The 56,607-nt window shown below is 38.5% G+C and overlaps 2 long non-coding RNA genes across 2 annotated transcripts; one reads left to right on the top strand and one right to left on the bottom strand.

Annotated features, from left to right (window-relative positions):
* Positions 1-7,464: 7,464 nt before the first annotated feature.
* LOC137473384 (uncharacterized) lies at positions 7,465-53,986 on the bottom strand. The gene is made up of 3 exons (XR_010998749.1): positions 53,713-53,986; positions 19,857-20,062; positions 7,465-7,579 (listed from the first exon to the last, which is right to left on the bottom strand). It is a non-coding gene; the product is annotated as an uncharacterized lncRNA (long non-coding RNA).
* LOC137472509 (uncharacterized) lies at positions 22,695-31,938 on the top strand. The gene is made up of 3 exons (XR_010998238.1): positions 22,695-22,838; positions 29,758-29,833; positions 31,810-31,938. It is a non-coding gene; the product is annotated as an uncharacterized lncRNA (long non-coding RNA).
* Positions 53,987-56,607: the final 2,621 nt, after the last annotated feature.

Here is a 56,607-nt window from a genome sequence, read left to right as displayed (position 1 = left end):
CAACTGATTGCCAGTATAAATTTTTGTTTTGCTTCCGAACTTTCAACCCTCTCTCCATTGAGCTGCTTTTTTCTGCTTTTCTTGCAGAAGAAAATCTCTTGCCCTGTCCTCCAAACTCTCTCCAAATATAAATATTGCTATTTTCCAGTTTATTATTGAAGTGTCTTAATTATGAGAAAGAAAACTGGAGAACACATAAGTGGCTAAGAAAAGTTTTCCAGTTTTTGATCTAAGATATCCTTACCCCTATTAGTTAGCAATCAAGCTTTTTAAAGTCCCATGTTTTTAGAGAATTGACTGGTTATAAGGTGAGATGAAGGGGAAAATAAATATTTAATTTGGAAATGTCAAATCTAGTCAGGCTCCATAGAAACAAATGTGACATCAGTCCACAGAGGGGGCTTTCCTTGGTATCTGAGTTGGCTAAGAAAGAGGGTTGCTCATACTGACCCTAAATAAATACACCTTGTTCAACAAGCTAGAAAACACTAAATGTCTCTTTGCCCTTAACTGGACATTTGCTTTAACAAAAGTGAGGGGATAGGACAAACTACAAATCTTCTCACTAGAAGTCAAAGTTTTTGACAAAAGAAGTTTTCTCCACTATGATGGTTTTGCATCTTAGGCATACAACATCTTTTGAATTTTTCAATCACACTGTCCCATTCTCCTTTTTTCTCTTCTGATTATCTCACTGCATCATAGCAGTAGAGACAACTTCATGCTTCACAGGAGGAAAAGTGCTCTGGCATTTGGGATGTGAAGGAACGTTTCCTTTCATTCCCTCCAGTAGGAAATACAGAGAAGTACTGAGCTCCTTTTTCAAATATTAACACTTTCATTTTCATTTTGGTGAGAGGTGGCCTCCACATCAAGTGCTCAAGTGGTGAATTTTCAAAGGAACAGTGTCTTTCACTCAGAAACCCAAGCAGTGAGTGTGTTGTCACAGCATTTCAACCAGCCAGGGTTGTGAACTGCTAAGATGAGGACAGAAGCTGTTGCAGTTTTGAAGCAGAGCTCAAAGACTTATATTTAAAATGCTTGCCAGCTGAAATATTTTCATTCAAACTTAAAGCTACTGAGAAACAATGCAAGGCACAATGCACCACCAGCTGAAACTGTTTGACTAAATCTTACTCCTATTACAAAACCCCTTAATTTTGGGAAACTTTTGTTCTATGTGTGCCAAATGGAAGAAAATGAACCTGAAAACTAACAGAGCCCTGAGAGTGTCCCTCCCAAATCTGCAGAATAACACAGAAATTTGGTGTACTTGTGGGCAAGGAGAACACACCTGGGGGTGCAGGACTGGACAAATTCAGCCATTCCCAGATCCACACTTAGTGAAACAAGTAGGTAGAATTATTCTGCAAATGTCTGAGGCATGGATGAGAAAAGCAGCTCTCTCTGGACTTTTATATCAGAAAGGAGATGAAAAAGACTCTGAAAGTGGCCTCCAGATGACAAGTCTTCTAGCACATAAGCCCCTTAGTGATGCATAAAATATCCTTCAGCTGAGCCTTTTAGTGAGTTCAGTCTCCCGATGGCCCTTACAAGTGTCAGAAATTGTGACCATCTTATTTTCCTCTAGGTCTTAGTAATGATAGCTCAGCAAGTTTCCTGGGGAGAGGTTCATTCCTGACTCTTTGTGATTAGCAGCTAGACCACTTTCTTTTTTTTTCCAATCCCATAATTTTCCCCAAAGATGTTAACTCCAAGGCTGAACCTGCTTCTTTTTTATACAAAGGGGTATTGAATATTTTGCCATAATGTATTGTAATTTTCCCTTGAAAGGATATTTCATTGTACAGCTCAGCACATAAAAGTTTGAGAATTCCAGAATTAACATTTATCTTTGATACCTGAGTTTGCCTTCCTATGGCTCAAACTTTAGGTCATTTTCTATTAATAGTTAACAATTTGGCTCCTCCTGGATCTCTGTTTCACTCATTGAATGGCTAGTTACTCATTTTTCTTTCCTTTTCATTTCTGGTGAGGCCTGATTTAATGCATACCAACTCTTATTTACTGCAATGCTTCCCAGTCCTCCCCTCAGGACAGAAGCGGCAATTTTGCAATGTATCACTACCAAGATGGACATGTGCACACAATGAATATTCATTTATCCTTCCTTGCAGAACACTTTGTGAAGGGATGTGCTTTTTCTGCTTGAACTTTCACCCAAACTGCATGGATGGCAATGCTGGGGATTTGTTCATTGGAGGTACTGCCAGCCAGCACATAATAGGAACTTTGATTTTTCACATTAATTGCTTACTAGTAAAAACTATTTTTTTTTTTTTTTTTTTGTGATGGAGATCTGAGCAACCTGGTCTTGTGAAAGATGTCCCTGCCCACAGCAGGGGGCTTGGAACTAGATGATCTTGAAGATCCCTTCCAAGTCAAACCATTCTATGATTCTATGATTCTATGACTCTATGATTCTATGGTTGTGTGATTCTGTTTCTATGATTCTAATATTCTATGATCCTATGATTTACACCCTGGTCTAATCCATGCAGATTACAAACTTGGGTCCATTTGTAGATGGCATTTCAGCAGGGTTGGGTATGACCTACCTCTCCTACCAAAGCAAAAATATGATCAGAATAGATAAAAGTCACATTTAAGTGACAAAAAATGCAACCCTGTAAGCAGATTAAACATACTACTCACATCTGTAGTGTCTTGGGATATAGAAAGGAAACAGGATATTGGATCACAAACACAGCAAAAAGAATGAGAGTGAGGTGTGCTGACTTGGGCACAGAACAGGGATGTTAAAGCCTTCAGAGGATCCTTCTGCTCTACATATTTATTCTGTGTGTGTGTTCTCTTTCTTTCCCCTTTTCCTGGAGGCAAAATGATATGAGCAATGTTTTCTTATGCTCTGTGTTAGCTAGGCTGTATGTTTCATTATTGATAATAGAGTCTATGAAGTATACATTATATCTAGGATGGTTTGGGGTTTATTGTGTTTTTGTTTAGTTGGTTGTTTTTTTTAAATTCTAGGTCTGGGTTCTCAACCATTTTTTAAAGTATCTCATAGCATAATTGTGTCTTTCTCCCAAGCTATCTGCAGTACTTCCTGCAGCTAAAAGAAGGGTTAGAAAAATGAACTCACTGTGCAAGTTGCCAGATGCACATCTGATGATCTAATTGTTTCCAGTTGAGAACAGACCCATAAATCAGGCTACCAGCATTTCAGAAACTTGTCCAAACCAAGGACAAATTACAAAACATTCACTTCTCTCCTCACTTTGGTAGTGACAATGGATACATGACAGGAAAGGCATGACTCTCTTCCTGTTGATGATGGATTCCTTAAACCCTAGAGGTATTTTGCCACTATTGTACTGTTTCAAAGTATGGTTATTCTCCACCTTGATGTTGTGTGTTGCCTTTCCAACTGGAAGAGCTTTGGGGCAAGACTGTGACTTTCTTTATATATTTTAACTCCTGTACTTTGATGCTCTGAATCCATTACATTTGGATACCATCTGAGTGGTGCCACAGCTTGTGACTGTGGACATAAGCACAACCAGGCCCCATAATGACTATGCCTGGATTGTACAGTGAAAAAAAACCCACAAAATGAGGCTTTGTGTAATTCTGGGAGTCCAGGTGCCAAGGGAGGAAGGAGGTTTGAAGCTAAATTGCTTTGAATTTATTCAGTTTTAGAACACTACCATCTTGGCCAATACTGTCAAGAACATCGTTATGGTAAATACTACAAGTTCTCATCAGGTATAGTCAAAATAATGCCTATTCTAGATATTAATGTGCATGTCTCCATAAAACCAGCAAATTTGTGACTGTTTGGTATGAAGACTAAACCCCCCAGGATCTTTGAAGGAAACAAGTCAAGTATGCCAAGATCCCTCGACTATATCTCAGGGCCAGGAGTTGGACTTGATGATCCTTGTGGGTCCTTTTAACTTAAGATATTCTAGTCTAGTCCAGTCTAGTCTATAAAAATGTCTGCAAGAAAAGAGAGACTTGACCATCAAGACAGCACAACGTTATCTATGTGAAATGCAGCTCCTGTCTAAAGAGTTTATTTGGGATGTGAATATATTAAACATCAATGTAAGGTATGACACTGCTAAAAGCCTCCTGTGTTTGCTGTATCTTTGCAATATAATGTATATGTTTAGCAAAGATCTGTAGTGTGGTCTCCACAACCAAATTTGATGCTGTAATTTATTAAATCAGTCATAACATTGCAAAATCTGAAGACCCATGCTCCACCCAATGATTTTAGACACATCCCAAAGAGTCTTGATGGGGAGCTCAGTCAGAGACCTTCATGTAGGTGCCGGAGAGAGAGATGAAAATGTTAGATATTTACAACACATTTTTTAACTCACCTTTTGATTTGGTAAACTGAGGCCAAATCTCATCTCTGTAAACTCTGAAGGGCTCATGCATAATATGAGAAGTGTTCCACAGCGTCATTTCATTTCAGAAATGGTCCATTTCACCCTGAATTTGTGCCACCCAGAATGCATATGCCACAGCTTGTTTATTTGCACAAATAGAAATATACACCTTCCCCAACTTTCCTTCAGTTTTTGCTGACACTTACTTTGATTGCTTAATTAATTTTGCATTGTTTTTCCATTCTCTTTTTCTTTTTGAAAGAACTCCCCTTCTAATATGATCAGTCCAGTGAATTCTAAGTTTATTATAAGAGAAAAAATTCAATTAAAACCGAGCTTAAAAAAGACTCTCACTGAAAAGATGCAAATCTCTCACAAAGAAATACCTGACCAGAGGTTATATTGCAATTTCTTTATTTTACTACCATGTTACAATTAATCAGCTTTTTTTTCCCAGCCCAACTCAGAGTTTTACTACAGGAATTGATTTTGAGATGTGAATTATAAAGAAATAGCTCCCATGACTTTATTAAAATCCACATAGATTGGATGCTCTCCCTGCAGTCATTTATCCTGGTACCTGCTCAGAAAAGCAACTGCATTCAGTTTTTTGTTTGCACAACTTTTGAAGATTACCTTCATTTTTCTTTCCTTTTTCTGATTTCCACTGAATATTTAACAGCTTCTGTTTAATGCCAGAACTCCTAGATTATACCTGATCATCTCAGATCTGATGGCTTTAATTCCAAGTTATTGGAATTAATTTACACTGCGTGTATTTCAGCTATCATTTAGAACAGTCAGCTTGGAAGGCTGCTGCAAGTAGCCATTAACCAATGGATAAAATGCTTTAAACTGCCAACACAGCATATGAACTTGTATCCTGTCCACAAACTAAAGTTTATTTCTGAGCTGTTTTGGTGATTTTGAAATACTAATGATAGTCTCTCAACTGTTGCCTGTAACTTCACACGAGGTGATATAAATCAGAGAATTGTGTTCTTCCTCAGATGTAGCTGTAGCACAGTAATTTTCATACCTTCAAAATGCTGATCAAAAGGAGAAACAAATATATGCTACAACTAGCACCCAGAATTCTGCTATGCGAAGTAAATACTTGCATTTGAACACAGTTACTTTGAACCCAGTGAGCTGGAGTGAGAGGTTGACTGTTTAGGGACAGAGAATAGTATTTTATTTGCAGGAAATAATTCTTTAAGCCTGATGGAATTTATTTTCATCTCTATGTTTCTCATATTGCCCTCTGCCCTTAAAAATCTGCTCTCAGACTAGTGTCTCTGCTGAGATGAACAATAACTTGTAGCAAATGACTTTATTTACTTATGGCACTATGAAGCTGTTCTTGAGTTATTCTCCATTTTTAATGGCAATGAGTAGACACTGTTGACTTCAGGCATTGAACTAAATAATTTAACCATGATAGTGGCACTAAATATAATTATGTCATGTTAAAATGCAAGGTTATAATCTGCTGTCATTGTATTGTAATTAAGGCTGTAAGGACTCCTCTACCCTGCACAGAATAAAAGCAAAATAAAAATTAAAAAATAGAACTACAAAATCTTCACAGCAACAAGGGCACATCACTAAGAGCTCTGATTTTATATCTTTTCAAAATGAGAGTTTAAAATGAGAACCTGCGGCAGGACTAGAGACATTGCTACAGCAACAAGGCAGCAGTGTAGAAGTGCATGGCTTCAGTGGCAACACAGGTTGTCTTGTACCCTGCATGTCAGGGGATAAAAGGCTTTGTGTCTTCCTCTGCTGCCCCAAGGATAAAATCCTTTTACCTGATTCATAAAAAGTGATCCAATCTCACAAAATGTCTTCCCTGCTTGGGAGTCCAGAAAAATACAGAACAGATGACTCAGGGGAGAGAGTAAGTTATCCATTATAAACACCTTCCTCTTCCTCCCCAGTATTTGCAGTACAAATGTTTAAGAAAAAAAGCATCTTACTGCTGCTTGTAGGGTAACATTAGTGACATTACTTGGAGAGGGGCACAAGAGCTGCCTTCCACACTAACCAAATATTTGCCATACCTCGGTACAGCACAACAGTATCTTACCACTTACACTGTGAAGAAGAGTGTAGTGGTTGACTACAAGTAGTATATGTATATGACAATACATTTTGCAAATGTAATGGTTGACTATAAGTAATGTAATATGTAAAGAAAGATATGGAAGCAAAATCCTGGTACATTCTCCTGCATATTTGCTGAAAATGTGACTACAATGTTCCCATTATGTGTTTATAACACAGTTCAGAATCTGAGGCAAAGGGAACAAAAATGTTCTCTCCAGTACAAACACAGGATTGAAAGACATGGACAAGGTGTACAGGGCTGTAAAGTCTCTCGGTGAAGCCAGGCTGTACACTGACTGGTGTCGTGGGCCCAAAACAAGGGGAAACATTTATGGCAGGCTGTGCCAATTCACACAGACCATACTCAAGTCCCAGAGCCCATTGCTGACTCTTTCCTTCCCTCTTCTATGAATAAATAAGCAGACTTGCTCTTCCTCACAGCGTGTGGCCAAAACACTGGCATATGCTGGCATGATTTCCTCGGACAATGTTCAAATCTCAAAGTGCTCTAAAGAGTTTATAATTCTTTTGGACAACTTGGGGACTCTCCATGGTCAGGAGAAGGCATTCACAATGAAGCTGTGTGTGGCTTTTAGAACTTTCTGAAAAGAACCTGGTAGGTTCAGGCTGTTGGTGAGCAAAATTGTACTTCTGACAGGTCACAAAACAATTGAAAGATTTATAGAGACATGGCTGAAGGGTTGTACTTGTGAAGGAAGGAGAATAATTTTTTTATTGCTTCAGGGAAACATTTTCACTGAAATGAATTACTGTCATGAGAATCAGAGTGATTTAGCTAAGAATTTGAGTACTCCACTAATGATCTTTTCTTATAGTATTAAGAATAAATGTTCCATGGCCTCTGGCTCCAGATGAGATTACTGTGACACAGGAGCTGCACAGGGCAGTGCAGAGAAGGAATGTGAGCAGGTGCCACTATGAGGTTCTGTCCCTGGGTGGTCACAAGATTTATACCATACTCTTTACACCCCCCTGTAGCAGAGACATGTTCTTCCTGCAGAACAGTAAATCCCAAAGCAAGCCATCAGTGTGGCCAAGAGAATTGTCTCCTGTATGCTCCTGGACACCTATAATGGGGAAAAAAAATTAAAAGGAAAAAATCCCAACAAACCATCATTCCCAACAATTTACTGCTCCATGGATCTGGTTGGAAGATTTCCCCTTCACACACAACCATTTCCTCATCCAGTGTGGTCTTGCCAGACCTGAATAATCCACTAGAAACTCTTGGATACAAATAATCTGAGAAGTGCTCTAGAGCACATCTGCTTCAGGTATGTCCCAGAAAACATGATGCTTGCCACATAATTGTCTAGTGTCCTGTATGGAAGTCCTGCCTTTTGTCCCTCATGTCTCTCTCAGAACAGGCTGCCTACTCATGCAGAATTCATGGTGGCTGTTTGAAGAGGTCATGTTCCATAGTGTTTTAAAACAGCACAGGTCAAGGCTGGTAACATGATTTGATGGAGCCTAAAAGGTTTGTTCTGCAAATCTTTTGCAGTGTGCCTTGTTAGGGCTTTTTAAGATGAAGTCAAGCAGACAACACATTAGGTTTTGAATGTCACATCTCACCAAAATATATCCAGCTGCAAAATTGTATCTAACTTTTAGAAATATTATTAACATGCAGACAGCATCTTTCCTGGCATGAAATGATATATTTCCTTACCTCTTAAATGAAGCATAATCCAGAAGGTATAATTGCAATAGATGTGAAGTAAACTTGGAGCTGTGGGTCATAAATCAATAAATAACTCAGCCTGCAGCCTCATGGTTTATTGATTCACAAGCTGTTTATCCCCCACCACCCACAATATATCCTGTGTAATATGCAATTATTGCTGAATTATCCCTTTTTTGCATGTATGTAGGCTTAGACATCTCATCAGAACAAATACATATTGCAAAGATACAAGAATCCCAGCAAGATGGCTTTGTTGTCTTTCTTAGTTTTATAAGTGTATTCAATTCATTTGAGCCTTATACAATCCTCACCCAGCGTACTCATTTGGTGATTACAATCACAACATTATGGTCATTACTTTGATAATTTAGGACTTGCAGCTACACAGACAGAGCTGCTGCTTGAGCATGTGACCATCCAGGCTTCTGATTTTGGGATGTATGAAGGGATATTCCGAGAAGTGGAAAGTGATTCCAAGCAAGACGGTGGGAAAGTGTGACCAAATTGATGATCTGCTCTGTTTGGTGGCTGAGCCACAGGAGAAGGTGGCAAACCAAGCAGAATTCCAGAATCTGCCAGAGAGAGGTCAGTCAATGGTGCTGTACTCTGCCATCTCTGATGCATGGAAGCCAACTCAGCACGGCCACTATGAAAAAAGGTTCAGGATCTGCTTTGTGCCAGGAGAAAGGCAGCTCTACAAGGGGTTAAGAGAGGTGGAAGAAGGCTATAGCACAGGGCAGAAAGGGGAAGCTCTCCTCACCCTCTAAGATACTGTTACAGAGTAGGTTTGGGGCTCTGGGTACCTTAGACAAAGCACATGAGGTAGAGGAGGAACCTATGCAAGAATTCTTGCCAAGGTCAGAGACACCACCCCCTTACAACGAAACCTGCAACAAACCAGCTCCCAGAAGAAACAACAGTGAGTTTTGGTCACTGGTGGTTTTCTCTTGTGTGGAACAGAAGTGTTACTACAGGACATGAGAAAACACGATGCATGCCTCTGCTCTTGAGATGGTAAAAAGAGAAGGTTTTATTTCTGACTCCGACATTTATAGCTTTCCAAAGATGACAGTAGGTTGGAGCGTGAAAGTGCCACCTCTCCAACGACACTGGACAAACTACTAGTTCATCAAATTTCTCTTCCTCTATGAAGGAAGGCAAAACAATAAGTTATTTACAGAAAGTTGTGTGAGAAAGTTTGCTACAAGAATGTAAACTCAGAAGGCTTTAGAAAATCTTGAAAAATCAGGGCGACACAGAAGCATCCTTTTGCAGACAGGACCCTCTTTTCAGGGAGGTTTGCTGCCTCCCTGGGGCACAAACTAGGTGTTTTATCACAAGACTGAAGAGCCTATCACAACCTTCAGACTATTATTAATTTCTACTCTTTCATATGAGTACTAATGATGCTGCTAAGGGAGGCACCTACCTGGTGGATGAAGGGAAGATGGTGGATAAAGATTTTCTGCATTTTAGTGACAAGTTGATTTTGCAATTAGTTATAGTAGACTGATTTATGAACCGTGTCAGCCAGAAGAAATCCTATTTTAGCTCCAAAATTTGCAGTGTCATTCCCTTTTCTTTTAATTAAATGGCAACGATTTGTTTTATGACCAATATGGCACTATTTAATTGACAAATAGTACAATATTTTTTCTTTTTGTTCCTCTTGGAAGAGATAAAGACCTCATTACTCATCAGGAGAAAGGGCTTATAGTGCTAGCAATTACAGAAGTCTACATGGCAATGGGTCAGAAATGCCTAAATCATTATGTGTGTCTGATAGTAACATTCCTGAATTGTTACAGATGCTGAAAATTTTCAATTCCCAGAGTTAAATCAGCTCTCAGTATCAGACAATCTATGCTTTCCTCACTCAAGACAACAGGATAATGTTGAGGGAAGACCAAAAATTTGTCACATGTCCTGTTTTGTCTAATTTTCAAATGGGGGCACGGAAAATTGTATGCAGAACAGTGCATTAAAATTTTTTCACATATCACTGATATACTAAAAGAACAGAGATTTCTTGCCTAACTGATATATAAACTTTCAGGTACTCCACCTACGTACCTGTATGCTTGAGTGAGGGTCTGATTCTTTCGTATATGCATCCAAATGTGTAAAGATCATTAGTGATAGTGTCTGTCATAGTAAAATACTTACCTATTCCTCATTATGAGTTTTGAGATAAGCAAGGGAAAATATAAGTTATGTATTTACATGAGATATTTTGATTTATTAATTTAAAATAAGTTTATTTTATCTGAAAATTTAAAAAAGGGCTGCACTGCACCATCCCTTCTCCAGATATCCAATATATGCATTTCTGCATTCTTACAGTCTTTTCTGTGGAAAAATTCTTCTGTGTTACAGCAAAGATTCTGAAACCTAAAATACATGTAAGCCCAACAACTGGCATCAGATCAAGCACTGAGAACTCCCCTATTCTTGACTGTATTTTATTTTGTGTTTGAATTGCATCCAGTAATGATAACAAGGACTAACAGATTGACAGATGAGATTGTGTGATAGATAACTTTCAGTTTGTCATCTTGACAATGCACAGCAGTGAAACCAGCTGCTATTGCACTTTAATGCATTGCTTGTTCTGTCTTATTTATTATAAGCCATGCACAAACCATGCACATTTTTTACAGATATAAACATTTCTACTTATGAAACTTGTAGGACAGCCCAGAGATGGGCCAAGCTCAAGAAGCACCAGGTGCAATAACTGTTGATGGATTTCTGAAATCCATCATGGAATGAAAGAGCATTTGGCAGAAGAGTCATTCTTTGTATTTGGTTGGGTAGCAGGAACAACCTGAGACTGAGGGCAGAGCCACTTGAGATAATGTGTAAACAGTTTGTAACAGTGACAGGGTAATCAATAGCCTTAGGGTGGATTCACACAGCTGGTTACCCTGCATCTGCTCAGAGCATGGAGTGAATAATGGAGGCTTCTCCCACCACTCTTATCCATCCACACATCTCCATTACAGCTGGACAGCATGTGTAAAAGTTATTTTATGGGAAGCTGAAAATAAAAAGAGGGGAAAAAAAGCTACAAACACCCAGCTACAAAAGAAATCAGATTAGGTACGTGTCACTTTGTGAAGTAAAGCTGTCACTCACACAGGTTGAATTCAGGAAAGCTGCCACTCATCCTGCTGGATCACAGGTATAAAAGACAGCATGCTTTAGACAGTCCAGACATCAAGTCATGCATATGCTATGCATGGCAGAGTGAGTGGAAGAAAGGACTGGCAAGTGTGGGACCCCACTACTGCATGACCCAGTAGAGCCATTGTTTCACATTACAAAGGACTGCTATCAAAGCATAGAACCTATAATTAAATCATACTAAATACATATTGAGGTCAATGAACTTTATCAAAAATTTGATTATGTTTGCTACTTTCTCAATCAGTTGCTATGCACTTTAAACCTTGCTTTTGTGGTTTTTTTTTTTTTTTTTAGAGACTAGTATTCCATGCAACCCAATTAAAACCTCTTGGGCAGACCTGTGATATTGACTTATTTTATAAACCCCTTTGGAGCTCAAGTATTGATTGTTGTGCCTCATTCAAAATACTGACTTTGCATAATCAATGTCATCTGTACCATAAAACGATCAAATATTTTAATAGTCACATTATTGCTGGAACTGTGATGTGTTCCTCCAAGCTTAAAAGTGAATTTTTGTCAGTGCTCAGAGCCTATTTCTACACAGAAACAGCCACAGCATTGGAGAAAGGCTTAGTGAGATTGATCTGTAACCAGCAGAAGTTTTACATCTTCACACTGTGGGAGTGGAAGCAAGGGGCATGTATGGAAATAAATAAGAATCAAATGGATTTGCAATTTTAATTCCACAGTTTCATTTGAAACTAAGATGGATTTTCACCCAAGTTGCAGTCATTAGAAATTTTATATCCAGTAATATATAATATTTTTAAAATATATTCATACTATCTAGAAAAATTGCTTCCGAATACTCCCACTGAAAAAGATCACCACTACAAGCCTAAGGTCATTCTGTCCCAGTGAGATTTATGACACTTTTTTCTCCCCAAGAACAATGTCACTGCACTGGAACAGATTATGAAGAGGAAAGATGATGATTTAAACTACTGAAAACTTCAGTTCAGGACTGGGTTCCCTTTTGTGAAGATGTTCCAATAAGTCACGGGACTGTATTCAGCAGCAGTTTGATCAAGTTGTCAGGATCTAGCACAGTCCTCCTATGTCATCTCTCCTGCCAAAGAAAAATACCATTCTCCATTTACACTTCACTCACTGGAAGTACAGAGCTCCCAATGCTTTTAAACAGTAACCCAAGCTCACATGCACCATTTGAAGCTTATTAGAGACACACTGCAGCTGTGCTATGCTGATCCATGCAAAGGGAGAATAACAGCAGACCAAAACAAATCAGTGCCCTGGCTTTTAATTTTTTCTCTATGATAAAATGAGATTATTTCCCATGGAAAAGCACTTACTGATCAAAGGTTTTCTTGTCTTGTGAGGTCAACAAGGCTAGCAGAGGTGACACCATTATTCCTTTCCTGGAGGAAAAACCCTTTTCTAAGGCTCCAGTTGGAACAAGTTCTCTGATAGAGAAGTATTCAAACTCTCTGAAATGTTTGTGCTAACACAAAAGTTGGTAGAGTGCCAGACTGATCAGCTAAGCTATAGAACATGGCCTTCATGTTACAGAAATACCAGACTGTGACTCAAACTCCAGTCTTCAGAAATCTGCCTACTGAGAAACTAGACTTGGACACTAAAGGAATGTGACAAAAGTCCATGAGGTGAAATGTTAGTGCACTAAATTCCAGCTATGTTGAATACCACAGCCGTCCCTGTGTCAGTTGGTACTTTGTGGAGGTTTTTCCCATCTGAATTTATGGTTACTATTTATATGAGAACCAAGAAGAGAGAAGTATGAACAAGTTCCAGAGAGATTATTCTCACAAGACTGCCATGCTAATGCAGGTTATCAAAAATTCAAGGCAAGGGGCAGATATGTTAGCCATGGAGATTGGTTTGGCTTTTTTTACTAACTGTGTCATTTTGAGTCATAGAAAGGATTTAAACAATAATTGCAAGTATGAATCACAATGCAAACTCAATTTCCTATGAAGAGAAGCAGTTTTATGCAGTGTAATATTGTATGGGTAAGATAATCACCTAAGAACCAGTAAAACAATAATCTGCAAACTGTACAGCTAGGGAAGCATAAAGATTGAATACCATTTTATGTGTTTTAGCAAATGATGGCTCAATGTATGGCATATATCATGTGATTAAGACAAACACAGAGAGTGCTACCGAGAATTTGTGGGTGCTGCTTAAAAAGTGCTGTTTTGTGTTACAGAGAAAGTCAGTAGAAGTTATTACACTGACATAGCCCTGGGAAATTTGCAGAATTCATTCAGTTCTGCAGCTCCAAGTCATGGCAAGTAAGCCTTTCAAAACCTGTCTTCTACCTGTCACCATCACTTACTCTTTCCTTAATTGTTTATATACAGGAAATGAAGTAAGAGGCCAAGAGAATACCCAAACCTGTGCTCTAAAACTATTGTTATTAATAACAATCACACTGCATATAAATATTACATGGTGCTTTTATATTAGTAAAGACAATTATGCTGACATCCTTTGAGCAAAGGGAAAAAAAAAAGGAGATCTTTAGCCTAGAGAAAAGAGGGCTGTGGGGGGACTTCATAGCAACCTTCCAGCCTTAAAGGGGACCTTACAGGAAAGATGAGGAGGGAGGTTCTATTAGGGAATATAGTGACGAGGAGTAACAGATTTAAACTGAAAAAATGGATAGATTTAGATTGGGAAGAAATTTTTTACTATGAACATGGTAAGACAGTGGAACAGGCTGCCCACAGAAATTGTGGATTCTCCAGGCTCAAGGCCAGGTTGGATGGGGCTTTGAGCAGCCTGGTCTAGTGGAAGATGCCCCTGCCCGTGGCAGAGGATTTGGAACTAGATGATCTTTAAAGTCCCTTCCAACCCAAACTGTTTTATGGTTCAGTGCCTCTAAGACAAGAGTTAAGCTGTGAAATACAGCCTGCCAAAGAATGTTGCAGAAGCTAAAAATGTATGTGGATTCAAGAAGCAATCAGATATATCCAGGGAAGCAAAGCCCATAGAAGATATTAAATGCAAAGACATAATTTCCTCCAGGATGTACCTCAGACATTGACAAGGATGCAGGAGAGAATTCTGGGGACACATGACATTCCACAAGTTTGTCCTCTCTTTTCCCTGGTATCTTTCACTGGTCACCAGCTAGCAACTTCTGATATTATTTTGCCTCTAAGTCCTGTTACTTCAGTCAAAACACATGAACAGATTATTTATTCCCTGTTTTTCCCTTAAATTGCCATTAGTCTTGTGCTGGTGCTGGTCATGTCTTTGCCTGGTGCTGACTTGAGGCTGGAGTCAGCTGCAGCAGAGGTGGCTGGCGGCTGCAGAACATCACAGAGCACTTCTGCACTGTGCTGTACTAAGGCAGTGCAGTGGGAATCTTTTCTTGCTGGAGAGTCTGCCCTAAAGACTACTCTGCTTCATGGATAGTATCATGACATTTTTTCTTCCAGCCTGTATTGAACCTGTATTTATGGCAGTGACTAAGATGTCTCTGAAATTATTTGAGACTGCAATGTTAGGTGCTGCCAGGGAAAGAAATCATCTTGAAGTCCTTTTGAGGAGGAAGGACACCAAGCCATACAGGTCTGGGACAGCTGAGATTTGGAAGCAAGGTCAAGCCTGCTATTAGAGAGGGGGACTCTCAGCAGATACACCATATCTGCTCCACAGATTAGATTTTGGGAATTGTGTCATGGATCTCTGACACCCAGGGTTTGTAGGGCAAGGGTGAGGTCTGTCCACAAATTATTTGTAGGAGACTAACTTTTAATTATGACAAGTCAAGGACCTAACAAAAAGTGCCCTTCAAAATCACCAATACCATCACATGAGCATGGCTTTCTCCAAATTCTCTCCAGTCAAGTGCAGGCACAGTCGAAACAGAAGGACTATATTGTAATAGGGGCACACAAATATAAGCCTCGAAAGCACACAGCCAAAGCACTGGGATAAGAGAGTCAGAGGCCTTATAGCTACCTGGTTAATCTGTATCTTTCTTTCCCAGACACTATATCAAACTTAAGACTGAAATGATCCAACTACTACTGACAGTTTCTACCGGAGACATTTAAAATAAATAAGCTAAATACTCTGCTATCCCATACATTCACAAGGATTACCCTCAATTATATTTGTCCAAATAAAATATAAATGGTACTGACTGTATAGTCAGGTGTCATGTTAAGGACATATACAGGAATTATTTGGCAGTTCTTGTTTAAAAGAAGGTCTAAAAGCAGAAACGAAAGGAAGGGACTCTTTAGAGAGACAGATCCTGTCCTCCAGGCAGCAGCAGCAAGGTCATATCCAGGCTTAACAAATAAAGAAGTGTCCATTCCTGCAAAGCTGTTGCTCTTTTTGTGAAATTACTGCCTGAAGTTAGTTCATCATTATGCAAAGAATAGGAGCGTGCTGTTGCTGCAGTCAACCCTACCCTGATTCTTGCAGCATTCACTAATACCAAAATCTCTCCTAAAAAAAAGTGCAGACATACCAAATATTAGGAAATGCTTCCTAGAAACTTTCTTCTGAAGCAAACATGGGTCCCTACCCACAGCAAATATGACAGTCCTCAATTCCTCAATAAAATACCACAAGAAATCTGTTATAGACCGGGAATCTGAATCCACAGTCTTCTTTATGAGTAAGATGTGTCTTTTCATATCTTCCTTTATCCCATAGAAACAAGGGAAAAAAAAGGACAGAAAATATGTCATTAAAATTTACACAGATCTTGAGTTATTATTAAAAAAAATCCAAACCAAACAGAAATTCAACTGTCATCTGTCAGTGTTGAACATCTCAGTGTTGAGCAGATGGCTACAGCACAAGAAACTCATCACACTATTTATTAGTAAATGGAAAGGCATTTGGGTAGCAATCACCATAATCATCATTTTCACAAGCCCTAGAAATTGTAATAAGCTTTTAGAGAGCAGTTGACTTTACAACATAATTGAGAATGCGTATCTTTAGCTTATCCACCCAAAAGCTAAAATGTCACTGCATCTTTAACAGGGAGTTTGACTACAGATAAACAGACCATTCAAAACAGACACTCGTTCAGAGAAAATTCCCCTTGCATTCCTTCCAAAAGTCCCTGAAGTTAGTAATACCTCCAGAAGAATTTCATTCAACATTATGGGGAAAAATCGCTTATCTTTTTTTCCTTTCTTTTTATTTATTTGTCTTTATGTAAATTTTGTGTCCAGAATGCCTGCTATTTCACCCCAAAGAGCAGAATTTTTATCTGTTCTCGTTTTTATTTAAATTTAAATTGCATATTTTGGAATTTTCCCTGGAAAACATCAGCTTGGCCTGTAACCAGCCTGAAACCAGCAGGTGGAGCCAAATCTGCTTCCTATACACTAAATTAGCACTTGTTCTGGGTGATGAAGGTGTCTCCATCATGTAGGTATTTTTCAGCTGGACAAAAACCACCTGGCTTTTCCTGCAGAGCCTTCAATCATATCTCACCATTATCACTGTCACTGTATTTAACTGCAGCAGGAGTGTATTTCTGCAGGAAACAGGCTGAGCATTTCACAGCAACAAATATGTCAAATGCCTCTGCAAGGACTCGGCTAAGAACTCAGTGCCAGGACTGTATACCCAGGCTGCTGATATGCGTATGGCCCCAGATCACGCAGGCAGCCTGGCAAGATTTAAAAGCCTTTGAGAGATGAGGTTTTATGCACCCTGCTGCTCTACACCAGCACCCAGCTCTGCACCAATGCACACACAAGAGGCAAGATCCATGGCATAACATGCAGCAGTAGGTTTTGAAGTGGGGGGCAAAATTTTCCTCCAATGTCTCATTTATTTTGGCCTTCCCTGCTCAGAACGTATCTCCCCAAAGGCCTTCTTATTGTTTGACACCTCCAGCTGAAGCAGCTGCATTTGCAAGTGCTCCCCTCACTGCCTCAAGCAGGAACGAACTCACAGAGATCTGCTCTTCGGAAAAGCAGCATGAGTCATGTTCAGATGCAAAGAAGCAGGGCGACTAGCCCACACTGTCTCTTGAGACACTGAGACCAGGGACAGGGAATTCTGACCTTTGCAAAGGAAAGTGAGAGTGGATTCTCAAAGCCAGCAAAGCAGTGGGGATCAAGATTCGGAGCTGAGCCAAATAAAACCCAGGGCCCTTGAAGATTTGCACAAGAAAGCAAGGAAAAGCTGGAGGGACAGAGGACCCTGAGGCTGAGATGGTGACATCTCTGCCAGAGGTGACATCTTTCCTATATCCCCATAATTATGGGACCAAAATGGATAGGTGATTGCTTCAGCTCTTCCAAAGGAAGAGAAGATCTGATAGGGAGCACGTGGGGTTTTTGTCGCCATTTCATAAATTCAGCCCTTGGGCAATATCCAGACAGAGCAGAAAGCACTGTCAGTGCAGAAAGACAGTGCAGAAGAGGCAGTGTAGAAAGATGTGAGTTATGGGTGATGGGTTGCCATTCCTGAGACAACTTGGAGTGGGACCACAAGGTTGTTCCTGGAATTAGTTCTTAATTCCAGTTCTATTCCCGGAATTAGTTCCTTAATTGTGATTGCTTCTGCTTTGGCCTCAAGTCTATCTGTGGGTCCCACTAACCTAGCTTTGGCTTTCCAGTCCAACTCCACTCATGTCCCTGGAACTCACAGAAATTTATCTAAAATCCAATTGTGGAGCAGAAGAATCTCACTGTACAATGAGACAGGCAAGTCTCTGGTACAGGGTCACACTGAGTTCCAGATTCAAAAAGAAGATAGAACTTTCAAAGGAACCTGAGTTAGAGCCTTTGATACTACTCAGAGTTTGGGAAGGGGCAGGAAAATCTCGTTTAAGGCATAAACTATTCCCTCAGTACAGCAATGATGTGAGTTCTCTGAGAATATAGGCAGGGTTTATTTAAATAACCTTTGAAGTGGATGAAATTAGTTGTCAGGCAGTTGGACTAGAAATTCTATTATTCTATTCTATTCTATTCTAGTCTAGTCTAGTCTAGTCTATTCTATTCTATTCCATTCCATTCCATTCCATTCCATTCCATTCCATTCCATTTTATTCTCCTGGTTGGCCTGGATCAAATTCAAGACCCAGGTAAGGCATTGTCCTAGCTAGACAACATGTCCAGATATGTTACTGTTAGGCACTTAGATTTCAAATTCCAATCTGAAATAAAGATAAGATGTGGACAATAAAAAAGTAGAGTAAAAATAACAACCCAAATCTTTGGCTCTGGACCATCTGTGTAATCAGGAAGGATAAGGAAAATTAGTAGGAGCTGCTCTATCCATTTTAATAGGTTATTTGGAAAAATATGGTAAAATATCAGGCCCCCAACAATAGCTGCATTTTCAGCAGAGTTTGGAGTTATAATCTGTGCTGTGTGTAAAGTGTATGAGTAGACTTTGAGATCAGATGGCTTTGTAAGTAGTAGCTGCTACTATTTTTTAAAATCATCATCACTTCACGTATTTAACTCCATTGAACAATCAGTTTTTTTGAACAACCCCAGAAGTTTTGCTTCAGTACCAGAAGCTGCCTGCCATTGTATCTGACTTTAACTGAATGTGCATATGAAAGTCACCTGAGGTTTCACCTAAGTGCCAGATACACACAAACAGACTGCTCACAGACTAACAGGGACTCTGAATTGCTGGCAATATCCCCATGCTTTGATAGCAGCCAATGGTTGTTACCATGCTGGAGAACTATACAACTTCTGCAAGTTCCAACTTCCCTGGGAGGCCTGGGCTGATCAGTTGAGCTGCTTTCCCTTGGTTAAATGAACCAGAAAGGAAGCTGGAATGCTCAAGAGGGTTGTGTGGCATAGCTAAACCCCAGTCTACATTGCCTAAGCATTATTTATACCAGTGTTCCAGCAGTTTCAGTATTAGCTGAATCAGTGGGGATGAATTCAGTAATTTCCTTGGGCTCTGTGTGTACCATAAAACCAAAAATAGGGACTGAAGCAGCAATGGTACTGCAGGCTTTCTGCATCTGACAGATGCAGGCCTGAAAAATTCCTTTAACTGAGAAACTATATTGTTATCTACCACAGAATTTTTCTGTGCTGTAGCAAATAAGGGGCATATTACTGTTGTCTTTAAGAGCACCCAACAATTTCAGGAGAGGAGGATCAGGCCTACTTAATACCTCTGTGGTTATGTTCTGAGTAGAGTTAAGTAGTCTTCATATCTCACTTGAGCTGAAACAATCCCACTTAATTCCTGAGAAGATCCTCCACCATGTAAACAACAAAGAAAATGCTAGTTGGATATGCTAATTCATGCTTCCACATGGACTAGACTACATGTAGGAGTAAATTTTCTGGAGAGACCATAGAGAAGGAGTGTTTAGTCATAGGATAGTTATTTGAGTATTCTGCAATTTTCAGGCATTTCAGGCTCCTGCTCCCATCATACCTGTGAATAATAATAAAGAACATATTTTCAATTGCCTTCCCATGGCTTTGCTATATAAGAAAAATTGCAGATATTTTCACCACTCAACAGCAGATCCAGAGTTGGTGAAAAACTGAGAAGCAAGATTGAGGAAGCAGTTTATTGTCTTGGACTTATGATCCATCTGTGTGTTGTGCATCCTCTCCACTGTCAGCTGAACCTGAGGTACAAACCAAGCACTGTTCTTCTTTGTTTCAGAGGGATCCTGCCTCACTTACAATGCCACTCCTGTGGGTTTCCATCATGCCTAGAAGTAATGTAACCTTCATCAGGAAGGTCTTACAAAATTACTTTAGTACATTACTGCCTAAGCCATGTCAGTTCCTACTCTATTTTGTCTCTAAAAGCTAGTTCCTAGTGAAAGCATAAAGTATGTGGCAGTGCTAATTTTTTTTTCTTTTTCTTGCTCTCCCTGACCAACATTTGCCAACCCACTACATACTTTGCATGATCGATACCATATGTAAAGGTATAATGAATCAATTTTTCCATAAGAAAAAAGGCTATATGTTTAGGCATGCAGAATTCACGTGCACACAGTTATTCGACCTCATGTAAGACATAGAGCTGTAAAACCCAATTTCATATCATGGCTGATGTGATTTGACAATGTTCTGGTTCATTATAAAGATCAGCCTTTCAAATTCACTTCTCCAGCTCTACTCAAACCATGACATTCTCATTAAATAAATGCAGAGCCTTCTCTCCTAGTTCTCATTAAGGATAACAAAAATGAAGAGCATTCCCCTTAGAATTAACTCCTGAGACAGCACTGGGCATGACACTGAAAATAAGTGACCAAACTCATCAGTATCTCCAGCACAGGTAATTAGGTGGGTTGGTGGGATAGAACAGCCATTCATAGGCATACTAATCCAACACAAGCTATTTCTGGATGAAAAATTTGTATCACATTTAATATAAGGAGATCTCAGATAAAAACAATATATTAGGAATGGCAGAAGTTTATCTACCCAATAAACACCAACTCACACTACTACCCAGCCTTTTTCACTTGATGGTAATGCTGATTTTATAATTTAGAAAGATCAAAGCACAGTATTTCCTAAGGGGCTTACTGTTGCCTTTAAATTTTATCCTAGTTATACAAACATTAGGAAATATATCTGGTAATATTTGACATTTGCAACAGATAATAATTTTTAGTAATCTTCAAATATAACATCATAAGAAACAGGAACTAGAAGAGACAAAAAATAGTAGGCTAGAAAAATAGGTTAATCAAAAAATGAAAAATAGATTAACCGAAAAATATAAAATAGCATTTTCCCAGGATTAAAAGAAAATGCTGTAAGCCATAAATTTAATCACAGAGTCTATTATTGATACCTAACTGATGGAGGAAATGAATATTAAAGGCAGACATTTAATAAGGAAGAAGATATTTCAGCATGATAAATAGTCAGGTATTTATAAATCTCTGGTCACAAGTTACACAATAAACAAAAACAACAAAAGAGAAAAGGATATTAGTTAACACCTGGGAGAAAAAGAGTCACTGTAGCTCACCCTTGAAAGTGTATATGAAATTTGTAATAAGAAACTGCTTTTCTAGCTATCTGCATTTTAAACAAATCTAAAAAAATATAGGCATGCATGCATATTTTTGCATGCATAAAATATTTGGATGTAAATGTGGTTGTTGAGAAAACAGTAATACTCTCCATCTTTGTTTCTCTTTATTACTGGATGCTTTGATTTTAGAGGGTTTCGTCTGAAAAATTTCAATGCTCTTCATGATGTGAGCTCAGGAAAGCTGGAATTTTAAAACACAGGTCAAGTGTGTGATGGCAAAATTGCGAGATTATTGATGGGTTTTTGTGCCTGTTTGCTGGCATGTGAAGTTCTAGTGTAAAAGCCAGTAAGTGTAATGATATTCAGCTCCTCATGCATTTCAAATACTATAAGGAAGACTGATATTATTTTCAAATGGGGATACTGAGACACGGGAAGAGGAAAACAATTCTCTAAGGTTTCCTGTCAGCTTGCACATAGGTGTGCACAAAAGGCTGGCAGGCTTCCTGAATCTCCAATTATGCTCAGCCTTGGCTGTTTCCCAAATCAGTTTATTTGTTGAGCTGCAACTTTTCTCCAGTAGAAACAAAGCAGACACTAGCTGGGATTGGCTTTGATGATATTCTCTGCACATGTGTAGAGCCTTTTAACCTGATGGCTTTTGTCCTGACAGGAGCAGCCGTGCTCACTGCCCTGATTTAACAGAGATCTCTATGACTTTTCAAATCAAGGAGATCTGACCCGATATTTAAGTTTAGCTTAGCACAGAATTAGGACCCAAGCAAGGGTAGTGCTGACCAGAGGAAAGCCCATGGTGGGATACTTGGCTTAAATGAAACATGGTAAACTCCGGCTGCATGTCACAGAATCACAGAATGGTTGGGGTTGGAAGGGATCTAAAAGACCAGCTGGTTTCATCCCTCACCACCATGGGCAGGGACACCTCCCACAGGATCAAGTTGCTCAATGTGCCATCCAACCTGGCCTTGAACGTTTCCAGTAAAGAGACATCCACAACTTCTCTAGGCAGCCTGTTCCAGGGTCTCACCACTGCCACAGTAAATAATTCCTTCCTAATATCTAATCTAAACCTACTTTATTTGGGCCAGTGGCTTCTCTGCTCTCCACCATTAAAACTGCACCTGCCTCAGCGAAGCCTGGCTGGCTCCCACCTGATGCAAATCTAGCCTGGGCACCTGCCAGCCTAGAGATGTAAGTCCTGTTGAAAATCTTCTGCTGACAGACTGTGTAGACTTGTCCCTTCCCTTTGAAACAATGGAAACAAACGATATTTTCACAGACGAACCATCCATTAAGATTTCATTGTTCCTTGATCTCCACAGCTCTAGACTTACTGGAGAACTCGCATTTGACAGCAAAGCCTCTGAAGATATAGAAGCTATTGACCACTGTTCATCATGGACAAGCAAGCTGAACAACTTGCCAAGTTATTAGCTATAATGATGGTGATTCCAATTAGGCAAAAGGTAATCACTGTTACAAATTCCCTGCCAATTTCTGTCTTTTCTGTCACTGTGGTAAATAGGCCTTAAATAGGACTTTTAAGTCTTCAGTTGGAAGCACAGAGCTAAGTCCAGCAGGAGGCAGTTGCAATACTCTGCTGCTAAACTCAGACACGAGGGAAAACAGAGGAATTGATCCTTCTCAGCAGAGAGGAGTAATTAGTCTAATGAAGGATGCATAGCTGTGGGTATCAGACACAAGTAATGGCCTCCCTCCAACACAGGAAGTGTGCCTCTGGTACTGCAATTCTCTCCATATCCCAGTATAAAAAGGTCCTACAGGGAATGACACTGGGGTAATTGAGCAGCAGACAACCTTTAAATTATCTTCCAGTCCTATTTTCACCACACCCCCCCCCCGCTATTTAACTCTGTTACAGATTTGGCCCTTTTTGCTAGGAAATGTTGTGAAGGCAGTCTGAGACTTTATCAACCCAAAAAAGCTTCCAAAAAGAGAAAAACATGAGAAAAGACAGGCACAATGGATAAATGAGGGCATAAATGTGGACAGAGAAAGGGAAACTTTGGTAAAATGTGAAATGAGTCTAGTGGGTCTCATTTTGTAGATTGGTTGGAAAAGTTGTTACTCTTCACAATAATTCTGCACAATACTAAGCACAAGTGGTGCTGAAGCCATCCAAGCTGTAAAGTTAATACCACTATTAATGAAATGAAATGAAATTATTTTCACTATTAATAAAATTTGTGAAAAGAGTCTCTAAAAATAGGAGACTATATAGTAATCCCAGCTGGATTACTTGGTAATTTTTATATTTTGGCTAGTGTACAGCCCAAGGATTCATCCAGTTCCACAAGCCACTGGCTTTTCCTGTATCTTTTCAGAAACTATTTATTTTCAGAGGCATACAGAGCATTTTGCTAGCAGTGTTTATGAGTATGTGGAGCTTTCTGCTGCAAAATTTCCATGAAGTGCCCCAGCAGTTGGCCAATATGGCCCTGTATGAATGTTTGAGGAGAACTGAAGAACAGAGAAAATACAATTTTTGTCAGTGCTGAGAGATATTTAATGAACTACATTGTCTCTTAAAAAGTGCTGGCTGCTATAAAGACAGGACAGAAAAATCCTCCAAAAATTCATGAAGTACCTTGCCTATAAAAATGTTGCCCTCTGTCTCCAGGTTACTTATAGATGATTCAAACTCTTTTAAGATATTTAAATCTACTTGTTATTTTTGTATCCTGTCTGCAATCATTGTGGATATATTAAACTCTCACAAACATCAAATCCTAATGTTATTGGTTCAATAATTTCTTGTTTCTCTAGTTGCCTTTCTGAAGTTCAAATCATCCAAGTAGCTCTAAATAGGTGGGTTTGCAATTTATTTTTTCTGGTTGTTTAAAAAGGGCAAGTTTAAGTGTCTCTAAGACAGTATTTTATAAATTTCTTATATGTCTTTTCTGATTTAAATATCTTGATTTCAATTTGCATTCCCAGTACTTTTTCACCTGTACATTTCCCAGATACCAAGTCAACCTGGTTCATCAGTTTCAAAAGGAAGTAATGTCTGAATTTTGCTTTTTATATCCTTCAAAAACTACCTGTTACAGCAGATGATCAGGAAAGGACACAGTTGCTCTGTGGGTATGGAATCACTAATACACTCATACTTTCTCAAGTATAACCACCACCTCACCTGTTCCACACAAAGGCAGAAAAGGCAAATGGCAGTGGCCATGAAGAGGGAAATTTGAGTCAGCAGAGGTAAACAGTGGGAGAAGGCTCACAAGTAAACTTCTCATTATGTTGCCTTTGTATATGTATGACCTACAGAGTTATTGAACAAAAGGATTGTTTTTTTTCTTCTTTGTCTCCATAATATGCAAAACTGAATTACAGTAGTATTTGTTCCTGTCATTCTGCTGTGGTGGTTTAGGAATATACATGTCATCACTCCTCAGTCTGGTTTATGTGCCCACTTCCATGCAGCTTTGATTTATATTAATTTTAGCTGTACACAATCATTGAGTTATATATTCTTAAGTAGATGAAAATTCTTTTGTAAAGTTGACAGTCACTCTGCATGCTTTTGATATGAACTTTCCCATGAAGCCATTAAAACTGAGCTGATTCTGCCACAGGATGTGGCACGGACTACGTGACCTTCCATCTCTGAGAGGTGAAATCTCCATTTTGTTGAAACTGGTGTAAAATAAAGCAAGAGTTGTTCCATTGAGCTCAGCTCATTCCTGACTCTCTTCAACAAGTCTTTCATATAAGCTCTGTTTTCATTTTTTCTAAGTAAATATTAACCTCTCTCCTTCTGAAAGAAAGCTGAGGCTTTCAGAGTATAGAAGACTGGATCTTCCCCTCTGATTTCAACAAACAGTAACTTTGACCTGCTTAGTGTTGTTCACTTCTGCATGAGATCTGTGGCCATGTCAAATTCACCTGCAATACTCAAAATAGTTATGTTTGTATACAAGAAGTAGCATTCTTCAGTTAAGCTCTTTTTTCCTAACTTCTGAGAATGTCAGATGTGGGAGAGCTTTCCCTTAGTGGAAGAAAAGGACAAAGGAATGACAAAAATAACAAGCCAAAGGGAGAGACAGCATACTTAATTAAATGAAAAAGATATACTGCAACAGACTGCAGCCCCCTGCTTCACAAGCTCACTACTGAGTGAGATTAGTGGTATCCACTAATTTGACATGGCCTGGGGGAAGCAGAAGGGTCTCATTCAGCACAACATGCTAGAAGGGAAGATTAAATTGCTGAAAAACTCGAGTGAATAATTTCCATTCTCTATATGCTGGCATCCCTGAGACAGGTTCTGTTCTTCAGGAAAACCATTCATCTATATCTTGTGCTCTGTCTGGACCAAGGCAGGAATGGGTCTCCAAACCTGAATGGAGATCCAACTGCAAAAATCACCACATGGTCATGACTTATGGCCATGCATTGTGTTCTCTGCATTTTGCAAAGTCCTGTAACTCAGCAGATCCTAGCAGCCTGACTCCTGAGCTAGGTGGGATCAAGGACAAAATCAAATCTATAATTCCTTTTTTTGGGTTTTATCCTTTGTGATGATCTCCAGGGATTCTGTTCCAATAGTGCTTGAGACTGTCTTCGGGCACACAGAAAGGATGTTTGCAGTGAAAGGAATTTAAATCTAAAATTACTTTCCATTGAAAGCTGACAGAGTTGAAATCTGTTGGTTTGGGAGATGTTCCAAAAACCATTTTTTTGCAGGAACACTTGTAAGAGATTGGTATTTGAGGAAGATAAAGCTATTTTCTCATATGTGGCTCAGCTTTGTTAACATGACAGTAAAGCCAGAAGAAGCAAAATCCAAGAGAAAAACAGTTATGTTAATACTCTTAAAAAAATCACATGCACAATCTTACAGTTTATTCCTTAGTATTCATGGGATAAATCACTACAGATTTATTTGATGGGAGCAGACAGGATGCTAGTTACTGTTTGAATAGTCCTATAGTAAACTGTTATTAAAAGAAAACTGCAGAAGAAAGAAATCAAAATCTCATAAACTAATTGAATAGATTATTCAAGGAGAAGGAAAGAGCCTTGATCTCAAAAATATTTAAGGATGCAGTTCCATTCTTAAGCCTGCTGAGCATTCAGCCTCAGAAAGATGCTCTAAATACTCCTCTATTGATTCTTAAACAATACATTGAAATTTTAATGACCTTGCCAGCAAAGGACTTTCTATCTCAGATGTCATTGACATAAGTACTGAACTAGGAGTGCTTGAAAAGGAGTCAGACCAAAATATGCTGGTTGCCAAGGAAATGCCAGTGCTCCCCATTTCCCACTGTTTGTCCAGGATGAACTGGGAAAAAAGACAGACAATCACATCACTACAGTCTCCTTTCAGGTAGATCTAGAGAGCAATGAGGTCTCTCCTATAAGTTTGCAGGAAAAAAAAAGTTTAAATGCTCTAAAAGGCGACGAAGCAACATGTCTTGGATAGAAGAATTGAAAAAAAAAACACAGAAAGTTTACCTTAAGATCAGGTATATTTTGTTTTCTGTCATTGAGGATGTATCCTTGTAAGAAGCTCAATTATCTCTTGCTTTAGTACAGTTTTGCGTGGCTATAACTCAGATCTGTGGAAATCAATGGAATCACAGAAATAGAAAAGTTGAAGAAGCACAATGACTGATGCTACTGGAGTTTTAGAAAACTCTTCTCAGCAGTGATCAAATGCTCTGACCTTGGAGATTCAGCATGGAAAGGAAAGATTCCAATTCCAGGATGTAAAAGGCAGCATCACCTTTCTAAAATTTATGGTCTTATATTGCTGTTGCATTTTTCTAAATATAAAAAAGGGAAAATTCAGATAAAGTTACAGAAGCAAACCTGCTGTATTGAACAGACTGGTAAATGCCCTGTATTTGACCAGTGAAATCTATATTTCCAGCCCTGGAAAGAATTCCTATTGATTCCTTTGGCTCACACGCTGTGTGTGTTGTAGTGGATGGTTAGTATGTGGAAAACCAGGTATGCACAACACAGTGAAATGGGTATTTTGTCCATTTTGTAAAAAGTGCCTCTCCTGAATAGTCTCTCTGGCTGTGTGAGTTGACACCATCAGGCAGCTGGAACAACCATAGACTCATGGCTCGAATGCAAAGAGGAAATTTATTTTCACTACTTTGCTAATTGGGGGATCCCTAAAGAACACCTGGGCAGAGGTACAAAATCAGAGATGCAGGCACCATTAAACTCAGTCCATGCTAGAGGATTACTGACCTGCTATTCACACAGGCTAATCAAGAACTATTCCCAGCTGCAAGGTCACCTGAACAATGTACAATCCTCCTCACCAGTCTTCTGCTTTTTAACCCAGCGTCCCCCAGTGCTGTCCATGTTACAATGGGGAGGACTGCAGAAATCCCCACATCATAACTTGAACAGGTACTTTTATAGCCCCCTTATCAGCAATTCCACCACTATGTGTCAGGGAATAATTAAAAAAAATTGATTCCGTGTATTTCATACCTGAATACGTAAGCCTTAAATCTCTCCCATGGGCTTATCATAAGTTTCAAAGGAAAACACAAGTAAGTTGCAATGAAGAACAGATTTTAGATGTCATTGGAGGTCTTTAGTGAGGTATGTTTCATATATAAGGTGCCCAGTACCCCTACACCTCTTATTCTTAAGCATAAACTACAGGCTCATTTGTCTCAATAATTCCTTAACTTAATCTGTTACTTTTGCTTTTTGATTGCTTTCGACTTTTTATTGCCTAATTCCTTCACTCTGTAAGAGTAGGAGGCGCACGGTTAATGTGAATGGCAAATACCAACCCTAATATGAAAGAGCTGTAATGAAAAACTGTGATGGATCTATCCCTTGAAATCAGACTTTTCAATATATGTGACTTCAGGCCATGTGCTGCAGGGCTCCAAACCCCTGTGCCTGAATCTGCCCCTCTTGTTTCTTCAGTTCTGTTGAGTTAAATCAGCTCCTGGCTTCCCCTTTCCAGCTTTCTGTGAAGCAGCTCTGCTGCTGCCATGAATTGTTTCTTACTGCCCCGAGTGCCTGAGAAAAAGGACTGATTCACCACAGTGCATTAGAGGAGCAATTAGACACAACCCAATACTTGGCTCTGGGGAGCATCTACGCTGGCAAAATATCCCCCAGCAACTCTGCTTAAAGGACAGAGTAAAACAACAGAGACAGTGAGTGAACAAGAGAGAAGGGAAGATGTAGACTTTAAAGGAGTGCTGGGAAGAGGGTCAAGTATCACTCTAATCAATAGCTACATAGAGCAGGAGACTAATGGAACGGCAGAAGGAAACCAAGGCAGTTGAGTCAGCATGAGGGATTTAATGTGCTGTGATGAACATCTCTGGTGCCTGTGCCATGGCTGATTCCCAAGGCAGAAAGGTAACAGCCAGCCTAGAGCTGACCATGCAAAAGAAAGGGCCTGACTTCTCAGTGGGACAGCGTGGGGTCAGGGCCACCTGCCTGGCACTTCCTGGCAATTTGGAAAAATAATTCAACTGAGACAGAGGAAGGAATGCCAAGCTGAGAAAGTATTTTCTGCTTCCCTTTCCTTGCTGGTGTGAGGGGCATTGTCCACTGAGGAAAAGACACCACAGAGCTGAGGGAAAACCAAAGTTTTGTTTGCGGAGGTTGCTACAGTTTTTGGGGTTTCTAATTAATCTCCCCTCCCCCCAATTTTTAAAATGTAATTCTCAGAAGTGCTTACAACATTAAAAACAAGGCCTTCAATGAAGTTCAGAATCTTTTGTCTGAAAACTGAAATGTGCCTTCTTCACCAAAGAAGAAAGTCTTGAATATTTTAATACAGTAATACAAACCCTAATGCATTTCACAAATGCAGAACAAACATCGTGGTGGGACAGCCAAAATTTTACACAATTTCCCAACCTTGTGTTACTTCACCTCCTGATCTGCCTTCCTCAGAATACTCCACTAAAAAATGGATGCATGCCCTGAGCAGACTCTCATGTCCGCTACTACTGCCTACTCCTTAGTTAACCTCATCCTGGGACTCTTATTCACATCTCTGACACACTAAAGGATCTGACAAAGAATGAGGGAAAATATCAAGTTCTGAGTAACCCTTTGATTGGCCTCTGTAACCTATTCTTGATCAGTACCCTCTTATGTCTCAATCTGTGGAAGTCATAAATTGAGATATCAGTGACAGTTGATAAGGGGGTGAATTACAAAATACTGTACAACTTTATGTTTGCTTACTTATTCAAAGTAAGTGAATGGAATGTCCAAAAAGCAATCAAACTAAGATTTTTTTGCATAGACTGCTTGAATATTCAAGATGCAAGAAAATATCTCTTGTTTTTGCCTTTCCTTCAATAGATTTCACATCTTGCTGAGCATTTAAATCCTACCTTCTCCTGACAGGGCAGAGATTTTTCACTTGGAGTAGATCACACAGATCTTTACTTCCATTGCTTCCTTTCCATGCTTCAATGAACAGGTAAACAGTTAATGGTGATATTTGGAAGTCATCAGTGGTGTCTGAGTTAAAGCTGAAAGTAGCTGTTCATTAGTGCTTCAAGCTCTTGGCATACTTAACCATATATAACTGCATTGAATACCTTCAGATCATATTTTCAAGGATTTGTTTACAATTACAGCAGCTAGAGAGACTTCATGTCAAACAAAAAAATAGAACACAACTAAATATGTGTGAAAAACCAAGGAACTGATTCTTTTAACATACATGTTCCCTTTTACAAGCCATATAAAAGGCAGTTTCCACCAAAATTCAAGTATAAGAACCACTCAACCATGTACAGGTATTTAATTATGTATATATATTTTTTTCTTTTTTCTTGTAATATTTTTTCTTTTTCTAAATGAGATACAAATATTTTAATTGCATGGGATAGTTCACTAGCATTCTCTCCTCATCTCCTTTGGAAAGGTCTCAGTCTGGAGAACGCCTTTTATTCAAACTGTATGAAAACTCTTTGACACAGAGTCAAGGCACAACAATGATAAGACATATTATAGCATCACTACTCATTTCAGAAGAGGAAAGTGAACTCTTTAATCTGAAAGTATTCCAATATCTTGTAAGTGACTAAATTTTACACAGAGCGCTTCTTTTAATTAACTTTACTTGGTTAGAAGGAATAATCAAGGTAGCTAAAGTAAAAATATAAGTCCTAAGGCAAGTTTTATGTTGTGTCCGTCAGCTTGTTTTTAAATCAACAGATTACATAAATTCCTTCTCTGTGTGAAGTTTTACTTTAAAGAAAGTCAATTATAAAAAATAAATTGACTTGATGTGAAGTATTAAAATATATTTCCTTTTCCTTTTTTACATTCATCAAATTTAGAAATCATACCATATAGAAATGTGGTAAATAGGTGTAGAATAAAAGTCTTGTTTTCCAATGACAGGCTCTTTTTCATGCTTATAATCACAAAATGCATCCCCCTTAGAATAGGCTTCATAAAGAATCCCAAATGACATTACAGATCCTCACTTTTTCTTGACCTAGGCAGAGGGTCACAGCCCTGGAAGGAGCACTGTGGGAAGCATACTGCTGTGTCTCTGAAGCATCCTAGTTAAGAGGTTGAAATAAACACCTTGAATTTTCAGCAGGGCTGCACAGGTGGAAGCACGTGCTTTGGGGACTTGAGCAAGTTTTCCTGCTTTCATCTTGCAGCCTATGTAATGTTTTAACTGAATCACATTTTGACCCTGTATTCCAAGGCCATTCTAAGTAGGACATTTCCCCTTTTGGTTAAAATTTGAGTAGGAGGTTAATATATTGCATTTCACTGCTTCAAAATTTTGGGTCTGGAGATCTTAAGAATTCTGCCCTCACCATTTGCAGGTTTGACTCTAGGAATTCTGCTTTTATGCAGGGCCTGTTTTATAAAATTTTCAATTCTGTAATTTGGACACCACCCAGCATCTCTGGTACAAAGCAGAACACAATATCAGTGTAGTGGAGAGAACTTAAAAAACTCATTTTATCATCTCACTTTTTATGAAAAATATCAAACAGAAGTGATACTGAATGCAGAGATCTCTTTTTCCTTTGCAGAAGCTCTTAGGCATCCATTTGAAAAGCCCTTTACAAACTTTTATAGCAGAGAATTTCAAAAAGGACCTGGCAGACCAGAACAGAACTGCAGACAGGAAAAACTACCAAAATGCTTGAATTTCTAAGAGTCTTCTGGAGGGAGTTTTGAGAGTTCAATTACATTACTGAAGTGGACAGAGGCTGTACTGTCACTCGAAAAATCTGGAGTTGGAATGGCTTTTTCCTTGCTATCCATGTGTCCTGGGAGTGCTGGGAAACTCCTCTTCCCCTGATATGCAACACTATGACAGGCTGAAATGAGGAGCAGTGCTGCAAGTCCCTTCTAGGTTCTACTTGTGCAATTTTTCAAACCATTCAGATTCAAGGGAAAAGTTATTCTCCCTCTTTTTAGCCATCTGAAAAATGAAGCCTTTCATCTAAGCTGCTACTCTGAGTTCTCCACACAGTCCACAGCAAGAGACAATCACCTCTGCTGAGCTTCCCCACCTGTTTTGGCATCTTGGAGCACTTTTTTCCTGGCTTCAACCTGCTTGTCCTGCTGCTAGCCAGAACCAACAGCAATGAAGTATCATAACATGGGTGTCAATCCATCCTCACTGCACTGAGCCAATGTCTCTGTGCAACCTGAAAGGTTGATCAACAGCTGTAGCAGACTTCCCTGTATTTGTATTTGTTTGTTTGCTGGCTTGCTCGTTTTCCTGTAAACTCATTAAACCTGACATTCTACAGAAAAAAAAAAGTTTATGAGATCATATTGCATGTGGAACTGTGTCATCCAGTTTTGAGCTTAATAGCCCTTAAGCCATAAAATAATCATGTGCACCCCTGCATTCTGTCACTGCCTTTGCTGCTGGATACATAAAACCTATCTCGGTTTTTGGATGCTTTCAGCTTTATGACCTAGAGCTGCAAATTAGCAGTAAAAGTGTATGAGACATGAGATTTTTTCCTTTTATTTTTCTCTTACATATCTAAGGTATTCTCCCACTCAAGAAATTCAGTGGAAGAAATAGAAAGGGTCTTTCTCATAGAGGGTCTTTAATTTTTTTTCTTTCTGCTGTGCTCAAGAGGCAACAAAAATAACAGTGTACTCTCTATTAAAAAACACTACTTTCCCATCTAAACTTCCACTATTTCTTCCAGCAAAAAGAGGAGTTATAGAACTCTATCAAACCCTCACCTAGAAACCGAACTTCTGCATGCAGGTCCCCAGAGCGTGACCTGCACTTAGAGCTGTATTTGCTGCACATCCCCAATTGGAGATGTAATAGTCAGACATTTATGAAAAGCAAATGTGGCAATAAATATTTCAGGTAGAGAAAAGTGCAAGGGCATTCCATTGTCTCATTCTTGGCTTACAACTAGCCACAGTATCACAGACTACAATGTTGAGCTTGCCCCTGTGCTTGCATATTAGCACCATAAAAGATATCTGGATAAAGTGTTTGTAGGTTTATTTGAAACATTAATGCTGATGCCCGACAGCATTATCTGTACTGTTTATATGACTATAAAATAGGTTTATAGCGATACAATTAGTAATGCTGAAGTTAGATAGCATAAATGGTAGTACTGATCGTACCACTATAAACTTATCTTTATAGTGACATAAATGAACAATATTTGTGTCATCATGTTTTATGACATCAGGTAATCTCAGGCCTAAGAGTGTAACACAAGGTCTTGCACACTTTAGTTTCACATCTAAAGTACAATGCAAAAGAACATTCTCATTCACTCTTAGAATGTCAGCCCTACATTAATTTTCATTTACTTTAATCTGCAGGGACAAGTTTTCTTCTTCATCTATAAAACAATTGCAAGCACCCCATTTCCAAAATTGTGGTCCTACAGCATTGCTGGGTTGTGAGCGGTCCCAGTAGTTGAGGGCTGATAGATGTCACAAGCCAGGCCAGAATCTCTGCTTAGACTTTTTAAATTGTCTCCCTCCTTTGCTATTTCTCTCCATGCCTTTTATCCCAAAGAGGGACATGATAAATGAAAGACTGATCAGCTGCAAAACAAGTTTTAATTAATTTCACAGTTTTGCCTCATTCAATTCATAGCTGACATAAAAATGACTTGGAAAGACTGCTTGTGTGCCATTCCCAAAGTAGCCCTTACTAGCAGAAGGCAGAGAAAAAGATCTCTGATGTTACATTGTTTTCTTTGAAAAATGATTTGTGACTACCCATTACTGGAGTGGATATCTGTCCTTAGTGAAGGTTTTATGCACACTGGTTAACTATGCAGTGGAAATATCCTCTTTTGGACTTTTTATATAAATTTCATGACTATTTGTAACACATAATTCATAATCCACAGACTTCAGGACACCAACTCCTTCTCTGCTCCTTCCCCTTTGACTATAGTTAGCTTCAGAGGAAAACACCTCAGGAATTTCACCTACTCCCCTGCTTCTCCATGATATCACTGCTCCTGGACTCTGCATTTTGCCCATGTACATAATGCTACTCAAGTCAACAGGAGGAATCCCAGTTCCTCAGTTAACAATGAATTGGGCATCACAAACTCAGATCTTCATGCAAGAAGACTTCATTATATAGGCAGCACCCTATAGCAGCCCGAATATCAGTGTAGTCTAAAAGCTGAACAATCCTGGGACTAAAAACCTAAGAGCAACAAATACATCTTCTTTACTTCTTTCTTTTAACTGTAGTGCAACTCCAGCATGCATCCAAAAAATGGTACAACTGTAGTGTGCTGATGGCAAAATACACAAAAGCAACCCCTAAGAAGCCCTGGGGGAATTTACTCATCCATTTATAAGACTGGAGCTGTAATTTATTGAAACCACTGCTGTTCTGTGTATCCAGCACACTGCACAATATTTCAGAGTGTGCAGTGGGTTCACCCAGTCTCTCTTCTTTCAGCAATAAGGACATATGATTACAGTTAGGAAGATAGGATCAAATATGGCATAACATATAACAGAAATAAAGTTTTCCTCAACTCAAAAAATGAGCAATGCCGCAGTGGTACCACAGGGCCACTCTGAATTCAATGAAGAAAGATCTGCTCTCAGTTATCTTCTGAAATATCCTGGATCCTTTGGGTTTGCCCAGAGCAATTTCATTATAGTTTTCTGCCAGTTCTTTGTCTATTTTGTACAGCAGCATGAACCACCAGTGGAGATGCCTCCATTTTGGAAGCAGTTAAGATTTTTTGTCAACACATAGAGAAGAACAAAGAGATGACTTCTAGCATCATGGACTAATTCAATGGGCATGCCAAAACCTGAACTTTCTAAAATTGTGAGGACATTTTGTTCTCCTCATCCAGCTCATTCATGGTGCACCTTTATGTGACTTTAGCATTCTGAGATAACCTTTTCCATGTTCCCTAGGTCCTCATCTTCTCCAATACATTGCATGAAAAATGATTAAAAAAGGGTCTTATCCATGTTAACTATGAGGAAAAAGAGTGAGATGGCAAAGCAGTCATATTAAGGGAGGATGCCAGAAAAGATATATAGCATCTTCACTGGTCCACTTTCTAAAAACTCCCTTCTGCTGATCATTAAAGAAGACTTAATTGTGTAGTTCTATATGTCCATGTCCAAACAGTGGTCCTACCAATCTAGCACCTTTTTTAAAAGCTGTTTCAGATCCTCATGGACTGACCAACCAGGAGAGTCCTTCCTCATTCTCAAACAGATTAATTTGGGCAACCTGTCCTACCTGCTTTTTCCCTACACAGCAACATCTCACAATCCTCTTTGATTTTTCCCTTCATGCTTCTTATAGGAAATAAAGAACCAAGAAGGTCACATAAGGCTGCCTGACATTACCACATATTTGTCCTGCACACAGCTCTCAAAACCTGGAGCGAGTTCTTTCTGCATCTCATTACTAGGAAAATACATGAAGTCTGAAGAAAAGGTAATTTTTTGAAATTTACTATCTTCAAGGCGCTTTAAGCTAGCTTAGGGAGAAACAGCATGGCCACGATGAAAGACTGAGCAAATCCCAGGTTAAGTAGAATAAAAGAAAATCAAATACCCTACCTAAATTAGACATTGGAGATACTAGTTATGTTTGCAAGCAAAATGTAAATATCTTTTTAGATAACCCTTTTTAATATTTGTGAGGTGTCTTGGCAATTTTTGTGGAAAGCAGCTTCACCTTGTAACATTCAAGCATGATCAATGGCACTTTTCATGCAGTACACTATGCATTCCATGAAAAGGAAAGTTAGTCCAGTTGCTATTAGTATTCCCTGACAATATACAATTCTGGAAACTCCACTTTTACGAGTATGCTGGTCGCATATTCAGTGCTTTCCTGGTGGTGTCTAAATTTATTCTTCTTTATATGAGAGCTATTAAAAGCTTTAAAATATTTTCTGGCTGCTGGAGCGTAATTAATTATCTGTGCTTCCAAACTAATCAAGGATATTAGTCTTTCTAGAACACTTAGGCAAACCATACAGGGGTAACTGGGGAAATCCAGATGGTTACTGCCACACTTACATGCACTTTACTGATAATGGCTACCCAGGTTTCCAGAGCTTCTCAGTATATTCTCTTTACAGTCATATGGTTCCATTACACAAATAATAGTGAGAATTAATTGCTTCTAATTGAAGTTGGTGGTATTAAATCAAATTAGTGCCCACAGCATAACACAAACAATGTCAACAACACTGGCTCTGTTACAGCAACTGAATAGAAACTAAATACAAGTGTTCAAAATTGCATCCTTTAGTCATCTTCAGAGAGTTAAATCCTGGCCATTAAAGAAGAATGAGGTTTTACGAGAACATTCCTTAGGAGTTTCACCATCTCCCCTACATAACATGAGCTGAACCAAATAAATTCAAATTTTGAAGATTCAAGTAAGGGTGAAAGAACCAGTATGCACAATTCATACTGCTGAAAGATGTCTGATAACATCCATGACTGCAAGAAAGTTTGTCCTTTTTCCCTCCTCAAGGTAAAACTTTCAAAATATGTTAAATACCTGAGAAAGAAGTTCAATGACATCTGTAAAATAGCAAGTCTGGATATTTCTGTTCTTTTCAAGCCCCATTTCCACTGCTGCTAACCAGCAGGAATTCAAATAGGGTAAGCCTCTCTGGCTAGACTGTCCAGAGAAGCTCTACTGATTTCAGTGGATAGTTAGCCAATTCTTTTTATTTCTGCTGTCCTGAGATGGAATTCATGACTGTCACACAATTATCTTTTTCTTAGAGTGACACTGACATAGCTGAACTGATATTTTTTTTTTTTTTAACCTGGACTGAATTTTCCTACTGGGATACAAGGTTACTCTTACTTTCTGCAGTATTTTCAAGCAGGCTTGTGCATAATTTTCCATAGCTTTGCCATTTCTCCTGAGTTGCCAAGAACGAACCTCCACCCAAACGTGTGATGGCACAGCTGTGGTTAATTATTTATAGAGCCTATCAGTGTCACATGCCATAATAACCTACTTGGATGTGATGAAAGTGATGTAGACACTTGTCTTTCCGGTGATAAAATAGAGAAAGCAGGCTCAAAACTGAACAGATAAGTTTAAAGGAGGATTTTTTTTTTTTTTTTGAAAGAGGGGTAAATTTTATTTCTTCTCAGCTTCTATCTCGAGCTGAAGCAATTATCTGGAGAACTGCTGGTAAACATCTTGTCGAGATTAGTTCCATTACTTATGAGGATATGTCAAATATCCACCTGTATCCCAGGGAAATTCCCCTAAATCTGCTTAATGTTAGTCCTGCCCTGAGGAAATCCTCCAGGCATTCCATTGAACTAAATATTGATAACCTGACCCACTACTTGCAGAAATTTCTTTGTTGATACCAATCAAATGGAAACTATGCAATATTAAGGGCTTACTCTGACCAAGCTCAGGACACTTCCAGCTGTAGAAGGCAACCTCCACAGAACATTAATAGTGCACATAAGTGAAAAGAACAGACCTTGGGTTTAATTCTGAATTTCCAAGTCATGAAAACCACACGAAAAAAAAAAAAAAAAGAGTGGATGAGCTGTTCAGATGTTCCCTAAACCATCCTTTGGCCAAGGCTATCTCAATAATTTGTATTCATGTCACAAAGAAACTGATAGGAAGAAATCCATGAAGCACACAGAACCAGGCACTCAAATACATGGCACAACCATCCCTTTCCTCCTGAGTAACAAGGAGGGATGTAGGGCAGCTTAGGACACAAAGAAGCTTTGGGAATGATGTTTTGTGTCCCAAGTTGCTGCAAGCTCTCTGCCCCAGCAAAGTCAATCATTACTTTGGAAAATAAATGGTCAAAGGAACAAAATAGCTCAGTGTTTGAAAGATTTTTTTCCTATTTAATTTTATTTAGTTTCATGGTACTAGGTTTGTTAATTTTGGTACATAATTACAGATGCTGACTTTCTAAAGTGATTTTGTTAGAAGTCAAGGCTACATTAGAACTTGAAATGGTATCAAACACAATTGTTAGTTTTTCTATGCCTCAAATATCTCCTAAAATTCCAATAGTTTGGCATTGCAAAACTATTTTTTTTTGCATGGAAAGACGTTTACACCTGATTTCCCTGCGGTGAATTAAGGTGTTTTTCTATGTGTGCGAAATATCAACATCTTATAATATTTATGTGTTAAGTAGACAATGATGTTTCATATTGAGCTGCTGCAAATGTCCTGAAGAATATCTTTAAATATTGATGTTTCCCAATGTAGCCCTTAGACATTCTGTTTGCAGTGACATTTCAGCTTGCTATAATTTTTGCTGTAATTAAATCCCTTCATTTCCCCCCCACCCCCCCAGATAATTTGTGCATATAGACAACTGCATTTTTCTGGTGCAACTAATTTGATATTTCACCAGCTTTGCTTCTGAGCAGGAAGAATTTAAAGCTACTTAGTACATTTGAAGCAATTTTTTATTCTGTTTGTAATTATACATTGCACCTGCTTAAAATCCAGGGGAAAAAATGACTAGACAAAAAAGACCATAAGAGTAATACTTCAAACTGATGTTTCCAGATAATGCACTGTGTAGAACACACTATTCATGGAGGAAGAAATTGTTCACTTTGCATACTAGTCACCTGCTGTGTCCAAGGATCAAATTGCCAATATGAGCAGAAGTTATTTTTCCAAGACTGAGATTAGGTATTAATGTGTCTCACAAAATTAGTTTGACTTCAGATTCTGGAACTTCCAGAACTCAAAAAAATGACACCATCTTAACTTTGAAAGCTGAATTAGAAGTACTGTAATTAGGCGTGAGTTTGAAGCCTTTGTTAAGACCCACTTCAGGGATATAAGTTGTTTTAAGATGTTCAAGACCCATTGTTCTAGTCTTCTAAAAGAACATACTATATAAGATATATTGAGCATAATATTTTAGTCTGTAGTGTAATGGATGGTATTTCAATATGCAGTATATAGCCAGTTTGTCAGAATCTTCATTTTTCCTGACAGGCCAGTCAAATCCATACTCATGCAAACACTGTTAGGGTGTGGGTCTGACTGCACAGATATTTTTCCTTTCTGATACTTGACTGTGTTGCTCTTCTTTGCAAACAGCAAACCGAGCATATAAATCAAGCCCTTCTCATCTTCTCTCATTTTCCTTTGAGCTGTAAATTATTGCATGGCTGGGTTAAGTCACTGCTCACTTGCCCCTTGGTCCAAGAGAAAGAAATAATTTCCATTCATGCAAGTCTACATCAGTGGAACAGCTAACACATCTTCTCTCTGTCCCAAAATGCCATGAAAGATGACTCCTCCAGCACTGACATCAACCTCCTTATCAGGCATTATAGACACTTGCTGCACCTCAAGTGCAGTTATCTCCGACTTAACAGGAGATATGCTACATGAAAGAGGTGAGCTGTCAGAATTTTGTGCTGAGTAAAAAATAAATAACTACTTTAAAAGTTTTACATGCTAAAATGGACTCGTACATTTTATCCATAAGAGGATATGGCTTTGTAGCCATTTTAAAATTCTAGGTATGACAAGATTTAACCCTGAGAACCATCGTGCCAGTGATGTTACCATGAGTCCTGACTGGCTTCATTTTCTTAGTCGATTTAGGCATATTTCACAGTCATTATCAAAGGCTTTTGATAATCATGAGATGGATGTGCTATCTGTACATCCTGGATAGCAGTTAATGGCAACCATATTTCAGAATAATGGAGTATCCCTGTAATTTTGGCAAAAAAATATTCTATTTCTTTAAAAACCCTCTGATTTTCAAAATGTCCACCCAGCCATCAAAAAAAAAAAAAAAAAAAAAAAAAAAAAAAAAAAAAATCACACAACCCAGAAACATCTAGAAAACATCAGACCTGAAGTGAAAACCAACAAGTCCTATGAAGAAAGGCTGAGAGAGTTAGAGTTGTTCAATCTGCAGAAGAGAAGGCTCTGGGGACTCCTTATTGTGTCCATTTAATACTTAAAGGGAGCTTAAAAGAAATACAGACATTTGCCAGGGCCTGTAGTGACGGAGCAATGGGTTTAAACTGAAAGAGGACAGGTTTACATTGGCTATAACATGGAAATTCTTTACAAGATACTGGAGAGACACTGAAAGAGGTTCCACAGGGAAGATGTGGATGTTCTATCATTGAAAAGATGGGGTTTGGCAACTTTGGTCATGCATGCATTATGCCACACTAATTTGTCTTCGTTTGCGTCCCAAGAGGTATGTAAAGTATTATGTTCATTAATATGCTAATGGGGCTTGGTGAGACTCTCTGCTACTTTGGGTCAGAATTTACAGCTGACAAAAGATGTAGAATAAACACTTTGGTCCTCTTCCACGTACTGAGGCAACAGTAAGGGCTGATGAGAAATCCCATAATTTGCAAGCTGTGTCAAGCGTTTATCTTCAAAGTTTGCAAGAAAAAAAATCTTCTTTGGATTTAAAGTATGTTTAAATACTTTCACATAAGAAGTTTAATAATTATATATTTTGCAGTTTTACATAATTTGTTATTACCACAGCTAAAGAACAGATTTGCAAAAGAGGCACTTTAGCAAGTATTACAGATGAAAAAGACAAGGCAGACAGAAAAAAAAACTTGCAAAAACATCAATAAGAAGTTGTGCCACCCTGCTCAGTGGTTTACTTATTTATTCCTGGTGATGCATTAAAATAATCAGCACAATTTAATCTCACTCAGGGACAACATTTTTACACATGGATCGATGTCCTTTTATTCATTACTGCACATTTCCTTTATAATTTCTGCTATCATTTGCAGGGTGTAAACAGCTTCTAATGCTTCCTTTCTGCTCTGCACTTGAACAATAGCTTAAGTAATCAAGTAGAAAATTAACGAGAAGCAAAAGCTTATTTATAATCACACTCAGACCAAATTGCTATTTAAAGTATGAACAGTGCATGAACTGTTATTCTACAAATCTCCTCTAATTCCTCACAAATGCTAATTAGAGTTTGTCATACCCCTATCCCAGAATTGCTTGTTTTTCTGAACTAACCCTAAAATTAACCTTTCCTTTGTAACCTACTTATCAGCTAGAAAAGTTTCTCTGCCATTTTTGATCCCTTTAAGATCAATGGTTTAATTTACATGCTAAAAACTATGCACGTGGTTAAGGTATCTTAACTCCACCAGTACCTGCTGATTTTGGCATGACTTTAATGGAGTCCAATGTCCACTATTAAGGATGTCAATTGATATATATGTTAAAACTTCAGCAAATATGGTCATTATATAAGTAACAGCAAGCAGGTAACAGGGCAAATAGCTCAGGCATTATATATTAGTGGGAAGACTGCTCTAATGGGCAAATAATTATTTTAATAAGTGAAATTGCTTTTGAAAACATATATTTAGGACTGTTCAGAGGGAGAAAAAATGGAGTCGTCGAATTCACTTGTTCATACTGCTTCTTCTCCCACTTAGCCTTCTATATATTCCTGCCATTTTCTCCCCACTCTTAAGAGGGTTCACAGAAGATAAATTCCAGATGCCAGCTTTGTTCCTGGATGATCTGAGGGCTGACTTATCCAAACAAAAGACAGTGTAATATAGTGCTGATGTGTTACAGAATGTTTCCAATGACATGCACTGTGCTCCCAGGTAAGAAACAAAGCCTCTGCTTTGAAATGCACGTGAATGATCAGTCATTTAGAGTCTCGGTAATGGCATTCTAAATAGGATGCTATGAAAAGAAGAGTGAGAGTAAAAAATGCAAAACTGGAAGAGCCAGACCAGACATCAATAATCAATAATTGTCAAGAGTGCAAAGCCCTCTCTGTAGAGAGAATATCAATAACATTTCAGCCTCACACCAGTCCTCTTATACAGAGCACTGCAAGCTTTTTCTGAACACTAATTTGCACACATCTGCTATGAGGCAACAAAGTTTTATTTTGTGTAGAGCTCCTCAGGCGAGTCTTGACAGCAGTAACCAATGCTAGGTTCAAACTGTCTAGGGGTCTTTTTGGGGAAAATCACACAAAGAACAGCTCAAGGCCATAGTCAGAAACTATTTTGATATCACCTCTGAGAAATATAAAATAACTTTCTTTGAACTCTCTAACAGCTATTTCTTCCCCAGCTGCAAAGTTGCCTGAGTCCAAAATGTGGCAAGCATGTGTCCAAGCAAAAAAATCAAATTATGAGACCACTGCTAATGCTGTTACTCACACAATCCCAGTGGTGACCATCCTGCTGGTCATTACTGTCCTTTCTGAAATGCTGCTAACATTTGGGTTAGATGCCAAACTGAGGTATCTGGCTGCAATCCTTTACTTGTCTGAAGTTTTCCTCAAAGTTATCACCTTATTCTCCTCCTGAGGGATCATCTTCTGGAGGTTACTTTGACTGCATTGGTATGACTGTACTGAAGAACTCTGAAACACCATGTAAAAATCTACACTCAAAATTATGTCCTTCCTTAAAGTTAAAATAATGCTTATTCTTCTTTCACCTTCATTTGTTTCTGCTCTGCTTCATCCAATACAAAGAGATCGTTCCCCTCCCCATTATGCAAGTTCTTTTTCCTTTCAATTTTCATTTACATGACCAATTTCCAGAAATATGTCTCCTAAACAACTTTAATAATTCTTTCTCTTTTTTTTTTGCTTTGTTTATTGTACCTTGTATCCGATTGCATCTTACCGTGCATACATGCTTTAAGAATTCTGTCTGTTTTAATAAATAGAAATATTTCTCAGATATTAATATGTACACAAGGATAGTTAAACATAGTCAGTGGGATCTTGTGGTCTTCATTACCACATGTAAAGGAACACATTTTTCAAACATGCTGCATACAGCTGCCCTCAAGAGATCAAGTCTCTCAGTGAAAAAAATGAGAGATTTAAAAGCAGCAATAAAATAGTAATTTTCACCCTGGCTGTCATGCAATTGATGTGTCTGATAATGTGAAGCCAAAAGAACCTGAAAACCCATAATTCTGCACATAATCTTTTAGTATTCTTGAAGGATCATCCAGGTAATATGTAATCTTTGGAAAAGCCATAAAGCTGCACAGAGTATTACTTTTTTTTTCTCCTGGGAGAATATTGAACAGTACTTTGCCCCCCCTCATTAAAGCATCTTGCCTCCTGGGAATGGTGACAACAATTAAATCTGCCTCAAGAGGTTGTCTTGCTCCCTTATGGGGATAGCCTTGTGTGTTCAGGAATGCCTTTAATTACTGGTAATTTCAATCTCTCTCACATTGAGTTAAACTCCTAAACTCCAAGAGAAAAAATGCAAACCAAAGGCTGAAAGCAACAGCGGAGTCCACTTCTGTCTGGGCTGTGCTACCAGGGAGTGGCTCCATGTCCCAGAGGAGCCCAGCTCCAAGTGGAAACTAGTTGGGTTTGCTTGTTTGGTTTGGAAGAAATGAGGTAAGTAGAACTTTTCTCACGTCCCCCTCAGGCTGAGTTCCCATTGGGATCCAAGTATAGAACCACAGTACCATAGAATGGCCTGGCTTGGAAAGGACCTTAAGGATCATCCAATTCCACACCCTGCCATGGGCAGGGACACTTCCCACTAGACCAGGTTGCTCAGGATTCTACTCAGCCTGGCCTTAAACACTTCCAGGGGTGGGGCACCAACAGATTTTCTGGACAACTTGTTCCAGTGCTTCACCACCCTCACAGCCAAGATTTTTTCCTAGTGTCTAACCTAAACTTACTCTCTTTCAGTCTGAAACCATTCCCCCTTGTCCTCTCAAGGCATGCCCTTGTAACAAACAATTCCTTCTCCTTCTTTCTTGCAGGCTCCCTGAGGTACTGAAAGGTCACAATTAGGTCCTTCTCTTCTCCAGAATCAACAAACTCAATTCTCTCAGCCTTTCCTTGTGGGAGAGATGTCCCATTCCTCAAATCACACTGGTGGCTCTCCTATGGGCTTGCTCTGACAGGTCCATGTCTCTTCTGTGCTTGGGACCCCAGAGCTGGATGCAGCCCTGCAGGTGGGTCTCACCAGAGTGGAGCAGAGGGGCAGAAAGAACATTATCAATACCATGAGGGCCTCTAGAGTGGATTCCACTGAAGGTGACATATGGCATTTGACATGAAAGTTGAAGTAAGTATCAGGCTGTTGGCCTGGAACTTCTCTGTTAGCCAGTGTGACAGATAAAATGCCAGCAGAGAAGTCTGGCAGATTCCTAGCAAACATCCACAGCTTGAAGCCATCATGTTCAGACCAACATCAGCTCCCTCCTTAGTGACACAGAGCACAGGAACTCTTCACCTCACTGGTTACTGCAGTGGTATTGGCAAGCATCCTGCTAACTCCCACGCACAAGGGAATCAAAGTGAGCACTCTCTAAGAGAGAGAGAGGAGTATTGATACAAATTCCATTGAGCACGCCAAATGTTCCCATCACAAGTGTCCAATAGAACTCTGTTCTATTGCTCAAGAAATGATGTCCAATATAGTCTCTTCTCCTCAGGCCTTTGGATCATTTCTTGGTGTTCTTCCCATACTTATTCATCCCATCTTGGACTTTCTTTGAAGCCCAAGAATGCAGCCAGCTGAAGTTTGCAAAAACATCTCAGCCTGGTTTTTAATTCACATCAAGGCAATGGTGCCACTTTTGTATCACTCTGTGCCATGCAGAAGACATTTAATGAATGTAAGGGCCTCCTTACAATACTACTATCATCTATACTCCCTGGTTATGGAAGTAATTCAAATTTCGTTCTGCCACTGATAAGAATTCAACCTACATCTCTCTGGGTAATTAATGACAAAGACACATAAATGCAATTTTACTACTTCACAAAAGCTGTCATCACATTCAAATTTACTTAGAAAAAAAATTACTGTAGGCCATCTCTTACATCCTGCCACTAAAATTTGCTCATTTTAATTGCCACCACTTTATAAATAAAAACTGAAAATGTTTATCACATAACTTATAGTCAAAGTTACTGCTTAAGAGTCTAAGTTTAATTTTTAAAAATTATTCAGCTTGCTTACTAATGTAAATGCCATTTTAAATATTAATACTCTTTAATAATTAATAAACTGATTTAACCATGTATTATGCAAAAAACCCTTTACTTCTCCACCCATGTATAAAAAATAGCCTGTTTTGGACCTGGAGAACTGGGACATAACACATCCTTGTGTGGATCAGTAAAGGGGGAAAAGCTTAATAAGAGACTCTTTTTAACTGTCTCTGCTATTAAGAATGTAATTGGACTTAATGATGCTTAAAGATCCTTTGGAGGTCTCATTTCTCTACCCAAGAGAGAGGGTGTGTGCCATCATGACATGCTTATAGCTCAGCAGGATAATTACACCTTTTCAGGACTGACCATTTTAAACACCCAACTCTGGTCAGCACCTGTTGATTAAATGTCTAGCAGGGCACTGTTAGTACACCTTGTTCTCTGCAATAAAAGGAGGTAATTTGAATTATCAACATGACATCCCTCCAGTGGGTGTGTATTAGCCTAGAGAAAACCTCAGTGATACCTCACAACAGCATCTGTCAAAACATTGAGAGTGAATTAGCCACGCTATCATGATTAGCATGGAATCCATTCTCTTTCTAATTCATTAAGTTTAGCATCTATTTTCAGGGTAAATTATTTAGAAACAAATCAGGACTTGCCTGGAGTTGTGCAGTGGTCTGATATCTCTGATAAACACTGGCTTGTAAACAACCTGCAGACTGTCCTCTTTGACAAGGTGTTTGCTCACCAGCTGCCGAGCCACTCTTAAAATGTGAAATCATGCTGTGTTGGTCCTGTCTCCTGACTGGATGACTCAAGTGTTTTCCTTAAGGACTCCAACCAGCAGTTTGAAATTGGATGATTTTTGGAGGAGAGAGATGTATTTGATGAAGGAAAAGTATCTGAGGCATGTACAGCACAGCCAGAATATTTTGGGAGTGACTCAACAAGTATGTAATATGGTTTTGATAATTTTTAAGTATCCAGATGTCTTCAGAGGTCTGCAAATGGATTTCAAGAAGACCTGCAGACTCTGAAGAGGCTGTTTGCAGTCCTCCAGAATGTAAATGGCAGAATTAATAATCACCTGTTTGTGTTTAGCAGAACTATGTAGCATATCTTTCACACTAATATTTATTAAAATTGACTTAGACAATGTCAGGGTGTCTAAGTTAATTTTTTTTCCATATTTTCATGCAGCTATATACAGAATATTTCTCAAGGCACCATTTTTTTCATGACATATTGCATTTTATTAATTTTAAGTGGTCTTCTAAGTGAAAAGCCAAACACACTAAAAAAATAGCCAAAAAACAACACTTGTACACCTTCCTCAAGTGTGACACTTCTTCACTCACTTTATCTTCTCTCACACTTAAAAATATTTCCTGTCTTTTCAAAAGCACTATTTGATCAAATACCTATGAATAAACATATTTATTAAGAAAATCTGCCAGATAGGATGGCCTAGAGTGAAAGCTCAATGAAGAGAGCATTAGATTGTCATCATTAGCTTTAAAAATAAACTACAAAAGAGAATTCAAGGAAATTTACAAATTCATGGATTGCACAGCAAAGCTTTAACTACCAGAAAAACATTGAAGTCCTCCTTAATAGGGGGAAAGACAATAAAAGCTGACTCTAGCCAAAAAGAAAATTGATTCCACTTGGATTCTAGGGCACTAGCCTCACCCCTTACCTCAACTGCTTTTATTCTTCAAATCCTTCATCTAGTATGTGCCTCAGATTCTTGGCTATCATGTGTGCACATTACTCCTTTATTTCCAAAGAATTTATACTTGTTCAGTCCTTAAACATTAAACTGGTGAAAATTACACAGATACCTAGTCAGACTGCAATCCTTTTGCTCATGATACAGAGAAATCCCAGTGGAAAAAGCAAGTTCTTGAAAAATACATTCAGAAAAATACACTCACATTTTATTTTTGTATCATGAAATCAGTAGCAGCAAACCATTTCCCCATATAACTAGAGGTTGGCATACAAACAAATAAACACAGCAAAGCATGAATACAGTTTTGCCACATTGGCTTATACTGAGTTGTACTTAATTTGCAAAGAGCCCCACTTATCAGGTCAGGGTTATATTAGTAGAATCAAATACTACTTGTCATGACTAAGGATGGCAGAACTGGTCCAGAAGATTCTCACACTTGTTTAAAAATTACCTTTTGAAAGATCTTTGCAATCCCTCAGAGGATGTTATCATGCCATTTTATGATCTTTTGGTTTATCCTAGACTTAATGGTCAATTACTGAGTCCTCAAAGCTTTGTTTGCAATCAAGCATTTTCAGACGCGCAAGTTTTTGTGCCTGTCTCAGCAAATTATATGAAAGCACATTGCAGTCAGAAGGATCAATTCCTGTGTTATGGGTATTATAAATACATCTGTATATATGTAATACTCAGATACCCAAACTTGGAGGCATTAAGCACTGAAGAATTGCTGGTATTTCAAGGAAGAAAAAACATTTTATTTAGAGACACTTTATATAAATTATGACTTTCTCATTCATTCATTGTTACTAGAAGCATTTGCATGAAAACAGGATCCATATTCTTTGGAGTGTAATTTGCTGCTTCTGGAGCTGCCTTCTCTTCACCTGCTTTGTACTCTCACTTGGTGCTGTATATTTAAATTGGAGTTTAATATTAAAAGATTTCCTATTCCTGGTGGGAGTAGATCAACTATGGGGGAAAGAGGATTGCTACAATTGTCCTAATGTTGTCTGAGAAAAGTCAGAGAAGAAAGGTAGAAAATAACATCTCTGTGCTGCATTCTCCCAGAACACTGGTTTTAAGTTTCACATAAATCTGCAACTAACTTCAAATGGGTTTTAATGACAATACTCCATCTCCTGGCAACCTGATAGGGAGAAATGCAATGACATTACACTTCATGTTTCACTGTATCCAGAATTCAGGGTTGCAAGGTTATTCTTCACATCATAGTGTAACACCTAATTTTCTCTCAGTCCCTATTAAATGCTTATTTGTGAAACAGAATTGCCAGAGGTATGTGATTCAGTAAGCTTATGCTTCACCTGTACACAGTGTGTTTTGGTCACATAACAAGAAATCATTCTCAGTTGTAATCCTGACTCTAGTAACTAGTGAACATATATATCCATGTAGCAAAATACACAAAAGTAAGAATTTGTTCTTATGGTGCAGAGGCCAAACCTCACATTTTATTCATCCATAAATACAAACTGCCACTCAGGTGTGAGTGGTATATTATATCCTATATTCTCAGGCTTTAATAGGATGTAGTATCAAGCAATCTAGATTTGACCATGGAAAAATTTATAAGGAAATATTCAGGATTCTGTCTGACTTTCAAGATATCAAAGGGAAGGCATTCCAGCATGTGTTCACACAAGGTCAAATATCACAAAGCCATCAGTTGATGACTGGAAAAAACAATCTGAGGGGAAAAGATTATTGAGTGAAAGATTATTGAGACAGGTTTGTGAACTCAGCTACGATATCATCAGTTTGCAGAAAAGAGTGGAGGAGATCACTTTGTCTTCAACACAGATGCATTTATCGTAAGCATTGAATACTTTCAAAGACTAGCAAAATCTCTAGTAGTTTTTCTAATCACAAACCCACACAAGCTCTTCACAAACCTTTATGCTGTTGGTATTGGGCAAATAGATAGCAGACAGTATGTGCTGTTTTCTAGGATCACTACGGAACTTTTAAAATCCACATCCATCTTTTCTTTAACTTGAGCACAATTTATTTTTCTTTGGTGCTACACTCAATCTATTTTATCAAACAGCAGATTGGTGAAGCCCAATACTATATAATACCTATGCATTTTTTCTGATATGGAGAAATGTGTGATAAAAAGCTGTAAAATGCCAAATGGATGATAAGTCCTATAATTTACTTGATAAAAGCTGACTCCATAGGAGGTATTTTAATGAATGTAATGACAGCATGTTCCAAGGGAAAAGCTTTAAAATGCTCAGATTACATTCAGTCTGTAAATCCTGTTCAGATATTAAAAGCAAATTGGTTACTATAAGATGATCATCACACTTAATCTCCACATTCAAGAAGTTTTGTAATTGCCAGGAAAAAGTTGAATAATGATATTGAAAAGCAGCTATCTGTAATTGTGCAAACATAACAATCTTTTGCAATTTAGCAGTGCAGGTATCATTGCAATTTGGGAGAATGTGTTCTGGTCCCTCAGCCCTGTTTCCCCAGAAGGACTGTTGTCCATCATATAACCTTACTCACAGATATTTCTAGTTGCCACATCATGCCTGTTAATTCATGTCTCTCCTCAAGCATGGATTTTTTTGTAGACTGATCTTCCAAAACCATACACGACACATACAAGTTTGTGTCTTGTCTACCTTCACATTCAAATCGTGCCAGGACAAGGGAGTTCCATGGTGTCTGGATCTTTTTGACACAGATTTTGATATGAATATTAATTAATTAAAACAATGACTTTTCTTCAGGAAAAAGAAGCTTAAAATTTTTCTTGTGTAGACAGGAGAATTCATCACAAAGAATTGTTCCTTTCTAGCAAGGGGTAACATGTACATTCAAGACTGGGGCAAGTAGGTATAAATTAGCTATAAGTTCGTTATACAGACCAATGCTGAATTAGCATGGACTAAACTCCTTGTTTAAAATCTCATTAGGATTCACCAGAGATTGACTATGAAAAAAGCTTCAGCTACAACATAATTTTTATCAAAAATTCCCAAATGCATTTCCCGGGTGATAAGGTAAACATGATTCAAGTAAAGAGTGTGACATAAATCCACGTTGCTCCAGATTTCAAGCAATCATGTTTGGAGTAAATCTGTGCACCTTAGAGAACACTTCAGGAGTCTGTTAGTGAATGCATGGGATAAAACAGTAGTGACAAAGTACTTGTTCAGTGGGTAAATATTATTTGGATTGCTAGGAGAGGAACTCTTGAACACAGTAATTTTGAACATCAGATCTCTTAATTAAAGCTGCCTGCCACTATTGTAAATGGTTCAACAAAGCAACCAGAGATGAAGCAACTCGACAGAAGAGGGCGTAATTTTGTATATATTTCTGGGTTCAGTTCCAGTTCTTTAGAGAACTAAGGCTGATTGAACAAGTCCCTTTCCATGTGAGTCCTTTGAATGCTCTCTTTCTTCCTATCACCAAGGATGTAAGCAATGTCTTGTCCCTCCTATTTCAGGATCAGTGCAACTACTGATTGCAAACTGACAGAATGCTAGGACATTTGCTAATGTGAGTAATTTAGGTTTTTATGTCATGCCAAGTAAATGTTTTCTTTGGTGTAGACACTGAAGGTAAAGAGTATGTGCTCTTTTGTGCATCAGAGCTAGTGATTGGCAAAAATACTTTGGATGTATTAGCACCGAAAATGTGGGTTCTTGAGTAAAAATTAAGTGTTGGGACAAATCTGTATGTGTTTAAATTTTCCATACATAAAATAACTGTTTGCAGTGGAACAAGGTTATAATCATTGAGTAAAATTGAGTGTTTATGAGCAAGAAAGCCAGGAAAACAAACTGCTGATTTTCCTTGAAATCAATACAAAGGCAAAGAGAGGAAAGCACAGTTTGATTTCCTGCAATATTATTTTCATACATCACTTGAGCAACTCATTTTATCTGATTTTTTTTTAAACTTAACTTATTACATCACCTTTATTTAAATTAAACTGTTTCTAACTGCCTTTTAAAGCAAGACATTTGGAGAAGCCTCTGAGAAGTCCTCTCTTAACAAAATCACTGTTGATGCCAACATGAAGCTAACCAGCAGTGGCAAAGCTGAGAGTTCTCATCACGTCTGAGAATGCTGTAGTTAACTTTATCAGCCAAACACACTGGTAATAGGTTGGATGCAGGAAAACACCATGTACCTATCAGACTTTTCATCTAGCACCAGTTCACAAAGATAAATGTGAGTCTCTAGAGGTTTCCATTCCATCTGGACAACTCTTTGTAAAGATGACTGATTAATTCTTTCAACAAGCCACAAACTGGTGAATTCACTGAAGCTTTGTAAAACCAGCCTAAAATAGTTCCCAGTCCAAAAAATTTAAAAGGATTCCAGAAAGAAATTATGGGGTTTTGGCTTTGGAGATCAGATAGAAGCTGAAGAATGATCTCTCCGGGCATTAAAGCATCTGAAGTAAAGACAAACCAGCACACGTTTTAACAGACTTTGAAACTAGCACTTAGGTTGGAAAATTCCAGGGGCAAATCTTATGTTTTAATGGGTAAATGGAACTTTCCCATTAATTTAACTGAAGTCATGATTTTGTTATAGAAGTCAGTAGACAAAGTCTGACACGCAGCTGAGTGGCGAGATGAGCAGATTAAACTGTTTTTGGGGGCTGTTTTTTGGTTGGTTTGTTTTCATTCAGGGTTAAAGGCCTGTGCAAAACAACCAGCACACTGAGTCGTAATTTCTATCAACACCAATTAAACTTTCAACCCTACTGGAATTTGATGCTGTTTTTACTTCCTCTTGCATGGGTCTAAGCAACAATCCAGGAGTTAAAGCAACAAAGCATGAAAGCGTGGCCAGCCATCAATAGAGAAAACTCTGCTAAGAGAAAGTATTTAATTTCCTTTTAATGGCAGATAAAAGCCATTTCCCGCCCTTCCCCCTGGATTAATATGAAGTTTCCAAGGAACCAACTCTGGAAACACCTTCATAGTATCATCATGTACTGTGATATTATACTTTGGTGCATATTTAAGGCTTTGTAGCCTTAGCAAGGGTCTGTCTCACTCCCTCATAAACATCCAGCTCCACCCCAATACTCTCCCATCATGACAGGGATGAGAGGTCATGCAAGAGGAATGGAACACCTCTCCTCTAAGGAAAGGCAGACGGAGAGTTGGAGAACACAGCCTGGAGAACAGAAGGCCCCAGGAATATCTTATTGCAGCTTAAAGGAACTTAGAAGAAATAGAGGGGCAGATTTTTTAGCAGTCCATGTAGGGGCAGGACAGGGAAGAATGGTTTTAAACTAAAACAAAATAGATTCAGGCTATATATAAGGAAGAATTATTTTGCAATAAGGGTGTTGCAAGACTCGAACATGTTGCTCAGAAAGATTATAGGTGACTCATCCCCGGAAATATTCAGTGTTATGTTGGACAGGGCCCTGATCAAACAGATCCAGTTGATGATATCCCACTTGCTCATTGCAGGAATTTGGACTAGATGACCTTTAAATGTCTCTTTAAACCCAAAATATCATATGATTTCCTGATCAAGTGATAGTTTCCTGGTGAAAGGAGCAGGGAGAAGAAGAAAGCATAAGCACAGCAACAGGAGAATAAAAGCCAGCCATGGAGATACACAAGAAGTTATTGCCTCCCAACTTTGTTGTTGTTTCATTTTGCATAACTTTATAAACATGCAATGTCTTTCATGCATCATGTCTTCATGTCTTCTACATGTCTCCATGTATCATCATGACAGCAAAATCCTTGAAATTGGAGGAATCTGTGAACCAGTAGGGCACAGCTTCTGCATTGGCTCCAGAGCACTGAACCCCTATCTTAATACTGGGGCCATGCTAATACTGATTATGGTAAGGAAATTATAAGTACGTCACTGTCCCATATTTCCAACATGAGGGTTCATGTGAGGAATACTTAGAGTTTCTTCATCTAAATAATTGAACTATAAATGTGATGTAGTATTGAATCTACTAGATTGTATCTACTTCTATTCTATTCTATTCTATTCTATTCTATTCTATTCTATTCTATTCTATTGTATCTACAATCTACAATCTAGTAGATTGAATCTACCTGTGCCTTAAAGCTGATCATCTTTCAGTAGCATGACAAAGTACAGTTAACACTCTACAAATCAATTTATAAAAAGCACTTCTGCTATTTTTATAAAAGCATTATTTCAAGCACCCTTAGGATTACACTAACACTTTCAGAGAGCATACTTCTAAGTATCTTCAGAAACTGCTTTACAGCTATTATGCATTTATTTTATTAAATAATTTGCCTACCCTTTACACACTTTCTATGCAACCAGCTTGTAAAATGTATCACTTGCTCTCTTCATACTGCTGCGATGTGTCTGCAGAGTGGTGTTGCCTCTGAATTTGTGTAAGAGAGGACTTATTGCTGCCCATGAAAAAAGTGAGGAAAGAAAGCAGGATTAGTATAATCCCGAGGTGCATCTGAGGCCTTGCTCTATTTTCACTGAGAAAGTTGCTGAGAAAAGAGAAAATCTTCCCATCAGCAAAACAGCAGCAGATGATAATAAGCAAATGGGCCAGGCTTGCTGATCCTGAAAGGTACTGTTGTGTAGGGAGTAGGTAAAATATCCTTATGTTATCTATATTTTGTTCTGGGTACATTTTCCATAACTTATTCATATTAGAACATACACCAAATATCTATTCTGGGTAAATTACAAAACTCCATGAGACACTGAAGTTTGGGTAAAAAAATGGTTTAGAGGTATCTTTGGCAAGGACAGGAAATTTGACACTTCAAGCTAGAGTCTGAAGAACAAGCAGTTTTATTCATTCATTTTTTAAAATTTTTATTATTCTGTGTCTCTGAAGAATAACTTTGATTTATAAGGACATGCTTGTAGGCATGAAAATAATCTGGATTTGAATCCTTTTTATGACCCAATTCAGTGATGGCACTGAGTTAAGGATGGTGATGTTCAGAGCAGGAGAAGAATTATTTCAAGGTCAGGAGGACACTGTTCTTGAAATCAACAGATATCTCAATGAAGTATATTTTCATCACAAATAAGAACTCAGAAGACATAAGGCTCCTATTGACTGTCTCAGATTCCAAAACATGAAAACAGCAAGACATGCAGCAAGGTCTGTCTCCAGCAAGAAGTAAGTTCCCTGTCAGTCCTGCATTTTCTGAAGGATGAGGACATTTGTTCCCATGGTGGTTCCACCAACCATGAGGAGGCAGCAGCTCGGTCCCTGCTCCATGGTTGGCTAACTTCTACTCATTATTCCCACTCAATATGGGGACATTACTCTTTCCAGACTCTTTGAAGCACAGTGAAAATGGTTTTTCTTCACAGTGTTCACTCATGCAGCATTTGACGTGAGCCTAGCTCTTTGTATTTTATTACTGTTCAGCTGTTTTATTTATAACAGCAATAATTAGCTGGGATCATGTTTAAGCAGCTGCTTAAAACTACTTAGTGCTTCTACACCATGACTTCCCATTCAGTGGAGGCATCCCATCTCCTGATATGAGTCTTTTACTGCATTGATAAGTGCAGCTACTTCCCTTCTTGTCAGCTTGCCGTCTGTGAACAGGGGGCAAAGGAAGCTGACAGCAGCACAAAGCCTGTCAGTTCCCTGAGAGCCACTGTTTCAGAGAAGCTGTTTCAGAGTGTCACAGTACATAGTTTGTCATCTCAGTTGTTGTCCTGTTCCTACCTCTGCCTGTCATGATCGCCCTGGATGACTCACTCTTGCTACACAGCAAGATGCTTGGAGCAGTGAAATGAGAATTCCCCTTAAAAGGGTGTTTTTGGTTTACTTTTAAGTTAGTCTCTTGAATGCTGAGAAAGGGAACTGGTAGCATCTCCTGTGCTTCAGTAGCAGATCACATCTGATCTGCAGGCCACTCCTGCAAATACCACGCTGTCCGTGGCAGCTGCTGCCCTCATTGCCTGTACAGGGTCACCCATTCAATAGTGAGACCTGCCTGACCTTGCTGATCCTCTGGTAAGCCAAAGAAGCAGGGACACCTCTGGGACAGGGGACGACCATCTGTGGCTGCAAAACACATAGAACCACAGAATCATAGCATGTTTTGGGTTGGAAGGGACCTTTAAAGGGCATCTAGTCCTGCAATAAGCAGGGACATGGTTAACTAGATCTGGTTGCTCAGATCCCTGTACAACATTGAATATTTCCAGGAATGAGTCATCTACAACCTCTCTGGGCAACCTGTTCCAGTTGCAATGCACTCATTGTAAAAAAATCTGCTTTGTACGTGGTCTAAACCTACTATCTTCTAGTTTTAAATTCTTCCTTGTCCTATCCCCACAGGCCCTCTTAAATAATCTCTCTACTTAGGGGTTTCCTTGGCTCAGGAAACATCCCTGTAGAGCACAATTCTCTGCTGTGCTGTGGGATGCACCTTAGCACTGCAAGGATGACCCACTTTCCCTTTTCCCAGCAGTAGCTCAGGTTTACCTGTCCTCAAGGACACCTATTCCTGCCTAATAGCTTTAGGATAATTTTTTTTGGCTTTTTATATGTTTGTTCAATAAAGGCATCTACGTTATTCTGTGCCTGTTGAGGTTATAAATCAGTTTCCAATTTGACAAAACTTCAGCGATGGTCAGTAGTACCATCCAATGTAATGATTGTCAATAATATACCAAATATGTGGAATAAATTAGAAGTATTTAAAACCATAGCAAAGATTCATTATTATGAGGATAATTTGTGATCATCGTTACAAAATATTTGCTTTTCAGTATGAACAGAACAAGAGAAATCCTTTCTTCATGTCACTGGAAGTGTAAAACTGCTTGATTTGATTCCCCCTTGGTACTCTATTGCTTCATTTGGTCCTCAGCCTTGCATACCTGCTGCAGTATCCAAAAGCAGAACTGGGCCTGTGTATAATGTGATAGCACACTTGTGTGGCCTGAGATTCCTGTGAGAGGTGAACCAATAACCCAGGGTACAACATTCCCACTAGGATGCAATAAAACCTACTTAACTGAAACATCAGACTACATTAGCTTTACTTAGTTATTAGAAGTGAAGATTTTCCTAATCAAAAATGACCAGAATAGAGAGGAGGCTGAGTGAAGTCCCTGATCCACAGCAATTTTCCCGTCTGCATAAGAAAGTATCTCAAAATGGAAGTATTTGTTTTAATTTTTCAGAGCAAGGTGTTTAATAGCTATATGGTTAAGGGGAAAAAGGAAAATTTATATTTTGTTATGAAATAACTTTTGCTACCAGGCACTTTCAAGACATTTTCTCTTATTTGAAAAGAAAGCAAACATAATAGATTTGGATAAAAGTGAATATGAAAGTTAAAGAAACATGGTGAAAAAATTGATTTTCCCAAATAAAAAACATTAGTAGGCTATGATTTTTTTTTGTCTTTGGGATGAACTGCAGGAACTATAATCTTTTCATAAACTCTTCATTAGGTTAAAACTTAATAATTTCAAATATTGCATTTTAAACCACAGCATTTTGGTTTGACCTTTTTATTCTTTGAAATAAAAATGACTAAGCATCACAGGAAGAAAGAAAGTGCAATATTAAAAAAAATTCTGTTTTCATTCTACAAATTTCAAAGAGAATCTTTATTCAACTTCTAAATGCTTTTCAATTTTTCAAAAAACTAAGACTTTTTCAAAAAACCTGACCCATTCCCATGCAACAAATCATAGTTTCTCCATAAAGAAAAAAAAAGCTTATTATAAAAAAAATTCCCAGTCATCAATTGAAAATTAAGCAGTCTACAAAAACCAATAAATCAGAGACTATGAGATTTAACTGTTAGTCGTAATTTAACTATTAGTATAAAGCAAAGCAATGGATCAGTTGAGATCAGCTGTTTGTCTGTAAATGTTTGGTTTATGAGCGAATTAATTTTATTTTTGTTTTTCTTGTTTTACAAATATTATGCATACAAAAACTGAAGGAGCCAAAGGTGATCTTCTGGCTCTCGAGAAAAGGGTTCTTAAGCAAGGTGATACAGGTTGATA

Source organism: Anomalospiza imberbis, chromosome 4, assembly GCF_031753505.1.
Source record: "Anomalospiza imberbis isolate Cuckoo-Finch-1a 21T00152 chromosome 4, ASM3175350v1, whole genome shotgun sequence".
Classification (NCBI taxonomy): domain Eukaryota; kingdom Metazoa; phylum Chordata; class Aves; order Passeriformes; family Viduidae; genus Anomalospiza; species Anomalospiza imberbis.
This window is presented reverse-complemented; position numbering and strand designations above follow the sequence as displayed.